The 70769-nt window shown below is 38.7% G+C and overlaps 4 protein-coding genes and 1 long non-coding RNA gene across 7 annotated transcripts in view; 3 read left to right on the top strand and 2 right to left on the bottom strand.

The window, feature by feature from the left end:
• The window catches only part of pde6b (phosphodiesterase 6B, cGMP-specific, rod, beta), a 7671-nt gene extending 818 nt beyond the window's left edge, over window positions 1-6853 (top strand). Inside the window, exons 3-23 of the mRNA XM_026339119.1 lie at window positions 304-456; window positions 975-1064; window positions 1173-1313; window positions 1404-1478; window positions 1564-1628; window positions 1851-1917; window positions 2026-2073; window positions 2169-2318; window positions 2518-2661; window positions 2754-2819; window positions 3016-3165; window positions 3286-3393; window positions 3517-3626; window positions 5007-5094; window positions 5192-5292; window positions 5423-5530; window positions 5606-5669; window positions 5775-5849; window positions 6116-6199; window positions 6437-6590; window positions 6742-6853. Coding sequence (XP_026194904.1) covers window positions 304-456; window positions 975-1064; window positions 1173-1313; window positions 1404-1478; window positions 1564-1628; window positions 1851-1917; window positions 2026-2073; window positions 2169-2318; window positions 2518-2661; window positions 2754-2819; window positions 3016-3165; window positions 3286-3393; window positions 3517-3626; window positions 5007-5094; window positions 5192-5292; window positions 5423-5530; window positions 5606-5669; window positions 5775-5849; window positions 6116-6199; window positions 6437-6590; window positions 6742-6800 — 2100 coding nt within the window. The 3' untranslated portion in view covers window positions 6801-6853. The remainder of the gene's footprint in view (window positions 1-303; window positions 457-974; window positions 1065-1172; window positions 1314-1403; window positions 1479-1563; window positions 1629-1850; window positions 1918-2025; window positions 2074-2168; window positions 2319-2517; window positions 2662-2753; window positions 2820-3015; window positions 3166-3285; window positions 3394-3516; window positions 3627-5006; window positions 5095-5191; window positions 5293-5422; window positions 5531-5605; window positions 5670-5774; window positions 5850-6115; window positions 6200-6436; window positions 6591-6741) is intronic.
• A 3854-nt stretch (window positions 6854-10707) lies between these two features.
• On the top strand, window positions 10708-16056 carry LOC113147854. Its single transcript, XR_003297406.1, has 3 exons — window positions 10708-10741; window positions 10869-10918; window positions 15945-16056. It is a non-coding gene; the product is annotated as an uncharacterized LOC113147854 (long non-coding RNA).
• Window positions 11524-25157, bottom strand: fybb (FYN binding protein b). Of its 2 annotated transcripts, XM_026339117.1 has the most exons (19): window positions 25024-25157; window positions 21565-22546; window positions 18487-18607; window positions 18305-18378; window positions 17864-17886; window positions 17449-17507; window positions 16710-16845; window positions 16063-16222; window positions 15633-15753; window positions 15493-15512; window positions 15317-15386; window positions 15035-15106; window positions 14483-14523; window positions 13727-13808; window positions 13473-13572; window positions 13042-13204; window positions 12470-12503; window positions 12357-12388; window positions 11524-12277 (listed from the first exon to the last, which is right to left on the bottom strand). In XM_026339117.1, the coding sequence occupies exons 1-19, from the start codon at window positions 25024-25026 to the stop codon at window positions 12255-12257; spliced, it is 2316 nt and encodes a 771-aa protein (XP_026194902.1). In that variant the 5' UTR covers window positions 25027-25157; the 3' UTR covers window positions 11524-12254. The 2 variants fall into 2 exon arrangements, with proteins under 2 accessions (XP_026194902.1, XP_026194903.1); XM_026339118.1 differs by lacking the exon at window positions 15035-15106.
• Window positions 25158-25854: 697 nt separating this feature from the next.
• On the bottom strand, window positions 25855-32993 carry ccdc80l2 (coiled-coil domain containing 80 like 2). The gene is made up of 12 exons (XM_026339120.1): window positions 32465-32993; window positions 32306-32394; window positions 31992-32165; window positions 31757-31908; window positions 30961-31269; window positions 30561-30801; window positions 30277-30433; window positions 29165-29301; window positions 28561-28712; window positions 28296-28399; window positions 27833-27913; window positions 25855-27657 (listed from the first exon to the last, which is right to left on the bottom strand). The coding sequence occupies exons 1-12, from the start codon at window positions 32736-32738 to the stop codon at window positions 27323-27325; spliced, it is 2205 nt and encodes a 734-aa protein (XP_026194905.1). The 5' UTR covers window positions 32739-32993; the 3' UTR covers window positions 25855-27322.
• A 4390-nt stretch (window positions 32994-37383) lies between these two features.
• LOC113148108 (NAD(P) transhydrogenase, mitochondrial-like) lies at window positions 37384-64653 on the top strand. Of its 2 annotated transcripts, XM_026339601.1 has the most exons (22): window positions 37384-37450; window positions 38932-39130; window positions 40825-41054; window positions 42056-42273; window positions 42526-42613; window positions 42744-42832; window positions 43127-43314; window positions 43828-43961; window positions 44060-44251; window positions 46106-46259; window positions 47503-47664; window positions 50255-50365; window positions 52031-52176; window positions 52440-52635; window positions 53291-53524; window positions 54016-54176; window positions 55262-55441; window positions 55765-55924; window positions 58784-58865; window positions 60124-60242; window positions 60977-61092; window positions 62122-62271. In XM_026339601.1, the coding sequence occupies exons 2-22, from the start codon at window positions 38977-38979 to the stop codon at window positions 62269-62271; spliced, it is 3264 nt and encodes a 1087-aa protein (XP_026195386.1). In that variant the 5' UTR covers window positions 37384-37450; window positions 38932-38976. The 2 variants fall into 2 exon arrangements, with proteins under 2 accessions (XP_026195386.1, XP_026195387.1); XM_026339602.1 differs by lacking the exon at window positions 37384-37450 and having other exon boundaries at window positions 38977-39130; window positions 62122-64653.
• Window positions 64654-70769: the final 6116 nt, after the last annotated feature.

The following is a 70769-nucleotide window of genomic DNA, read 5'->3' as shown; positions in this document are numbered from 1 at the left end:
TGTTAGACATAATCTATTTATTTCCAGATCCCATCAGCGTATGCTCTAGCTGTGGATTAGACGTGTGTGGCATTTAGTCAGCAGTTAGCAGGAATCTAAATGTAGTCTACAACAGCCACAATCAAGTCAAGTGAGAGTACATAAACTGTGTGTTTTGGTATGAAATTCCTTTTAAAAACAAATATTTCACGTGTAAATTCAGAACATTTTTCCACACAGTATCAGCACTGAATGCATTTGCAATGTCACATTAACACTGAGTGTACTTGTACATGGATTGAAAACACAATTTCTTCACTTTAGAACCAGTACTTCAGCTCGTTCGTCGATGAACTCACAGATTACCAGACTAGGAACATTCTGGCTACGCCCATCCTCAACGGTAAAGACATGGTGGCTGTGGTCATGGCTCTGAATAAGACCACAGGACCACATTTCACAGCTGAAGATGAAGATGTGAGTCTCACCCACACTCAACACGTGAACTAACTGCACACAGCACAGCAATGCAGAGACACCTCAAATAAAATCATATTGTAATTTCTTTTTATTACAACACTAACTTTAACTGTTTGTACTACTTGAAGGGGGAATCCCTTCAAGCCAACCAGATTATTAAGGTCTTTACGTGGTGAAGTATTCGTCAGACCATTAATCCATCACGTATGATGGAGTCATCTCAATTAAGAATAAACTAAGCTTCAAATGGAAATAGGCCTAACGTGAAGACAGGTCAACAGCAGGATAATGATGTAGCTGTATCAGTTTTAGAGGAGGCTCCCTGGCTTTAAAATATCACCTCCCAAAGAGCAACTGTAAATGACGCCATACTTTATTTATTTATTTATTGGAGTCCAAACTGATAAAATCAAAACATCATTATCACCAATTGTCATAATGTATAAAAAGCATTTTCTGTTAAACATTTTGTTTCATATAATGCTTTTATGTTTTTTTTTTATTTGTCCATTTAGCTTTTCTTAAAGTATCTCAAAATTGCCTCTTTGAACTTGAAGATCTTCCACCTGAGTTACCTGCACAGCTGTGAGACGCGTAAAGGACAGGTAAAGGACATGTAGAACACACAACAAAGCTACTGTATTTATTCTGCATGAACTAAATACTCCACATGATGAGACTGTTTCTGTGTGTGTGTGTGTATTGTTTCCCAGCTGCTGCTGTGGTCTGCCAACAAGGTGTTTGAAGAGCTGACAGACATTGAGCGACAGTTTCACAAAGCCTTGTACACTGTTCGAGCCTACCTCAACTGTGACCGCTACTCTGTTGGTTTGCTAGACATGACAAAGGAGAAGGTACTGTGTCCTTCTCTGTCTCTGTCTGTGATGTACCACATTTTGTGCCTTTATTACCATAAAGGTACAGATTTGTTTCTCTTCCTTCAGGAGTTCTTTGACATCTGGCCGGTGCTGATGGGAGAGCAGCCTCCTTATTCTGGACCTGTAACTCCTGATGGCAGGGTATTTAGTCTGAACAGTCTTCTTAGTCAATGACACCTTTAGTTTCTATAATTAAAACAATCTCTTTGCTTCATTGTTCCTTCAGGAAGTAAATTTCTACAAAGTGATTGATTACATATTACATGGAAAAGAAGACATCAAAGTAATACCGTAAGTAAACACTACAGTAACTGTAATATTTTAATACAGTAATAGTTTGTGTCAGTGTGAATATTTATTTAAAGCTTGGTAAAGGATTGATTTGACATCAATATACCAATAGTTCAGCAGTAATTATTAAAACGCAGAATAAATTCATGATAATTTGTGTTTATCTTAAAGTTTTCATCAACAAATATACAGATCAACAACTTGCTAACTTGTCACTTGCAGCAATCCACCAGCAGATCACTGGGCCTTGTTGAGCGGCCTGCCTACTTATGTAGCTGAAAGTGGTTTTGTGAGTTATATTTTATACAACAACAAACAATAAATTAGTATTTGCATAGAGTTACAAGTAAATGCCTTGTACCCCTTGATTGCTCTGTTCTTTCCATGTCCCTTTTAGATTTGTAACATAATGAATGCAGCTGCTGATGAGATGTTCGAGTTTCAGGTAAGAGGCCAAACACAACTGAAAGGAAAAGAGATCACTTTATGTAGAGGTTCACACATCATCATGTGTTTTCTCTTCTTGTTCCTATGTGGCAGACCGAGCCACTTGACGACAGTGGTTGGACCATAAAAAATGTTCTCTCGCTGCCAATTGTCAACAAAAAAGAAGAGATCGTTGGTGTGGCCACTTTCTACAACCGAAAGGATGGGAAGCCTTTTGATGATCAGGATGAACAACTTATGGAGGTTTATAGAGCAGTTTTTTACATCACTGAATAGGTTGTACATCACGTAGGCCTACTACAGTCCATATGATGGACACCATCCTAATGTAACATGAAGAAGACAGAGGGATCATCTGTGTTTGTCTGTGGACCAAATTTTGCTGATATATCTTATACAATATTTCGTGCACTGATGCTGATCTTCTGCTTTTGTCCCCTAGGCTTTGACCCAGTTTCTGGGCTGGTCGGCTTTAAACACAGACACTTATGACAAAATGAACAAGCTTGAGAATCGGAAAGACATCGCTCAGGACATGGTGCTCTACCATGTCAAATGTCGAGATGATGAGATTCAAAATATCCTGGTCAGCACTTTCTACATTAAGTTAGCCTCAGTTACTTGCACGTGCTGGATTATTCCAGTCTGTAAACTCAACTGTTTCCTCATCTCACCCAGAACACGAGAGAGGTCTATGACTGTGAGCCCAGAGAGTGTGAGGAGGACGAACTTCGAGCTATATTGGTAACACAAAACAAATGTCTATAATTCAGTGTCCACACATGTTATATGTCTCCTAAATAGCATTTAATTGTTACAAGAGTTGGCAGGTTTGAGTTTTTCAGTAAAAGGATGTGTAATTTGTTTTTCCTGCCGGTACCGTTTCTGTGCTCTGTACTGTTGTATCTAACTGCATTTGTTCTGTTCATGTTCTTCTTAGAAAAAAGATCTACCTCCACTGGTCAAGAAGTTTGAGATTTACGAGTTCCACTTTTCGGATTTCAACTGCACAGAGATGGAACTGGTGAAGTGTGGGATCCAGATGTACTATGAGGTCGGGGTCGTAAAGAAGTTTCAGATCCCTCAAGAGGTACTGTTAACTAGACACAAAAATAAACACAAACTTACATATCTTCCAATGGTGTGATTTTACAAGCTCTGATGTGTTGGTAGCTTATGACTAATTGTCTTTCTTCATCTCTTCTATTAGGTACTGGTTCGGTTCATGTACTCAGTCAGTAAAGGCTACAGAAAAATCACCTACCACAACTGGCGCCATGGCTTCAACGTGGGACAGACTATGTTTACACTATTAACGGTACAATTTTTATTGTATGCATTACCTAAGCCTCAATTTAAAGTAAAAGCTTTTAATTGTGTCCAAGTACAATCTCTTTTTTTTTTCTTTGTTTGGATCACATGGATGTGCATCTCTGCTCAGACGGGAATGCTGAAGCGATACTACACTGACTTGGAAGTAATGGCCATGATTACTGCAGGCTTCCTCCATGACATTGACCACAGAGGGACAAACAACTTGTACCAAGTCAAGTAAGTACTTGTGTACTTGTGTCTTCAACTTTTAGTAGAAATACAATACTGTGCATAAGTCTTGAATACAACTACTAACATATAGGAAATATGTACAGTATTAAAAACCACAAAGATATTAGAAAAAAGCAGCTTCTGTAGACTAAAGTGACAAATACTAAGTGTGTAGAGTAATATGTAGAGGTCAAGGATAAAAATAGTGAAAGTCTTTTTTAAAGAGTGAAATAGGTCCAGCAAGAACGCGGCTCAGAATCTTACATGTTCATCTGAATGCCAATTTGATCCTTCCATAGTCTGAAGAAGCTTGATAACTGGTCTTTGTGGAAGGATAGCAGCCAAGAAACCACTTTTTGTTTTTCTAATTGCTCTAATGTAAAAACTTAGAAATGAATAGGATTTGTATGGCCATCACAGCATTGCTAAAGAACAAATATAAAGGTGGCCTAAGACTTTTGTACAGTACTGTATATAACAATTACATTGCTGTGCCTGAGTGCTGTTATAATGCAAAAATAATTATGGTATGTTTTTTGCACAAATTTCTACTTCTACCTAAATGTTTAATTTCTGATTGTGAATAATTCTCAAAGCGTGGCTTTCAAACAAAGACACAAAAAGCTTACAAAGTGTACAACATTCTTGCTTTTGGTTTGCATATTATTTTAATGTGGCAATGGTTTTGGACCCACTGTTTCAAAATTGTCCATGAGTGAATTTGTATGCTCATGTAGATTAGAAATACAACCATCTGATATAAATGTTATTTAGACTACTTGTAAAAAAAAATGTGGAAGCTTCTTTTGAACATTTGACTGCATGACAAGCCGCTGAGAATGCACTTTTGGCAGAGATGTTCTGAGCATGGACCACAGAAAGCTAAGGAGAGAGTTGTCTCAGGAGATTAGAAATCTTTTAGAACATGTTAAAAGTGAAGGCTGTAAGACGAGCAGCTTGATGTTCCTGTGACTACAGTTGCACATATTGTTCAGAGGTTTATGGTCCACAGGAGTGTAGCCAACCTCCCTGGATTTGGTTGCAAAAGGAAAATTGAAGAATTGATGACTGAAGATGACCAAGGATGACCTGACAAGCTACAAAGCTTCTGGAAAAATGTCCTTTGGAAATATGAGGCAAAAGTGCAACTTTGTGGAAGTCACATCAGCTCTTTGTTCACAGATGCAAAAATGAAGTATACAAAAACAAACAAACAAACAAACAAACAAAAAAAACACTAGGAGTCTACCTACTGTGAAACATGGAGGAGGCTCAGTTATGTTCTGGGGCTGCTTTGCTGCATTTGAATCTTTGCACGTCTGCAAAAATGTTAACATTTTACCCTCAAACCCAACTGATTCTGAAGACTTCTATTCAAACAAACAGATCCGGTAACCCTCTGGCCAAGCTACATGGCTCCTCCATTTTGGAACGACACCATCTCGAATTTGGAAAGTTCCTCTTGGCTGATGAGGTGAGAAAGAAGAGGTGAACCAACTGCTTCCAGTCTTTCCTCTTTCCTTCCCTAACTACAGCTGATGTCCATCTCTTTCCTCTCATTTCATCTACAGTCACTGAATATCTACCAGAACCTTAACAGGCGACAGGTAGACCATGTCATTCATCTCACGGACATCGCCATTATCGCCACTGACCTGGCTCTTTATTTCAAGTCAGCACATTCTCTCATTTGCTCGCTTTTTGAGCTTGTTCATTTCCTGATGTTGATCCTTTTCTTACGTCTATAGAGAAATAGTGTAGTAATAAAATAGTTGTGTAAACCTCTGTTTACACCTTGCTAGAAAGAGAACCATGTTCCAGAAGATTGTGGACCTTTCACATACATACGAGGATGAAAAGAAGTGGATCGAATTCATGTCTCTAGAAACGACCAGAAAAGAGATCGTCATGTGAGTACAATGAGAAAGTGTGCAATTATTTGTTTACTGGCACTTCTCTGATTCTTTAAATCGTTTGTATTTCAGGGCGATGATGATGACTGCATGTGACTTGTCTGCTATTGCCAAACCCTGGAAGGTACAGAGCAAGGTGAGATGAACAGAGCTTGAATAAATCAGCCATGAGCTGTCCGTGTTTGTGAGCCGCTTCTCTAATTACGACTCTAACGTGTGTTTGCTTGTGTTTGTCCTTCAGGTCGCCTTGTCTGTGGCAGCAGAGTTCTGGGAGCAGGGTGACCTGGAGAGGACAGTGCTGGAACAGCAACCTATTGTGAGTTTAATCATTTGATGAATGATTAGACACATTTCAGTGTCTATTGAGTGACTTCCAGCTCAAACTCTGATTCTAGCTGGCATTTTAGGCATCAAACAATCATGTCAGTGAGAATGTCTCAGCAATCCAGCAGGAGAACGGAGAGCAAACGGAGAGCAAAATGTCTTTCTCGCTTACTATGCTGCTGCTGCTGGCGGAGAGTCATACTGCAACAGTACTGATGCCAAACAAATGCTGTACAAAGTTTTTATCTCTCCCAACAGCCCATGATGGACAGGACCAAGGCAGCTGAACTTCCAAAGCTACAGTGTGGTTTCATTGACTTTGTCTGCATGTTTGTCTACAAGGTAATATTCTACATTGCATTTACATACAACTAAATAGTTATTTTTTTAGTTTGAGGGTGAGAATTTATTTAACATGTTTGTTCTTGTAATGCAGTTTATTTTAACATGCACTGTATTTTGTTGTACTGTTCCCTCGTCGGATCACATGTGAACAACCTCTCTAATCTTAAATGTTGTTTTCTTTGACATTCCTCTGAACACTTTTACATTATTTGCCTCTGACCCTTTTGTGTTCAGGAGTTCTCTCGCTTCCATCCACAAATCCAGCCCATGCTGGATGGCATCACCAATAACAGGAAGGAGTGGAATGCAAAGAAAGAAGAATACGAAGCTAAACTCAAAGCCATAGAGGACGAGAAGGCTGCTAGAGAGGCAGCTGCACCCAAGAAAGGTGCAGTAGGTCATTAAAATAATCAGACAAGCATAAAATGTATCACATCAGCAATAAGTGTGTCTGTGCAGCAAGCAAACAAATAAGGTTGATTCATGAATTTCTGGTTCAAAAACATCACATTAATTGTTTTCTAATATTTGCTCTTCAGCTGGTGCAAACAACCCCAGCAGTGGAGGTTCAGGCTCCAAAACCTGCTCAGTGTGCTAAAAAGTGAAAAAGCTGCGTGCATGATGGGAATATGACTGATGACTGACTACAGAAAAACCTGAGAACCGCTCCAAGTCACTCAGCCTCATCAGCAAATAGACAACACAATAAGGAGAAGAGGATGGACATGATGACTCATTGTATTTCTACAGAAACAACAGATTCCAATCAAGAATGGAAAAACCAAGAGGAAGGACAGAATCCTCACCTAGAAGTTCAATGTTTCATCTTTAAGGAAGTAACCAAGGGAGCCAAAATGTAATTCAGACAAACATCACTGAAGAACAACAGAAACAGGCAAAGAAAAAACTGTCCATCCCATTTTTTAATAACAAGTTCTGACTCATTTTTATATTCCTTATATTCTGAAGGTTAATCTTAGTTCAGTTGGTGCGTGTGTATGTGTGTGTGCATGTTGGTTCCTATCAGTTTCTCAAAAGTAGTTTCAATGCAGGATAACACATGTACATACATGTACGGTATATGTATGAGTCAACGTATACATAAATACAGTGTGACTGTACTTCATAATATTCCACATCACTGTACAGTCTACATAATATTTGGAGCTCTGTTTTGAGACATATCATTTATATAGATCTGCTGTATATAAACCATCATTATTGAACTACTGTACATATTTTCCAAAATGCTAAGTCTGTGTTCACGCCTTCCAGTCACTTACCATTTACGAATGAGAGTTTGTTTACCTAGTTGGCAAGCTCAAAATTGCTAAAGTAATACATTTTTGTGCAGACTATGAAAACTTTATACAAGGCAACAACATAGAAATGGAACATAACTGTCTGCAAGCAAGTCAGTAGTTGGTCATTGATGATGCCTTTCTACTGTACATACATATGAGAGAGTAGTGAAGAGTGTGATTAGATTTTTGAACATACAGTTACAAACTAAATAACACCATGTCACTCTGGTAATTTGTCATCTTCATATAAAATTTTGTTTTATTATAAACACAATAACTGGACCTCAAAGGGAATCCTAGAGTATTTGAAGCATGACACAGTAGCAGGAGCAGCAACCTTCCTCCGACTGCTATCAGGCATTACCGCTTCTTAATGCCTGATGCAAAATGCATCCTCTGCAATGGACCTTTTCTAAATAGGAGCAGGAGTCAGCCAAAGCATATTTTGAAGACCAACTTCAGTTCTGAGACAAGGGTCTTTAACATGTTCATAATACACGGCACCTGTGTGTTTTAATGTTGAGAGGAAATAGAACCCAAACAGATGTATGGAGAACATGCAATCTCACTGTCAGAGACCGAAATCTACAGCTGTGAGAAAACTGCAATAACCACTGAGCTGTTAGAGACAGTGTAGCAACTTGTTAAGACTTGTATATATTAGAGAATATAGTATGTATTCTCTCCCTTCCTGTAAATATAAAAAAAATATTTTTTTAGTTGGGACATACTGTAGTTGATCATTTTTTAATTAACTAGTCAGTTTATGAGATTTGTAGGTACTTGCAAATAAGTCACAAAGCTATTGTCTTTTCCTTTTATTTCTTGATTTACAGTTTAGTCATGCTTGACTCAGTTTACTGATATATGATACCCATATGGAAAGAATGGTGTGTCTTGTATTAGATAATACAAGTCTGTTCATATAATGCAGATAAACCCATACCATTTTTTAATAGACCTAATTTGCACCACGCTCAGTATGTTAAAGCTGGTTTCTTCATGTGTTCCATATGTACAATGATGACCAAATAAAGCAAATGTATTTTTATGAAGTACTGAGTGAATGAACAATATTTTTCATATTTTTTGTTAAGCAGTCGCAACAGTGCATACTATATAATGCAATGGAGAGTTCATAATGGGGTTACACAACACAGACAAGATTATAGAAGGAACGCTTGTGTCCACACTGCACTTTCTATGACTGGTCCATGACCCCAATCCTAGGATTGCTGCTAAACTAGGCTAGGATTACAACTCTGCTCTTTTGCCAGGCTCATCTCCTACTGAAGGAGAGTTATCTGTACACACACACACACACACACACACACACACTCAGAGCTGTGGTAACGGAATGTATGTGTCTGGCATTGATGATATTAACAGGTTCTGATGTCAATTTGTATTTTAGTTTGAAAGTCCCACAAAAAACAAAGCAAATGACAATAATAAAAAAATTAAATTACACAAGAACACTTACATCATTACATTAGAAATACTTTGTGTTTTTATTGGATTTGGAACATAACAACACGGGTCCAGAGATGGTTCATTTGAGGATGGTGTCAGAATCTGCTGAAAACAAAAAAAAAAAGAAAAAGATTTACTTTAACATTTTCTGGATATAATTTGCTAAAATGTGTGATGTCTTGTTATCAGTGAGCAAAATAAGGGCTATCTTTGTGTGACCCAAAGATGGAGAGAGCAATCAAGACTGTCTGTGATTTCGTACCTTCAGACAGTTGTTTGTAGATACGTTCCTGCTCCTCTCTGGCTTTCTTCTCTGCCTCTTCAACCCTCCTCTCCTCTTCGGCGATGGGCTTTAGATACTCTGAATAAGAGCAATACCACAACAATCATTTCAAAACAAAGGACATTTTTACTTAGCTTCATGCAGAGGGCAAAAAATCCTAATGGCAATCATTGGCACATGCCATGGGTAGTTTTAAGTAAATTTACAGTATACTAATAGATAGTATTAAGTATTCAGTCCTCAGTCCAAGTAGCTACACATAAACATCACACAACTGACCATCCTATATCCTATCATCATCATCATAAAATAAGAAACATTATCCAACATTTCAAAATAAGTTTAATAGGTGGGAAGTTATCAGAAATAATATTGTGACCAAATCATGTCCAGTCAAGGTTTTGAAAATGGGCTGACTGGCAGCTTAAAATTATTATCATTATTATTATTAATAATATTAGTACTAACATGTAAATAATATTATTTGTTTCTATCTAATGTTATATGTTAACTATGTCTTGCAGTATGTTATAATAAACCTTGAAATATACACAACAGAGAATTATATTCAGCAAACACTTAAGAAATCTACCCTGAAGGATTGGACAGCAACACTCAGTAGTAGCATGCTCACACAACTTACCAAATCTCTGTTTGCCATAGACGACGCCAAGCAGCAGAGCAGACCACCTGGCCGTCTGGAAATAAAAGGATCCAAACGTGTTAGCCAAAAGTAAATAATTATGACCAGCAACCCTAACTGTCATCACGATGACATGTGAATACTTAAAGTTATCTTTATCTATTAACAATGTTTAAGATTTCCATTGCAAACTTGTGATTATCGTTTTGGACTAATTGAGAGCAAACCAATCTGATTTTCTAAAGTTCTAACTTCAACAATACCGATTGTAGACACCGATTAACAGGCTAAAGTCAGATAACTATGCTCACTTAACATTGACAATGACAAGGGCGAAGTTTTGTTTTCATCTGACCTTTTTGCTGAAGTGGATAACCAACATCTAACCTGACGAATGCTATCCGTTGACTAAAGTCACAAACTAGACTCATAGGGTGAGTAATTACTCCGAAATATCACGAACACCACAATTTTTCATCCCTTTATGAAGAGAAATGTTCACCTAGCAAAGCCTCTCAATGTCAGGACGTTAGCTTGCTAGCAACCACTACAGCTAGCATGCTGCGAGACCTGACATTAGCTACAGATCAATTCGTGCTAATATCCGCACGTATGTCAGTAAGTGTGGTGTTTAAATCAACGTGTACTCTTAACATTTAAAAAGTTCACATGTGTAACAATTACCCGGCAGAATTACCTTGATGAGAGGCGATACCGCAACCGGAGGAACCATTGCGAAGCGAGGATGTGACTTCCGGTCCAAACGGAAGTAGGTTTTATCTTTTCAGAAGAAGACCGTTACCAGGGAAACTAACATGTGGCTTATTGCTAGTTAGGTTAGCCAAACTTTTCCAAAATCTACTATCTAGTAACATCTTTCAATTTCCAGGCTAATACTCATGTAACCAGTATCCACGTTTCTATCTGTTTTTTTTTTAATATATTTATTTTTACTGCAAACAGTGAGCTCAGGCTACAGAAAAAGCACTCAGTGGTCCAACCAGTTTCACAAGGTAAGAAGTTTAATGTTGAGTGTAACGTTAACATTTAACGAAAATCAACATAATTAACAAATGCTAGTAGTTACTCTTTAACAATTTACGACCACATCCGGACCAGAGGATGCGGTAGGTTATGCTCCCACCGCACCTCTGTCATTTTGGTAGAAGTAACATTAGCGTGTAAAGTTAGTATAATACAGTTGGATTGATATACGAACAAAATGTATTGTGTGTAGTCTTTGGTCATATCATATTAATACTGTATACATTACCAAACGTCCTACTGAAATCTAAAACCTAGCTTCTGGTTTGCTATTGTTATAGTTCCTTTGTCTGCCAGTAGATGTCAGTAGATGTGAATCATTTTGGGATTTGGCAACCTGTTGGGCAGCTGTGCAGCTTACAGACTAGGTTTCCGTGTATAGTCCAAGGACACTTCAGCACAAGGCCTGGAGGAGGTGGGGACTGAAAACAGTGAATGCCTGCTTTATCAAATGATCCTAGTAATGCATATTTAACCATGCATGCATCTTATACCTGCACACATCACTCACGTTTCCACCATTATGTCGTATAATTATACGGTGTTGTGCATCGTGTATAGAAAGAGCCACTTATTGAATTTAAAATTGCTTTTTATGGAATAGGATTTTCATACAGGAGTATAAAGATGTCTAAAAAATCTCAAACACACACTTTTTTTGTATGTATGTCATATCTCTTTGTACATTTGTATTAAACACTTTGGCACTAAAACAACTGTCTAGGCAACATATTTAACAGAAAACACAGCATGATATAATGGCCAGCAATTAATGACAGAATAGCAAGTAATCTTTGTAACTTTTAAGAGAACATGCTACTGTTCTTATAATGTTAAAAAAAACATACAGATGCATGCAGAAAAATTGAGTGCAGTGCTGCTTCTAAAGGCAATGGAGAGGAAAACAGATAAAAATGTAATATAAAAACAGAAATATGCAAATACTGTTGTTCCAAAGAATTTTTCCAACTTTACCGAGATGCTGTAAGTAACATAACCACAGTTTAGTTAGCTGCTTCAATTAATAGTTCCCTTTTGTTTTTGTTTTTTAAGGAACAGAATTTTAAAGGATCACATTGTTCAAAGAACTTTAAATCTAGCCTGGTTCCAGATTTCTGAATTGTCGCCTACATGTCCATTTTATTCAGCAATTGAAATACTAATTAATAAATAATAAGGTGAAAATTAAATGACAATTCAGTCTGATTGTCAGGCTAATTTAAATCCAATGTGTTTTATCAATAAACAGAATAAATAACATGAACAATATCAGTTTAAAACAATAACCTCCGGGAAGAATATTTTTCAGTCGTTGTCATAGATGCAATCTGAAAAACAGAATTTCAATATTATTTATCTAAAATCATCATTTTGGTCCATTGTGAGAAAATCCATACATGAACATACCATCTCCAACGTCATCATAGATGTCACCATCACTGTAAACAAAGATAACACAGTCAGTATAGATGGCATGTTATTTAGTTCCTCTTTCTGAATGTGTGAACATGAACACTTACTCCATAGCAACGAAGCTGGTCGAAACATAACCAACTGAAAAATACAGATTTTAGAGTTTAGACTTAGATGGTTCAAGTTTGTGACATAAAGAATTATAAACGCATAAGTACCAAAACACATAAAACATGTTCCTGGTTCATCTGTAACAATCTAATCCGCAGTTAAATTGTAAAGATGACATTTTACAGATCAACTACAATTATCTATTAGTGTTAAACTTGAAAGCTATTTGTTTTTCACTAGAAATTCAAGTGTGGGTGGGCTTAAAATAACCATGCTTTCCCTCACGGGTGATAAAACATCCTAACATTACTCAATGTCCTGTAAACAAGTTGTGTTTACTTGTTGAAGAGTGGGTGATTGTGTGCAAGGCATTCTCAAATATTGGGTACAACTTCATTTTGCAGTAAGACATCGACCCTAAGCATTTGTCCCAGTTGTGTAATAATTAGAAATTAATAAATTGTTAATTTTTTTTCCATGTACAACCATTTGATAGACTTAAGTGTGCAAACTTATTCTTGACATTGTACATGATTATTACCAAGACACACAAGGAGAAGATACTCACACTTTCCCTCCTCGTTTCGACAGATTAGTTTGTTGTCCACAGCTTTGACAATGACGTCAAGTTTTTCCCCTGCTCTGATTGGCAGGTCTTTCCCAGTCCACTTCTTATTAGTAAGTGTTTCGACGATGGTCACCTGGTACAGGACCCGTATCTCACCATCATGCTGAAAGTGATACAACATGGCACTCACAGTTCTCATTCTCAAGTTTTTGACTGCTACAATTTTTTTTCAAAATTGCAATTGACTAAATTTGGTTTTGACCAATATTCTAATGAAATAATTTTCTAAAAATAGTAATATTTTGAGTGTCACAGCCTTATATATAGAGAATATATAATCACGTTATGAAGAATTTCAGCAGGTAGGCTCCTGTCAACAGTTAGATGGCTGGATTGTTAAGTATGCTTAAAAACAGATTAGAGAAACTGACCTTAAACCTTTTTCTGAATTCTTTCTCCTCTTTCTCAAACTTTTTCTGCTTCTTTGGATCCATCTCTTCAGTTTTGCTTTTGCCTTTTAGTGGTGGAAGGCTAGACAATAACAGAACAAGTAAGACAACAATACCAAAATCACACGCAGTATGAATGTGAGAGTCTTTAGCTATGTTGGCATGTATTCTGATAATTATAACAGTTTAAATCATGAATATAAATAAATTAACTCCACCGTAAGAGGAAGACGTACCTGCTGATGGGGGGAGGTGGAGGCAAACTTTGAGAGTCAACATCATCGTATATCTCCTCATCAGTTGGCGCTCCTGGTTTATCTGTGGTAATAAGTGAAAAAAGTCCGTGAAATGAAATCAAAGACTGTTAGACCCTCTATGACAAAGAAATTGATTGTCAGGTCAATATTAAGAGAAGATCAGTGGTAATTCACATTTTGGCTATTAAATATATATTAGTGTAAATTAAAGGAATATGGCCAGAAATCAGTTTAGACAAGTACAACAATTTTATTTTAGAGATAAAATGCACAGAAGTGCCAGAAGACTGTGAGACTGCATGACTTTTACTGAACACCAGCCATTGTGACTAAAAGTTACAGTGACAGTAAAATGACAAAAAAGACAAGCTGAGAAGAGTCAGAAAAGCCAGCAAAGTGGCCCACTAATGCAAAACAATGCAAGTGTTTTGTTTTTGTTCATTTGTATATGAATTTAACTTTTTATTTGTGAGAGGAATAATCACATTCTCTGTTATCTGTCATTTTTTCAAAAGTGACCTAGTCTAATTTTAATGATGCTACTTAAACGAAGAAGGGACAGGAAAATAAATGGCCAAAGCTAAGGCCAGTTGCATTAAGGAATGTGGAACTTGCTTAAATGCAAGTTACATCTTCATCATTCATCATCATCTTCAAACCTTTGTGCATTTCTAATAGAGAAACAATTAGGAAAAACCATAGAAGGACAAATATTAACATGTGAGTGAGTAGTACCTTTATTTCCCTCTGCAGAAAACTGGCTGGGTGGAGGCACTCTGACACAATAGAGGATAAATGATTAATGTGTTACATAGTTTATATCACATCATATCATACAGTGTCATTAAAATCTCCATTTAAAGTAGGTTAATGTGATTCAAAGCAGCCCAAATGAATAATCATGGTCATGAATAATTTAATTAGTATATTTAGTTAAAACGTGCATTGGTTAATAATGCCTTGATTTCCTGATTAAGTCAATAGTTACACATCAGACTGATGAAGATTAGTAAAATCATAGCTATTCTGATTATATTCACAGAACTGTTAGATTTCGTCCTCTAAAGCTTTTCATGCATTAGTCAATTTGCTAATTAAAGTTCATCTGTGTTATTTAGACAGAAGTGAAGTTTGTTGGTCTGGTGCTGATGTGAAGAGACAATCAACATTTAAATGCAGCTTGTTTCACCACATGCAGCTTTCAAAGAAGGGTGACAGCTGAAAGATAGGGATTAACAACAGGGGACAGTAGCTCTGTGATCAGTCTCACTACTTAGTGTATTTTACTCTGTAGAGCGGGTAAGACGTCTGCTCCGCTCAAACATCCGTAGGAAGCCAAGGGGCTTCATAGCAGGAGACCTGGAGTCCAGGGGACCAGAAAGCCAATCAGGGATGAAAAGACCTGCATTTCTTTTTTGGTTTCTTTCTGTTGAAAATATTCCCTTATTTTTAATAGTTACTACTGCTACTTGGTTTAGCATTAGAACTCAGTGTTTATTCAAGTATATTCTTTTATAAAAGTTATTCTCCATGTACTTATTTCTTGTAAATTAATAGATAATTTCCCACCTGATGTCCAAATTTGGATCAACGACATCGTCATATATTTCTCCCCCCTCTGGTAGTGGGGGTAAGACAACTATAGGACACAATCAAATACAGATATAATTGGTGTTTTATCTTAGTGCAGTGAAAAAATAAATACAAATAAAATTGAGGATATTATTGTAAGATTATAAACATACCTCCTGGTCCCTTATTCCCACTGTAGAGGGGGAAAGCAATGCAGACAGCACATTTATAACATAACGCAATATATCATAACGTAATATATCATATCATATCATATCATATGATTGCATATCATATTTTATACTTGCAGTACCTGTTATCAGAGGAGAGCACATCAATGTCATCATAGACCTCAGGTTCATATGCTGGCTGAGCTTGACGATTTTTCAGACTATTAAAGTCAATTTCCACAGAAGTGGTCTTTACATAACCAACTGTTAGAAACGAAGCATGAAATTAAATATTAATTAGATTCATTGTTCTAATAGTAGTTAGGGGTCTTTGTATAATTGATTGCGGGTTTATTAATCTAATATAGATAAAAGTAAGAGGGAATATAGAAACAACAGTGTCGAGAAGCAGGAGATGTACAGTAATTGCCTGCCTTATCCTGATTGTTTTCCAGGTGGGACAGAGGGAATGCCATGGAAAAAACAAGGACTGGTGAAAAATGATAAGCCAAGGGACAAGGCAATGATATTTGAAGAAAATGTGACAAACGAGGGATAAATATGTGAACTTACTGGATCCATCTTGCGTCCGGCCCAACCATTTCCCCTCTGGATTGCCCTGCACACGAATGATGTCCAGGCTGTCGCCTTGCCTCAGAACAAGGTCAGTTTTACTGCCTTTGCAGTCCACACGCGCCTTTCCTTGATGGATGACCTCTAGGGGGCCAACCAACTAACACACACAGGCAGACATAAACATGTCAATGTGCATAGAAATGTATTTACAGTAGCGGGGGCAAACATTTTTGAATTAACACGCAAACTGGTTTAATGCAAACAAAACAGCACATGTATCATTTATTTATTTCAAATAAAAGCAGTCATCTGATGAAAAGTAAATAAGAAAGAAATATCTAAACAAGTAAGGTTGCCAGCCAGGACATAAGCGATGAAACACAGCTGTTACCTGTGTTTCTAGTCTTTATAAGCCAAGCTAATTGTCTCATATTAAGCATGCAGACATGGGAGTTACACTTTGGTTTTAACATGTTTTGTATTGATTGTTTAAGTTGCAGGTTGTTCAGTTTTATTTGCAAAGTTTACAATCTAAGTGCTAAGCTAGGCTAACTTTCCCTCAGCTCCAACCTTATAGTCATCATAGTAAGCAAATTAGCAAATTTCCTAAAATGCTAAACTTTTCCCTGGGTTGCTCCACTCACTTTGAATTTCTTTTTGGCATCTTGTTCCTTCTTCTCGCGTTCTTTCTGCTCCTTCTTCTCTGCCTCCAATCGTTTTTTCTCCTCCTTCTCGTCTTTCTCTTTCTTCTTATCTAGTTTTTGTTCAGCTGCTGCTTCCCTATTGAGAGAGAGAGAGAATGAGAATAAGAGAATTGATAGTTATGAGAGATTAAAGACATTAAAACAATGCACCTACAAGATGCAGCTTTTAAGTAATATAAATTAAATAAATAAGTAATATAACTGATGGGTCAAAGAGTGGCAAAATGTGCATTATAACCTACAGCAAGCTTAAAATTTGAAAATAAGCTTTTAACAACTTCACGCCTGATCTCTCCTCCTGTTTTAACTTGAATGTAAAATGACCCCAGTTATGAACCTTATCTGCTTCTCTATTTCTTAGTCATTGAAAACACATCAGACTTAAAAAATAACTTGTGATGTTTCGAAACAGCCAACAGAAAGTAGTGTCAGGAAAATGTAGACACAGCTGGACTGAAACTGATAAAAAGTTACACATATGTTTATAACAAAATTAAAACTAGTGGAGAGTAAGTTGTAGAGAAAAAGTTTTTGCCAGTATTTGTCAGCCTTGGATCTATAAAGTCTATAGAGTCACAGAAGGTCACTCATCAGACTTAAATAAGGCTCCACTAGACTGTGCCTACACAGAAAATAATACAGGATCTAAACAGGAATTCAGTGAAGTGTGACTTCTCACCATCGTTCATCAAGATCCTCATACATCTCCCCATCATCATCATCATCATCAATTTCCTCCTGGGCATAGAAAATGAAATTGTTTAGTTTGTATCCATCATACAGCAAACAGTACATGAGATTTAGACTTCACACATTCCTATTAATATGTCCTGATTTCAATCTAATACTTCCCCAATGTGCTCTAAATATACACTTTAGTTAATTCTAACATACTTTAAATATCTGTTCTTATTAGGCTATTTATAAATGAGTTTCTGTGCTGCTGCAGTCTCCATATTGCACCGAGTTAATTCATGAGTCACATGTCTATAAGCACACACAGCCTTGTCCCTATCAGTGTATGTGTGTCTGCATCGGTACCTGTACCACCATGCAAATCTTTATGTAAATGAGAACCATTCAGTGGGACTCACCTTTGCCCTCTGACTCGGGTGACCTGCAAAAGAGACATAATGTTACAAAGGAATCTGTAAATATTTACAATCATCATAATAAAATATCTCAATCGTATGTCGCACATATCAATATTTTAATAACTCACAAAGAGCTGCTGAAACATTTTTTTTGGCCAATTTACATTTATCTAAAGCAATATTTATATGTTGAGTGTAACACAAAGAGAGCTAAACTAGATTGTTTAGAACAACTAAATAACCACCCCTAAAAAAGTCAAATGTTGGTAGCACTCAGACAAACTACACACTGGTACAGTAGTATATGCAGACAAAGACACTGTAGTTTCTTTATGTGTGATGTTTGCCACACAGGTATCTTCTGTCTTCCTGTAGGGCTGAAAACATAAACGTAGTAGATGTGTCACAATACATTTGATCAAGTGGTGACAGTTACTGAACCTGCAGATGGTGGCAGAGGTGGGGGAGAGTTTGTCACTTCATCAACATCATCATAGATGTCTTTATCTTCGGGCCTAAAAAATACAGTCAGAATTGACCTGCCATTCACTGAAGTAGCTTAAGTCAGAAACAGAATCAATTTATATCAAGTGTTTTCGTGTATGAAAGAATGTGTAGCTTACATTGATCCAGGATGTCGTGGGGGCAGACTGGGGAGTGCAGGCGGAGGGGGGGTCACATTATGGTTACTGGGGTGAGAGGCCAAAGTAGTTGGTATGTTGGGTTTCTTGAGGGCACCAGGACCTATAACAAACATATAGTGTTAAGCTATTAAAGTTTCTTTGTTGGTGACCTTTAATCCACCAGATCCACCAATTAATGTTGTGAGGCAGACAGCAATCTCGGAATTGTTTAGTTACTTTTATCTTTTATCTTTTTGAGCTTACATTTAGTCATATCTTATGATAAATCTTATCAGCTATCAGTCATGTTCATCCTGGACAGGAAATAAATGAAGATCAGCTACTGTATGTGTCTAAAAACAGAGCCTCTCACTCAAAACTGTCCCTGTTTTCTGGAACTTACTTCCCCATGTGGTGAAACAAACTCAGCTGTTAGAGCAAAGAGCAAGGGCAGGTGAGAAAGGAGAAACTGGATGAGGAACTTGGCCAGAAGAAATAGAGGAACCAGCATTTCTGCCATTTTAGTCTGCTATGTGATGCCTAACCACGTCTCTGTAACCTGAACAAAATTTTTACAGAAAGATTGTACAAAATACAAATTCTCAAATTTTCTAAATATCAATTTATTAATTAGTTATTATTAATATGTTCAACATTGTGATGTACAGACAATGTTTACATTGCTGTATGGTCAGGTAACCTCAACACAAAGTGAACTCAACAACTGCACGCTTTACTCTGCTAATGTCAAAACCACATAGACTTGCGAAGCAAGTCCTTTTTCACACGTCTGAAATGTGCTAAAAAAAAAGTCTGTCCAAAGTTGAGCTGCTAGTGATAGAGAGGAAATGCACTTGAGACATCAAAAAAGAGGAACCCCTTTTTCTTTTATTTTCTTTTGGTCACGATACCTGCAAAAGGTTTACTGCCTATATATATTTATATATATATATATAGAGAGAGAGAGAGAGTGTATTTATGATTTAATAGTTAAAATCAATCTGTTAAATAGAAAGAGAAGATTTATACTAAAAAATCTAAATCAATATGGACACTGCATGTTTAAATGTGTTTAATTCATTATATGATTATATATAAATTTTGTTTGGAATAGCTATTGTGTCAAGATCTCAAGACATGAGAACTCAGTACACAGCCTCATTACAGAGAAACAGTCCGTGACCTGGAGGAAGAAACAGTTTTTAATATATTCATTTAGTGTTCATATATATTTTCTCTATTTTACATAAAAGTCTAAATGCTGTTTATTCACACTGTCAGGAAGGGGCATTGCTAGATATAAAGGTCTATAGGACACAGGTCCCCATTACTTAATATCTGTGAAATATTTCTGTGCATGTTTGTCAGTTTGTTTGTTTGTGTTATTGATGCATCTAAAGCAAATTATTATAACAAATTATTAAATTATTGTACCTAAGAGGGGTCCCTAGATTTTTAGTTAGAATTTTAGCTTTTTGGTATGCACATGTAAAATGGGGAAATTCTGTATCTTATTTTTATGTTAATCTTTTGATTAAAATAGGATGAGTTGTCCGTGCAAGTGAATGGATGTGGTACAGGGTGCATGGTTGGTAATTCTCTTTTAACAACCTGATAGATGTAGATGAATTGGTGATTTTCTGTACGTATAGTGCTGTTCTTCAGCAGTTACTGAGGATTTGTTCACAGTATGTTACAAATATAAGGAAAACAAGATTAATATCTTGAGTGATAGGAATAAAGAAGACAGAAAAGCAGCATTTATAATTTGTACGGTTTTGCGCTTAGGGACTGTAATGAGATTAAATATTTAGGTCACAACATATCAGATATCTGATGAGACAGTAAGAACATCTACAGACCGTATTGAAAGTTCTGGCTCGTAAATTTAGATCATGCTTTGTGTCTGTGTAGACATTGCTATTTAAAGATTTCTGCACAAATTGTGGTGCCACTGTAGTGAAGGCAGCATGCAGAGACTTGCATGCTATGTCGGTATGAGGCTGTTGCTAAAAGTTCCATGATGTTACCTAACACATTAAGCACTTGTTTCTTGTTGTGCTGTAATTTGTTATCTGACACTAGGATGGGTTTCGTTAGATTTTGATCTGCTACTGTATGTGGAACCACTGGCGATCTAGTTTATATGTTAATGTTTGACTATTTTGGAATGCATTGTTTTTAATCTTGAGTGTGTATCTGCTCGCTCATGCTCTATGGACCACTCTTTGTAGCTGTGCCTTTGATAAAGTTGAATTAAATTGTTTGTTTCAGTGATTTGAACAGTGTATGTACCAATGTCATTTTACTGTTGAATCGAGCAATTGGGGTGGGACTGATTAGGAGTAGAGGGACAGTTGGGAGCAAAAGCTTTGAAGATAAATGTAATCTGAAAGTAAAGAAAGTAGTATAAGAATGGGATGTCCAACACCACCTCAAAACTGAGTCAGTTAAACTGTACTGTCTAATGGACAGAGCGGTGGAGGAGGAGAGCTAGCAGAGCTAGTCTGTCAAACTGTTTACCTCACTACCAATTCTTGTTTTGCGTGCCAGCATTGACTGATGTGTGCTCGCTGCAGTATGCTGGCTACAAATGACATGCACTATGCTGTTCATGGTCATACTAAGATGAGACATCAATAAATGTGTTATTATTTTTTAAACCATATTTATTTTAAAAACTTACCAATTCAAGACACAATTGTTTTGAACTGTATATTTTAGAACTGTTCAGAATCCATCCAGAAATGAAGGAATTTTTAAAGACCTTAAAATTAGGCAGGCAAAAAAAACACTTTAATACTGCAGAAGTAAAAGGAAGAACTTTCTGCTATCAAAATGCAGAATTCATGCTTAAATTTAACTGGGGTGCTGTAAGTGAGATCACAATTATTAAGTTGTACCTATTTTGGTAGTGGCTGTGCCTAAACTTTAACATACATTTGCATTTAATTTGTATTTTTACATAATTTATTTAAATATATTTATTAAAAAAAAAAAAAGACTACTTCTCCCACTTTCAGTTTTCAGTGGTGTCACTGTTAAACGAACAAAGCTGTTAATCCAAGTCAAACTTACCATCATCACATGGCTCAGCACCTCTTTTGCACTTCTCCAGGTCGACCTTGGGAGGGCGATTAGGTTTAGCAGGAGGAGGGCCTAAAGCAAGACTGTTGGGTAAAGGGTTACGCTTGGGCCCCGAAGGGGCATCACCGTTAACATTGCTGTCTTGAACAGGGGATTTAACTGGCTTCTTCAAGCTAGGCTTTTTGGTAATTGGAGGTTTGGGAGGAGGAATGGAACTAGTGGGACCAAGGGGCTGTTTAGTAGCTCCACCACTGTCTGGCTGCTCATTCTTGTCCTCCTTGTTGAACATATTTTGAGCCGTCCTAAAGTTGGAGACTGGCTTAAGGTTGGCGTTTGCCACAGGTGAAGGCTTGCTCACAGTGTTCACATTAGCTCCTACCAGTTCTTCATTTTGCTGCATTAACTTTAATATGCTGCTGCTTGGTTTCTGTTGTAAATTAGGCACTTTAGGTGGTGTGGCGCTTGTAGTGGATGGTACACCCCCACTGCTGTCTTCTTTCACCCAACTGGGCTTGGAGCTTGCTGCTAGGGATGGTTTAGGAATGACAGGTTTGGAATCAGATAGGCTATTACTGAGGGTGCTCTTGTTGAGAGGAGACTTCTGTACAGGACCTTTGGTTTCATGTGCCTGTGACAGAGGTGACTTAGAGGGAATCTGTTTATTAACAGTGAAAGGCTTGCTGTTTGTGTCATCCTGGTTGTTAGCAAACCTGCTAGCCAGGGCTTTAGTTTTGTTTGGCTCATGTGCTTCTGTTATTTCCTTTTTCAAAAAAGGTGGTTTAGGACCAGCATTTATTGCACCGCCCGAGAGGCTCTCTAAAACAGGTTTTTTTGGTTGTATGGTTGGGCCAGAGGAGAGGGTGGGGTGCACGGGTTGTTTTGTTCGTCCAGCCGGTGTAGAGGAAGTCTCTTCAATGCTTGACCCACTCGCTTGGAAGCGAGCCATGATGGCCTTTACATCAGCCTTGTTATCCTGCAATGAATGGAATGGAGTACCAGAAGGAGAAATAGTGATACTGTGAAACGTCAAACAGGATACCATTTAAGCATACTTCAGAAGTAAAGAAATAAAATAAATGCAAATTGCAAAAAAATGTGAAATAACAGAATATAACACAAACAGAAACAACAGTTGCTATATTGTTAATATTAAAGTATTTCAGCAGGATTCAGCATGGACAAAATTACTGCTGCAGAAGAAAGAAGGCACGGATCATTAGCTTGCTGCTTATCAGGCTGTGTAGCCGCAGACCTGTCAGAGTGCTTATGCGATCCCCTGTCCACCACAGCATTAAAACCATCAGGTACTGTTCATGTTGTGACCACAGACTGTATATATAGTCTATGTTTGTAGCTGATTGGTGTATAACAACTTCTCATATAAATGTGACTCAGAAAGTGCAGGTCAGATGTTAACCACAGGGGTTACCTTTGTTTGGGGAACAAATGCTACAACAATAAAAAGTAGGAGTTACCTTTGTGGTTTAGGTCTCCTACAGTATTATATTTGTATAAAAGAAAAAGCAGTATTAACAAAGAAAACACTTTCTGCTGAGAAATTATTGACCATGGTACTTGTTCTTTCTTCTTGTACTTTAACAGATGTGTATTATTACTTGTCAGACCACAGTTTGTATAGACTTCCTGTCAAATTTTGGTCAGTTGAACCAGCATAGGTAAATAAAAAAGAGGGATTGGATATTTACAATATGCTTGTTTTGAGGTTAACTATATCTAAATGTCTCTAAAGTATTAGCTGCTAATATGCAGCAGTTTTACAAAGTGAAAAAGTAGAATGACTAAGTAGCTGCCACTCCTATTTTAATCAGGCTGGTTTCCCTGGAGTCAGAAACTATACCAGGAAATGGAGATAAGAGCATGAGGATGCATAGTTACTGCAATTCCTACAGTTGAACAGTTAAAGTGAGGGTTAAAGTGTACCACGGAAAGTACAGAAATGCTTTGCGAAGCAACAGTAAATGGGTGGTTCAGCCGCATTAAACACTGACTCTAGTACATGTTAAATGCAGTAATATCTAGTTAGAAACTTATAAATGCAGTATCTTCTGCAATATATCATGCAAATGCCAGTAAAAGGAAACTAGAGTATGTAATATTGGAATTAGGATGATTTCTGTGTGCTATGTGTAAGTGAAAAATTGACTCAACCACACTGGTATATCCTGATATTATGTGTGCACTCTGAGGGAGCTTTCTCCTAATAAATATGTCATAGACTAAAATAAGAGAAGAACTTAGAAAGAGAAATTCCAGAATGTTTACTTTAACTTTTAACCACTACCTTTTAAAATACTGCGATTGTGTATGTGATGATTAAAAGATACCAGAAGTATCTGTCAGGCATAAAATAAGAAAATTCATCAATGTTAAGCCTAATGTGTTTCTGAATGTAAAACCAGAGGAATAGTAATACAGAAAGGTTCCCCTTTGAAATGCTTCTGTTTTTTAAGAGGCAGTTTACTAAAAATTACCCAACAGCTTTCAAACCAGACAGTTGCAGTTACTGCTTCTCTAAATATTTATGCAGTTGCAATTCTGCAAACCCTGCAAACTATATAAAACCCTGGAAACCCCATTTTAAATAATATAGTTCAACATCACCACAAACTACAGTGTCCAAATGCCAATATTAGAACTGTCATATGGGCCTTTTTAAATGTAGGGCTAGTTTTTGCTAGGTGTGCCTATTAAACTGGTAACAGAATGAGAGTATTTTTGATGTAGGAATGAATGGTGCAAGCTATAAATAACTCAGTGTTCAAGTCGACAGAGTAACTTGTATCATGCATGTATTTCGAAATTCACAGGGTAAAATGAGAACCATACCCTTGCTTACCACAGCACAGCAGCTGAATAGTTTAGTTAGTTCCCCTGTTAGTGCAAATATAAAAATCTATGTATTGTATTAAGTATAGTTTAAGACCTGCTAAACAATGACATAGCAGTTAAGGTCAAAGCAAAGAGGAACAATGAGTTCTGTTTCCATTGTGATGAAAAGTGATGGAAAAGAAAGCATATTGTGGCAGTTTATATGTTTTCTGGTTTGTCATAATATGCATAAGGAAGTATATATCAATAACGTCGTAACTATTAAATATAATTTCATGATTCTTGAAAACTAAATTACATTAGGACACTGAAGTACAGGTTGAATGCAAAGGTCTATTTAAAAGTAGATGGCATTTCCTCTCTAATCGTGTTACATGCAGTAGTTTCCCCAAGCAAATAGCAATGTCAGAATCAAATGGCCGAGAATGAACTGGGAGTTAAAATCATTCATAATATGCATTCATGACAACAAACAGGTCCTTAAAATGTGGCACCTTCTATCACTGTATCTCACCAAGACACCCAGTAATGACACAGTAATTTTAATGTTTAGGAAGTAACGATTTTAAATACTCTTAGTTGATTATTAAGTGTACTCACCATGTTAAGAATAACAATCCCAGGGGACTCTGCTAAGTCCAAAAAGTTAGTGGATGAGTGGTGGAGAGTGTTTGTTCAGTCCGAGTTTCTATTGCTGTCGAAGAGACGATGCATAGAGATGGCAAGTGACAAAGTGTGTGACAAAGCGCTGAGCGTGTGAGTCAGTATATTTGTATGGGGGGGGGGGGGGGTTGTATACTCCAGTTCTGTCAGTGACATAAGCATCTGTCTACAACTGACTACTTCCTCTCTTAGTAGTGTGTGTTTTGTGTGAGTCTCACAGCCTGTGTTATCTCAGTGTTTTGATCTAATGGATTTGCCTATCCCTGGCAAATTCCCTGCACTTTCCCCCTGTGCTCAACAATTGGTCTGCACTCACTCAGTAGCAGGTTGACTAAAAAATCACAAGAATTGTTCCTCAGCAACTGTGTAAAACAAAAACAAAACTAAAAGCTATAGAAATAGCATGCTAACTTTTGTTAGTTAGCATTGAACACAAAGTTGGCTGTTAGCTGTGTTCTGTTAAGGTAACACAGTGAACTAGCTGTTGTATGTGCTGTATCTAGATGCCATACTTGACTAGGTTTTGGACTGTCTGATCTGACATTACACGTGTGATCACAAGCAAGCTTAAGACCAATGTCAGAGTCCAGAATGAACTTGAGTACTTGGACCATTCAAGCGTTTAGTCTGATTTGATAAATATCAGTTGGCAGCAATTAGCAAAAAACACATGAACACTACTATACATAAACAGTATTTTGATCACATATAGCACAACAGTTGTCAACAGATGCTGCGGGTTGACTCACTCTATTTATTGCTTGTCATTCGACTTAGACAGAGCTGAGCAGTCCCCTCTAGTGGATGGACATGGGTCTCCTAACTTTGCATGATAAAGAAATATGCAACATTGTACAATGAAAACATTACATAATGAAAAGTGAAAGAGTAGGACATATACTGGCAAATCAGAAAAAGATGTCAGGGATCAGTAAAACAATACTTCTCAATACTAAAGTGACCACATGTATTTTTACTGTACTTTTAGTACAGTTCCTCAAATAGTGTAGTAATGTAAAGTTTAGTTGTTGTTGGGGTTTTTTTTCTGAAAGAAATCTGTTAAATTTGAGAGTCATATGAGCGCATGTATCCCTTATTATTCTACACTTAGATGAAAGATTAAACAGTGAGTATATAAATTTACAAAATTGAATCCTTATTGACCAGACTGATGAACTGTACTGCTGTTATGTAAGGATACTTGCATAACTTTATCCTTATAAGTAAAATGAACAAGTGTGTCGCTTATGGAGGCTTTTTAGCCATGCTACCAAATTCTCCAAGACTACAACTCTGAAATTGCATTTTTGTTGACAATTTAAACCTGAATATTTTTTTATATTTTGGCTGGTCTCAGTTTTGAATGATATTAGCTTAAGTACAATTGGCCATGTTCTTTTTATATCTGATAGACAGACACTTGTTCATTTACAGGAAAATGTAAACAACATTTACCCACATAAAGGTCATGCAGACTGTGGGGTGGAGACTCCCCCACACATGTTAACACAGTCTGAATTCTACCATCTGCCTGGCAGTCATTTTTAGCCTGTGGGAGGTGCATCATGCAAATATGCAAATTTACACAGACAGGCTGGGCCAGCTTTTATATTTCAGCTCAACTGCCCACTTTTTTTTATTTATTTATTTTTAGCCAACTTTTTTTGCTACTTTTTCTATACATAGCTAGATTAAAGATAAAACTGTGGTTGTATTTACTGTACAGTAGAGCCACTTATGCTGAGGCAGTAAATTAGATATATATTCTTATTCCTGCATTTGATGTTTTGTTTCAGGTGGCCATATTTCATCTTACAATCCTGTTCCTTCCTTAATAAATTTCATTTAACATTCAACAACATCTTTACAGGACCTTTAACTGCTCTAGACTGCTTCCATTTATGATGTTTTTTACAGTCACTGTAGAGCACAAAGCACATTTTCTAAAGAACTGTTGAACATACTTTGAAACCATTTCACTGTATTCTCCTACACTTTTCAGATTTATTAGTTGCAAACAAAAGATATCCAGCTTATTGTTGTGCTATCATCATCATCTACTAAGCTCTGTACAATTTTTGACTTGAATCTTGTAAGTCCTGATAAGTTTTTGAGGGCTTGTTTTTAGTTTGTTTGTTTATGTTAAAGTCCATGTGTTTATGTATATGCTGTGTCATATCAAGTATGTAGCTAGCTTATTTTTATTCCACTGCCTCTTGTTTATCCTATTTCTTCATCATTCCTGTGACTGGTGATACAAGTACGTGTCCTGAGCTGTTTCATCATCATAACCATCATAGTGTCCTGTCTCACTGCCTCCTCTTCCTCTGTCTTCAGGGCAGTGGATTCCCAGTCTCTTCTGCAACTTCTCCTCTTGGAGGCGGAGCTCCATTGAGTCCACTAAGTCATAGATGTTATCCAAGGACCACATGGGTGATGGGAACCATGTCTTGACTTCACCATCCTTCCCCACAATCAGCATGCTGAAATAGTCCTTATTGATCTTCAGCTCTTCTCTCAGATTGTTGACTGTGTCACGGGATAATGGCTCAATTTCACTCTGACTGTGACCTGGAAGATGATTACAGAACAAAAACTACAAGATACAGTAGAAAGGGCGGAAGTAAAAAGACAGCTATGAATTCTGAACACTTCTTTACTTTAATATACTCTAGGCTATGAATAACAATGAATAACTTTCTTTTTGTCCCCTCTATCCAGAATGCCTCACATGACCATGACTCACCATTTAGGGGAAAGAGCTCAACAGTTCCTGATGCTTTGGCTCCTGTCCCAGTCAGCTTTAACAGGGCGAAGTGGCGAATACCTACCAAAATATCCAGAAAGGCACATTTTAGCAGCAAGAGTAAATAACAACCCAAACAAAAACATTAATACAAAAAATAGCATACATTTTTTTTCTATACTTTAAAGATTTTAAACACTAAAAATTTTTTAAATATTTAGTGACAAGTCTCTCCAGCTAAGTTTATTTGTAACTGTGGTTGAGTATTTACATGTAATTATTCAATTAACTACTTTACATCTATGCAATTGTGCAAAGCACAACAAGGTAAAAGACAAAGCTGGCTTTGTTTGCCTTTCCCAAGCCTGTGTCAGATTTTATTTAAGGTTTTGCACTTTTACAAAAAGCAACAGAGTAAACAGACAACATACATATTGTTCAGTACTTGTGGCTTATTACTTACCCAGGTGACACTCCTGTCCACTGAGAGCAGAGAGTTGCTGTTGGAAAGAGTAGTCATCGTCAGAGGGAGCAGAGATGAGCAGCAGTCTTCTGTTAGACATGAACCTAAAAGTCCATACAAAGTTTGCTTAAAGTTTAAATGTTGACATATTTATCTTTTTGCAAAATGTCTTGTATTATTTGTACTGTAACATCATGACATCTTATAGTTGTCTAAAGAGTCTCCAGACTTGAGTGTGTAGTGTAGTACTGGTGCATTATTCCACCTGAGTAGTGAATTCTCAGCTCTGGGCTGTTGGTTGTCTTTGGAGCAGTCAGGAGGACTTCTCCTTTCTTTTTCTTTTTCTGAGCGCCTTGTTGGAAAGTTGTCAATGTACTCAAACAGAGCTGGAGTTGATGGTGGTGCCTCAAAGACTCTCTAGGGGAAAATTAAGCTAATTAAACTGAGAAACAATAATGTGTATGTTTGTATTTGTGTGCTACACTGAATTACATCTCAGCAGTCTTTAGAAATGTACATCAGAAGCAGTTCTCAAGATCTAAACAAGATCAAAACAAGCTGGGTTGTTTAAAAAATAAATCAATTAATGATTCTTGTTTGTTAAGGAGCAAAATACTTCATTTGTATATCTGTTACTAAATCATGCAATATTCTTTAGATTTCCATAAAGAAATGTAAGGACAAGACTGAGTCGAGATACTGATTCCTGCATAGTCTTGAAAAGTCTTGGCACATAAGGAGTACATTGTTCTCATCACTCTGAGCAGCTGTAAGACTGTTTCCATATGTGAACACGAGTAAGAACTGTGCTGGAGAGAAGTTTGCATGCGTGTCAAGCCCAAATAGAAGCTCAGGAAAGACTCTCTTACATTTGGTTTGATGTCATAGTCTGTGATGGTCATAGAAAAGAGATCAGAGGACGACAGGCCGAGTTCTGTTCTCAACAGGGAGATCAGGCCTGGCTTTGAGATCTGCTCTGTTAGTTCAGTGAGTGGAGGCTCTGACTCTGGAACACACACACACACACACACACGGGACAGTGACAAGACAAAAGGTGGAGGACTTAACTTGTAAACAAGAGATGGTGTAAGTTACTGGAGAGGATATGTTGTCAGAACATTGAACTTTTGGCAGGTGGTCTCAGACCGTATTATGTTATATGTGATTATATTAATTCATTCATATCATTACAATACTTGTTTACATTTAACCAAGAGAAACAGACAATCTTGCATGTAAAGTAATCCATTAGGATGCCTGTCCTACCAGAGATGGTGAAACTCTGGATCTACTATATGAAAGTGTCAAGGAGGCTTATACCTGCCTTACCACCACTTGGCAGGTCAGACCTGAAATATCTAGGTGTGCACCTCGACAATAAGTTGGACTGGGTATTTTACACAGATGTGCAGTATATAAAAGAGCACCATGTATTTTCCTCTCAAGGCAGCTTAGGTCATTAGACATCTGCAGGAAAATGCCACAAATGTTTTATCAAACTACAGTAGAAAGTGTGCTGTTTTATGTTGCAGTTTGCTGGGAAGGAAGCATAAAGCAGAGGAATGCAAGGTGGCTGGTGCAAAAAGTCTGCACAGTGATGGCATGACATGTTAAAAGCTAACTTCTCTGATAGTAAAGTGTTGTTGGATGAGGGATAATCATACAAAATATTTACCAACAAAATGCCACTGCAGTTAGAAAATGACAGCAATCAACAAAATCAGCAAAAATATTTTCTTCTAGTCTGAATTTGATTCCCATTAAAGCAGCTGCTAACTTTCATGTTGTGAAAGTCAGGATTATAAACACAGTGCAGCACAACAAAGAATGTTGACAACAGAGCAATGTGCAGCAGATGTTTGTTGTTGTTTTTTTTTTTCAAATAAACTAAGTTAAAGAGGATGAAAACCATCAAAAAACAAATATTTCATGCAAGTAAATCTTACACCCACACACACAGCAATGTGTAAATGCTTCCTACCGAGCTGGTGGTGATGCACAGTGAGTGTGGCATCACTGTCTTCACCCACAATGGTTGCTACAGTGATTTTCCTGATAGCAAGATCACAGTGATGTTTCTCTTCCTCCTCTTTCTGCTGGGTGTAGAGTGTGGCGTCTTTGCTGGGTGTTGCGATCAGCTAATACCAGGACAGCACATAAAATGGGTTAAATACTCAAACTGGGTGATGGTGGAGGAAGGTGTTGTAAATATAGGTCCAATGCACTTATAATGTGGATCCTATTGTACAACAAGAAAGTTCTCACCATTAGCCTTCGTGTCCCCCTTAAAGTGTCCAAAAACTCCTTCAAGGCTGTTATATCTGTCTCACTGGCCTCTCTGTTGGACTTTTTCCCTCTTCCTTTCCCTTTCTTTCCTTTCTTCCCTTTTCCCTTTTTCTTCGAGCTTTGTTTTTCCTGCGTGATTTCCTTTGTGTTATGCTCTTTTTTATCTTCACTGTTTTTCCCTCCGTGTATTTTCTTTCTTTCTTCCGCAGTAGAGTCAGGCCTGCAATACAACACGAAACATGTTTTGATGTTCGTCCAGCACTGAAAACAGCATGTATGTCTGGTTTAAGTGCTGGATGAGGAGGTGTAGAATACCAGATGGAAACACAGATCAAAACAAGACATTTGAACATTTCACAAAATTATCAAAAGCCAGCACCTGTCTGTCTTCACTTCTTCATTGCTCCTTGACACAGATGGAGGACTGTCCACCTTCTCTTTTTGCTGTCCATCCGAGGTGGACTGACCACCACTGCTCAAGTCCCGTCCCCCTGTCGACCCTACAGCAGGCACCTTACGGATAACAAACCTTGACCGTCCATTCAGTATATCTTGGATCTTAGTCTTCAGGGCAGCTTTTTTTCTTTGGAATGCTCCAACAGAGGTCACATTTCCTCGACTTTGAGGGATCAGCACTTTCTTTTTAATTTTTTTTCTCTTCACAACCTTTTTCTTAGTGCCTTTACATCTGTAATAACAACAAATAGCATTTTGTCATAGAGGATGACATCTAACTCCAGAACATCAGTCAAAATGACAACAAATTCAACGGCTGCATCAACAGCAGCTGAGAATTAGTTTGTCCAAAGATTGCATTTTCTAAAACTTGGACAAAAGAAAACCAATGGAAGACTCCAGAGGAAAAATGTAAATGAAAAAACTACTGTACTGTTGTTATTGTATGTTATTGTATGTTATTGTTTTGAAATGTCACTCACCATGTAAATATAGGAGACATCTTGTAAAGTTCACTTTCTTTGTCCCTGTTTTTGCACATCTTATGCCAGCTATTATAACAACTATTATAATAAAAATATTGGAAATTGGTGGCAGGAGCATTGGTCATTTCTTTTACACATGCCCCCAGTTTAAATTTAAATAGGACTGAATTGCCTCATAAAACTACTCCTTAGTTCTCTGTTAGTAAAGTGCAAACCACAGTGATAAAATTAAACCTCAAGTTGGATCCTTTTCTGGTCATCTTCTCCAGCTTTCTCATGGGGAACTGGTCTATGAGCTCAAATATCGCCTCAACACGCGTTGGATAGGGAAACCGCTCACTGACCCGAAGGTTCTTCTTCAGAACCAGCATGGTAAACCCTTGCTCCTGAAATCATTGGTGATGAATGAAAAGTTAAAACTCATGTAGCTAGTACCTTATTTATGTCTTGACAATACTAAAATGGTTACCGGGCTGGTAATCTCCAGATAGTGCAGCAGTTTGGTTACTGTGTCAGGGTCCAGGTTTTCTACAGTTGCTCCTCCTTGGAAAGTTGTTTTCTGGATCCGACCTTCCATCATGGCGTTCTGGATGATGGTGATGATGAATGTGTCTCTTTCTGCTAGACGACAGTTTAGAGCTTTCTAAGAAACACAGCGAGAGTGACAACAATTATCATGAGATAAGATGTAAAAAAAGGTCTGTTTGTAATGAAATTTAATTGAAACATTTTTTAAAAAATGAAACAAAACTGAATGATGTATGTTACTAAAGAGTCAGTGACCTGCTCCATGTCTTCCAGTTGTTTTTCCATCATACGAAGGTAGTGGTTATTGTGTGATGGGGCTGTAATCACCCAAAGCCGCTTTTTACCTGTAATGATAATATGGGCTGTAAGTAGATAAGTGACAGACAAATAGATACATTAGTGAATTTTTCTCACCTGCAAAGTCAGTCAAGAAATCCAATTCAGGAGCCAAACTGGACAGTGACTCCCCAACTCCCCTGTTGTCCCCATGTTTGCTGTCTTCATCTAATCCCAGTCCCTGCTCAAGTCCTGGAGGGATGTCTGAGTAGTCTCCCCAGTCCCTTACATTAGGATCCAACTCATCCTTGAGCTTGCTTTGACTGATGCCTGGCCAGCTGAGGCTCCACAGAACAGCAAACAACAACACATACAAGCGTGCCGTATAGAAATAAAACATCTTCACAGACATTTGTCGATCAGCTGGAAGTACGTCTCCGGAAACATTTGTGTAGGGCTGTTCAGAACAGTTCTAAGCAGCAGTGTTGCATCTGTAACATGCCTTTTTAAAAGCTCACAAAACTCCCATCTGAGAAATGTCGATAGCTTGAATCCAAAATTAAAATCCCACAGATCAATGAAGTATAATGTATCTTTCAAAATAAAGGTGGGCAAAATCTAGAATGAATCTCAAATCAAAAAGGACGGCAAGGACTGCAGTGGTGTAAACCCCTCTCTCCAGTACAGACTGACTTGGGAGGCTTTTCATTCCTTGCACACAGACACAGTCCTGGTTCACATTATACCCCAGGCTGGTTAACAGGAAACTCCTTGAATTGTCTGACTTCAAAGCATTTTTTTCACTTTCTCTCTTTCTGCCCCACCTCTTCGACAACTGACTGATTTTAACATCTGTGTTATTAATCACAAACTACTGACAACTGTCACACATATGGAGAATAAAAAAAACAAAGGAAATAAATAGTTAATAAAAAAAGATTAAATAAATATTGAGAGAATGAGAGAAAGTAGAGGACCTTTGAGGAAAAGCACTTTCAGCTGAAAGCCATTTGTTGAGCAAGGGTTAAATCCTTTAAATGGGAATGACAGGAACCATAAATAAAGCTGACAGGCTAGTAGACGCTGCTGTGAACAAAAGTTCACACTAGTTTAAAGTTGAGGCATATGTGCCCACAGGCAAGTTAGATTGAGCAAGGTCTACCGAGGCCCATAACTACTATACAAATAGCCCCAGTTAGCCCAATACCACACATTTGCCATAAACCTGGCCAAATTAAAAATGACAGAAATCCTTTCAGTGTCTAATGAGATAAATTTCACTTGCTTCTCTTGCTACAAAACTTCATGCACTGCTTTACTAGAAGTTTACAATCACTGACTTTATAGCTACATGATATTTTCTTTCAGAATCTTTTGGAAGAACATGAAACAAAGCACAAGGCATATGAGTATGAGAACAGCCTTTATTGAAAATCAGATCACCAAACAAGGTCTAAGAACACACATATGGGATTGGGGATTGGCCCTATGATCCTATTGTTTACTCTTATTTGATGTGAGCCCAGGATCAGTTACCATAAAATCCATCTTTCGATCGTCTTTGATGTAAAGAACTACTTTCCCTTTTCAGCCATAAAATCTTAGAGTGAGGTTTTTGTGTGTGATATAAAAGTTACAGGTTTATGAAGTGAAAACTATAAACCTTATTTCAATAAAAGCTGGCACTGTCTTTGGTGGATGCTCATTTTATATCTGATCATGAGGCTCTCACTGTTTACCAATTAACCTTCCAGGTTTGGAATAACCCAGAAGTGTTATTTGAATGTGCTGCAGGCATCAAACATCTTTCTGACTCCTGACATCAAAATTACATGTGTGTTGGTTAAATTCGCTGCCGTCAAAGAAGAAGAATGGAAAGAGCAATCAATGTCTGTGAAACAAAGCTGTTTTTAGAATGAAATGCTAAAATAAGAAGCAGGCGTAGCAACAGACTTTCTGTTCTCTGAGCTTGTTAAAAAGAACCAGATGATCACTGTGTGTGAAAGGCACACACACACACACACACACACACACACACACACACCCACACCCACACCCACACACACACACATTGTATTAAATGCATATACTCTCCAGCGGTGGGTGAGTGGACAAGCTGAAGAAAGTGTGAATAGATGTACTGTAAGCTGAAGATAAGATAAACAGACAAAGCAGTTATTGTTGCTGTGTCCTTGTCCTTGCTGTGTCAGCACAGGTTGTGTTTTTCATTAACAGGATTTTAGAGTTTTTCACAAAGACGCAGGTTATATGTGTCCTTCACAAGCACTAAATTAGGTATATGTGGACAGGAAAGAAGAGAAAACACTTAAAAATTAACCTCTCATAATAGTTCACTGTTTATTTTACTTTGCCTTTGAAAGGTTGTGTAGCATCCAGATACTTTCCCCATGACAATAATTTGATTTGTCAGATCAGATGATCAGTTTAGGGGCAAAAAGAAAATAACAACAAAAAATTAACTGAAATGAAAATCAAATTAGTGAAGACATATGAGTCTTGCACCGCATGTTTTAGGATCATGAGTTAACAAGTTAACTCAACTATTGGTTAAAGACTGCAGACAGTTTAATGACAATGATGGTTTAAGACCTTATTGTTTTACCTTACCATTCAAATATTAAACATCTCAAAGAACAATAATAAATAATACATTTATTTATAGAGCACTTTTCTAAACATGTGTTACAAAGTGCTTCACATAAGAAACAAAAAGCACAGGTAGCCCAACAAATCCAGTATAACACTACAGTTGTAAAATATCTCATCATAGTCTCAGGTCAATGTTAATAACACGTTGCAACACTTGCAACAACAAGATCTTGAGCATATTAAAACTAACACATTGCAGGAAATAACACCAATTCTATTATTAGAACAGTTATCACAAAGAATAGTAATGAAACAATAAAAGATGCACTTTCACCAGGGTAAAGTGATTTCGGACGTCTATGTGCTGTATCTCAACTTCCAGATAACTTCACCTGGGTGACTGAGAATCTACACCGACATATTTTTATGTCAATGTATGTTAATTCACTACCTGCATGAGGTCTTGACTTCATGCAGGTAAGTGCAAGTTCACAGTTATAGGTGTCAATGAAGTGACAGACTAGTGATCTGATACAAATTCGTATGAACAGCTATAGGCCCCAGTTCTAGGTAATGCTGCGAAGGTTGACGTGGGGCAGATAATGCTGTTGAAACTGCTGAATGATGACAAAGTCAACTTTATTGTTAAAATTGTGGTATCTCCATACTCCAATGTGAAATGTAAACAGTGGTAACGTTGAAGTGCACACAGAATGACATGTAGAGACAAAGTGAAAATTGCACAACAGATAAGTATACAACATATTATGCATATAGTGGATCAAGAATAAATGCACATAACACTTAGGAAATAGAAAATTTGAAATTATTGGAGAATTGCAGATATTGCATTGGATAGTAGTGAATAGTATTGCACTAATTGAAGATAATATAAATACTGGCAGTGCAGGTGATGACATGAATATTTGACATGCATGACATGCATATTTACATGAATAACAACATAAATGCATGAATAGCAGCACAACAAAAGTTACTAAAGCATTCAAGATGAACTGTAAGTATAATGTTTAGGCCTTGGCATGAGTAGCAGAAGAGGGTCCACAGTTTAGACAGTCTATGTGTATGTGTGGTAGCTATGAGATGGATCAGATAGAAGTGTGATTATGTGATTTGCTTGAGTGAGTTGAGTAGTCTGATAGCTTGTGATAAAAAGCTGTTGCAGAGCCTGGCAGTTGTGCACAGCATGCTGCGGTAGTGCTTGCTGGATGGAACGAGGGTAACCGGTAATAGTCCGTGTGTTGGGTGGGTGGGATCTTTAGTTATTGTGGAGGCTCTGTTGCTGCAGCAGGACAAGTACAGGTCATGGTTTTCTAATCAGAAACAGTCCACACAGTCCACTAACTGATTTTTGCTCCAGGCCCTCACAGCATTTATTTACCCACACCTTTAGGATTTGAAGGTTTCTTTCCTTACGTTTGGATTGGTGTAGAGGAATCTATTAGCACAAATGGATAATTGTATTCATAGTTATGTTTTCATTAATGAGTAATCACCTAAAATCCCCCCATATGTAGTCTATAGATCTGTCCAAAAAACGTGGAGTCACGTTTCATGTACACACCACAAATCCTGCTGACCTGTTCAATAGTATATTGTTTTAATTTTTTTTTTAAAATTCATTAAAAGAATCATAATGTAATAAATAATTTCTTCACTTCAATGTTACCACTGTTTACATTTCACATTGGAGTATGGAGATACCACAATTTTAACAATAACGTTGACTTTGTCATCATTCAGCAGCTTCAACGGCATCATCTGCCCCACGTCAACCTTCGCAGCATTACCTAGAACTGGGGCCTATAGCTGTTCATACTGATTTGTATCAGATCACTAGTCTGTCACTTCATTGACACCTATAACTGTGAACTTGCACTTACCTGCATGAAGTCAAGACCTCATGCAGGTAGTGGATTAACATACATTGACATAAAAATATGTCGGTGTAGATTCTCAGTCGTCGCTTATAACGCTTACAATATAAATGCTATAAATTAAAAATGGAAACAATCTTCATGGCACTTAAGCACAGTAAATATCTATTTTCATCTCACAATGCAGTGGTGGATATAAAATAATGAAAGGGCACCGTTCGGTGGCTGTTTACAGAACTACCACCTCAGTATAATTCAGTTTTGTGACACTAATTCCGAAATAACCCAATATGTATGTTTATGTATAATTATCCATTTCATTATTAGACTTTATGTATGTGGCTATCGCCTTTCTATGTAAAATACTGCATATGCTAAGAATGTATAACAGATTAATTTACCTTAACATAAAACCTCGATTGCACCATAACATTTAAATGATTGTGTATTAACTTTAACTAATATTGCTAGATATCATTTTCACTCATATATACATATATGTCTGTTTACATAGTGTTTGTCCGCTCTCATGTTTTTCATGTGGACCAATGACTTTCCTCTTCCGGGTCGACACAAAGTTCACCTGTGCCGCACAGAGCCAGGACTGTCTGCAAAGGTCAGTCATCTTATCTGCCGCTAACCTTTCCCCTCTCCTGTTTTCTCGTGCACTTGAATTGGGTTTGCGTGTCTGTGCCTGTGTGAGGATGCTTTTGACTCATAACGTCCCGTTCCCAGTCAGAACAGAAGTGAGCTAGCTGCCGGCTAGCGTGCTAGCATGTAGCTCCCGTTAGCTTCCATCGCCCGCTATGGTCTGCAGCGAGAGAGGAGACAATAAAGATAAAGAAACAAACAAACACCACATCTGCTCCAACACTGTTCGTGCTTCAGTTTCTGCTAATGACACAGCTGAGGGAAGATGTTTTCGTATGGAAACGACTCATTTAAAAGATGACGATTAATGTGTTATTTATGACTTAAATGAGATTTACGAGTTAACCTAAACGTCACGTTAAACTCCTTACTCAGGTTTATTTTTTATAATTATAGAAGTAATAATAATGATCTAAAATCAGAGACAGTTCAACAGGATGTGAGCCGATGTTTTTGGACCGTGTTTTGCTGACGTGGTAGTTTTTTTTTTTTTAATAACAGTGTATAGTGATTTGTCCTCAATCTGAGGCTCTGTCCTCTCTTTATGTTATTTGATCCACTCATAAATGTCCTCTCCTGTTTAACCGTGAGTCTGTAAGCTGCATTCCTGCTGTCCAACTCATTGTCTTTTGTGAAATGGCTACTGCAACACTGGAACTTCCCTTTGGGATTAATAAAGTACTATGTAGGCTTATCCATCTCTCTTTGTTAATCCTGTTTGCTCTATAAACACAATTATTGTGCAATGTAAAGATGTCAGCTTGGACTTTTTGATGGACATTTTATTTATACATTTACATTTTTAATAGATTAATAGATCAACCAATTGAGCTGAACTGTGTCCATATATTTTGTCATTTGAAGGTATTGATATTACAGTTGCAACAAATGCTTCTTTCCTTTATTATTTTAATTCGCACAGAACCTTTTGGATTAATCTTTTAGTCTTTCAGTTATTCAATACAGTCTCACAGAGCTAAAACTTAACTTTTCAGATGTCTTGCTTTGTTAGACCAAAATAAAATACCAAAAACAGGACCTTTCTGACCTTTGAACTTTCAACATAATTTCTGCAGATGTGCCTGTATACTGTGCCTGCCACTCGTTCCATGTACAGTGTACATGCTTGCATCTTACACTTGGCTGTTATGTGCTGGATTATCTTGGGGCCATATTTGCACAGCCTGCACCTGGAGCTCTGCATGATGTGGTAGACCCCAGTCTACTGTTCTTGTACTTAGATCCTGTTGCTGTGCTGCCGTAGTGCCTCTGTGCTGTCAATTTGGTACATACTCTACAGAAGTTTGACCTTGACATGATTAAGTCATAATGGCTCTCCAGGGCCAGAATATGTGTTGCCTAATTTGACCTGCTGCACAAATTATGAAAAAGTATCTAACCTCCCCTCTGTCTCTGTGCTCCTCATTTGTCTCGCATGTTCTCCAGGAGGGGTGCTGTCTATCCTGTTGAGCTCCTCCTGGTGTGTGCACCATGGCGAGCCTTCTACGCATTGTCGCGGCCAGCTGCTCAGCCCCTGTGTTCAGCGGGGTTTCCAGTGTGAAGTTGCAGAGTGGCCGAGGTATCAGATCCTCGTGTTTACGCTTTTTCAGGACCCATCAAGCTCTTGGAAGATGTGCTAGTCCAGGTAAGAGGCTCTAAATGCCTTGTTTATTACTGTAATTCTCCATGGCGATTATAATTAAAAGCTGACAGCTATAATTACAGTGTGTATATTTACATTTGATGCAAAAGGATTAGATACAAACTTGATCTCAGCACGTACATAATCACATTTCCCATGACACAGCTCCTATTTTTTAGATGAATGTCACACAAGCAACAGCTAGCAGATTTACTGCTTCTTTAGAGCATGATGGCCTTGTAAAATACGACGTAGGCAGGATGAACCAAGTTTTATGTCAGCAAATGTAGTATGTAGTCTCTAACCTGGGTGTGTTCTTTATAGACCTAGTGCGATGTGCATAAATATGTGATACACTACAGTCTGCATGAATGTAGAAGTCAGTACTTACTCAGTCAGAACATTCATTCATCAGTCATCTGTAGATTCTGTGTACTTTCTCATGTACTTGTGTATCTGGTTCATGGCAGGTCCTAACTACTCATTACATAAACACAGAGGTGATGTTTTTACAAAAATAGTAGTACTCAGCATCAAAAGGGATGGACAGGTTTGCCCTTTGTTCTTTGTTTCCCTTGGCAACTAGCGAAACAAACCACTCTCACTGCAATATAATTATATTATACAGCAGTGCTCATTCATTCATTTTATTTTTCCTTAGCCTCTTTTCTTTTTAAGGAATAATTGTGACAAATAAGTTAATCCACTATTCAGACACAATCAAGATATAGTAAGTCAAATTGAAAAGTGGATGTCCTTTAACCGTATACAACAGCTTCTCTTATAACCTTTTTCTTTCTCTACATTTCAGTGTTGCTACTTTCATTTGCCCTCACCTGGCCCTGAGCCCTCAGTCTAGACCTAGTAGTACAGTAGTTGACACGTATTTAGTTCTCCTGATTCCAGCTTGGCAGCATTTATTATGGAGACACAAATGTCAGATTATAGGTCCACAGACAAACAGCAGAGATGGACACACATTCATATACTGAAGATGTACTTATGTTTAGGCCTCTAGGAAGCCTACAGACACACGGTGTAGGCTGAGGCAGAGTGTTAGTGTGAGACTGGATATGTGAACTACTGAGTGACACTGCTACGTGAACATACTGTGGTTAGAGCTCCCTTACACAACATACATTACTATATGTTCTGGAGATGTCTGAATATAGGCTTAGCAGATGCTTTCCAACTTAGGAAAGTCAAACTTCTAATGGAATTCTGGAATAATATCACCTGAGTACTTAAAAATCTAAAACTCCTGTTATTTTCAGACTGTTTTTTTTTTGTCATAGTCTTACTTATTCAGTCTTTGACACTCATTAGTCTCCCGTCTTTCTTGTTATCTTTACTAGTGTAATTTTAACTTTAGTCTCTGCTCTTGTGTTGTCACACACATGCTGTAACAGTACAGCTTTCTGAATTTAAATTGAGAACTACATCAGCCTGTATCTTACTTTCTCTTTTTTTAATATAAATGGTATTGATCTGCATATAATATGTCTTCTACTTCTTATCTAGAACTCTAACTTGTGAGAGAAAAAAATATTAATTCATAAAATAGTTGCTGTAATCTATTCAATAGAAAAACCTCTGTAGTATCTTGTGTCTTGTTTGTGTCATGTACCACGGCAAGATCCATTTTTCTTCCGTCCTGATACCTTGTCTTTGTCTTTGTCTCTGCCTCTCCTGTTCAGGTATTCCATACAAACAACTCACAGTCGGTGTTCCCAAAGAAATTTTCCAGAACGAACGTCGTGTGGCACTGTCTCCTGCTGGTGTCCAAGCACTTATCAAGCAGGGCTTTAATGTCATTGTGGAGTCTGGAGCTGGAGAGCCTTCAAAGTTCCCCGATGAGCAGTACGCCCAGGCTGGAGCAACAATCAAAGAAGTTAAAGATGTTTTGGCATCTGATGTGGTGGTTAAGGTATGATTTAAGTGAGAAGAGGGACGAGCTAGACATTATTAGCTATTATTTAATATATGACCAAAGCTATTTAAGGGGAGGATAGGATTAGGATGCAAAACAAGCAGAAGAGGTGACTGGACAAAGTTAAAAAACACTGCATGCAGTTAAAACTGTCAGAAACCATCCCGTCTTAACTGAGGTAATGAGCTATAATGGAAGGAAGAGGGGAAAAAGAAGAGACAGATTGGGCCAGTCAGTGCTTTGAAGACGGTCGGAGCGTCTGGTGTCTGGTGCTCATTTTGCCGTGCCGGGAAGAGCGAAAATGACTGAGCATGGGAATATGAGGAAGAAATCAGAGTTCCTAGGCCAAAACAACAATTAACTGTTAAGTTTGCTTTCACCATAGCCATAGTGGACGAGGTAGAAAAAGGGGGAGGGAAGAGAAGCAAAGAACGTGAAAAGCAGCTTAATGTTTCTGGAGGTTTTTCTTTTACCAAACTTGTCCTTCTGTAAATGAATAAAAGACAAAGTCTTAAGCCAAGGCTAAAGATTCATGTACTTGATAAGCCCTAGGTGGAGAAAATAAGAAAAGACTTGTTTTTCGATAGTTGAATTTGTTTTCACAAGTGCTAGTTAACTATGTAGATTTACTTGAGTACTGTGCTCCAGTAAAAGTTTGAGGTACTTCTCTTGAGTTTTTCCATTTTGTTACAGCTCAGAGGGAAATATAATACATTATATATAATATTTTATTTATATATATATATATTTATATTTATATTTATATTTATGTATTCCAAATTAGACATCACTATAAATGTTCTTCGCTGTTTTCACCTTCAGCATTTTTAGAACAAATCTAGATTAGACCTTACACTTATACTTATACTGTACACTTTTATTTGTTTACACACAATTCCAGACTAAACATATATTGTCTTTTTTTTTTTTGTTTGTTTGTTTGTTTATTTATTACCCCTTTTATCGGATCTTTCCTAACTGAATTTTTCTGCTTCTAGGTACGGGCTCCCACTTTCAACCCAGCCCTGGGTGTCCATGAGGTGGAGATGATGAAGGAGGCAGCCACTTTAATCAGCTTCATCTACCCAGCTCAGTACCCTGAGCTGATGGATATGTTATCCCAGAAGAAAGCCACCGTCCTGGCTATGGACCAGGTTCCCCGAGTCACCATCGCCCAGGGTTTTGATGCACTGAGCTCCATGGCAAACATTGCAGGGTGGGTACTGGATGTCTTTAAGAGAGACCTTTTTTTGCAAGTTTACAGATTGTGACAATTGACCTTTTTAAAGAGCTTTAGTTGTTTACTAGTCACAACATGAACCAGTAAACCATTTTATGACAGTTGAAAACATAAAACACATACTGCACATGCTCTTTGTAGATGTTTTTTGCTAATTCACAGCAGGCACAGATGATCAAACCTTTATTTAGAAATCTCTAAAATAATTGATTTCCTCTGTCATTTCAGGTACAAAGCAGTTGTGCTGGCAGCTAACAGCTTTGGTCGCTTTTTCACCGGTCAAATCACAGCAGCTGGAAAAGTCCCACCTGCAAAGGTGTGTAGTTTTTCTGTTTTTCTGCATTTGTTTTAACTTAAGTTTTACTCTGAATGTTTCTATGCCAGTTTTGACTTTTACCAGGCTGTTAGGGAATCACATGAACACATCGTGTGTGGTCTTTGAACAGGTTCTGATCATTGGAGGTGGTGTAGCTGGCTTGGCAGCAGCTGGTTCTGCCAGGGCCATGGGAGCCATTGTCAGAGGATTTGATACCAGGTTTGAGTCTGATATGTCTAAATTGCAAAATTACAATTGCATGTTTTGTTCTTGTTTTAGACTTCTAATCATCTAATACGGGCAGTTTTGTTAACTTAGAAAGGATTGACAACTGTAGTGGCAGCCTCTGATGTACTTTCCAGCTCTAAAACTACTGCTGCTATCCGACCAGAAGGGGGCACTGCAATACACAAAACTCTATGCATATAACAATTTAAAGTTTATGGCAGTTGTGAATGCACTCAAACAGAGGGCAGAACACTGACTAAGAAATCATTATTCCCTGTCTTTCAGAGCTGCAGCTTTGGAGCAGTTCAAATCTCTGGGTGCAGAGCCGCTAGAGGTGAACATTAAGGAGTCAGGAGAGGGTCAGGGAGGCTACGCCAAGGAAATGTCTAAGGAGTTCTTAGAGGCAGAGATGAAGCTGTTTGCCAAACAGTGTCAGGATGTGGATATTGTCATCAGCACTGCTCTTATCCCTGGTATGCACAGAAGCAAAGATTTGCATGCATCATAAACACACACCATAAATGAAAAAGGTGAAAGGTGCATTTCCAAAGCAGTCCTCTAAATCAAGGCTTTGTAAACATAGCTCTGTTTGCTCTGGTCCTGGAATATCTGGTATATAAGAGACATGTGAGACATACAGCCTGGCCAGGTGGACAGAGAACTTCGAAATAAAAAAGGATTAGTCACATAATGTTGAACATTAAAAATAACTTTACTGGAATGTACCAGACATGTTTTACAGCTTCACATTTCTTCCATTGCTCTATGGGTCTGAACTGTTTTTGTACATAGTCTAGCCACACAGTAAGCTCAGCTGTGATGTCAGTGTGAGTCACTTGGGTGACTCATTCTCAACATAGAATTTAGTCTATTTAAAAAAAAAGACTTAACATTTCTATTTTCTACCTTAATTTAAATGTGTCAAGATCTAACAGATTGAAACATGGTTTTCAGTTTACCATTGAGTCTTTGATGTAACATTCCAGGTAAGCGAGCACCCATCTTGATCACCAAACCAATGGTAGAGAGCATGAAAGATGGGTCTGTGGTGGTGGACTTAGCGGCTGAGGCTGGAGGAAACATTGAGACCACAGTACCTGGAGAGCTGTCAGTACACAAGGTCAGTGCTCATGTTTACATATGTCCAAAGCCATCTTCCATCTTCCATTACAATCTTTTTTACTTTGTTGTTTTTTTGTTTTTTTTGTTTTTTTTAAGGGAGTAACCCATATCGGCTACACAGACCTGCCCAGCCGTTTGCCAACGCAGTCCAGCACTCTGTACTCCAACAACATCACTAAACTGTTGCGAGCAATCAGCCCTGACAAAGACAACTTCTATTTCGATGTCAAGGACACGTTTGACTACGGAACCATGGATCACGTTGTCAGAGGAAGTATTGTCATGCAGGTATGAGGTCGTTCTAGTACTGTTTCTAGCAGCAGAATGAACATGTGTACAGTATGTTGAGACACAGATGATAAGCTGATAAACATGTTGCAGAACATAAGGAAACAGCGAATTGACCTTGTAGGTGCTTGCCATCGTCACTAGATGTCAGCCTAACAGCACATTGTTCTTGTCTTACTGTCTTTACGACATCTGTACATCCTTCTGTACATCATTTTCCTCAAATGATATTGTAATAACAACCAGTCGAAAAGGTCACTGGCAACAGACACAGTGTTTAGACCTCTTCACTTTGCACAATTTAGTGTGTTATATATTTAATCTCAAAATGGATAAAATTGACATTTTTGCACATCAGTGTACAGTAAGTGGGACATAGTGATAAAGTGGAAACATGTCTCTAGAAAGGTTTTCATATGAGCTGCATGTTCTCCCCCTCTTTAAGGCGCCTTTGTCTATTTACACGGCACTTCAAAACGCTGCCATAAAGGCGTTCCAGTGTGCGTTTTACACAATTAACTGGCACCCTGGCTTTAGCGGTGTAATGTGACGTATAACACACAAGTCTGATATATGGCGGTTTTAAAACAATGCTGGTGAATGAACCGTCATGTGCTTTTTCTAGTTTTGGGCATTTTAGAAATGATTTGCTCTCAAAACACGTTTAATGCACGTCAGGTACAACGTGATCATAAACTGCTATGGTCACAGATTCAGTTTACTGCTGCACTGTGTGGCCCAGTGACAGCTGGGACAGGCTCCAGCACTCTCCTTAAGAAAACAAGCTTTTAGGTGTGCCCATCACCCCCTCAGCGGCAGAGATAGAGATCGAGATACTGGTCAGAGTTAAGAGACTGAAGATTGAGACAATGCTTGTGGAGAGACCTGTAGATGGCTGTGCTATTTTGTATCGTTACATCATATATATCATCATTATTCCTCTCCATGATCAAACATTTGTCCTGAATGAAGAACGAAGATATACTAGTGTGGTGACATGTTTGCATGTGAGCCACCTACTAACAGAACAAACATGTTGTAAAAGTCTGAGGAAACATAAGCTTGTTCTATCATTTGGAAATGGTTTATAACAAATAAGCTTTTCTTTCTATGCATTTTTGTTGGTGTTTACGTAACTGTGAAGATTTAACTTTCACTTTTTCATTATGGGTTATTGAGTTTAGATTGTTGGGCAAAAATGGCAATTTTATGAATTTAGAGATCAAATCACACTTAATAAATAAGTATGACAAATAAGAGTTTGAACCTGAATCTTACAGATGATCTAAAAGTACAATACTATCTACTGGATAAAATACTAGATACTGAAAAAGATAAATATTGGTTTCAGATTTTTTTTTTAAAAGATATTTTCAAACTTTGCTGAGTTTTTAAAGTAAACAAACAGATTGTAGTAGTGTGTTGTAGTAATTTGATCCATATCTAATCACAATAATGGTGACATATCTTATAAATGATGCTGAAATGCAGATCTCACTTTACTCTACCTACAGATCATTAGTTTGCTTGCTTTGATCTTGACAGCAGAGTCTAATATTTCACAGGTTTCTATGTGCAACTGATGTCATTGTAGACAATCAGGTAATCAGATCAGGGAATATAAGCAAAGTTCAAATCAGCTCTTAATAAATATAATGTTATATTGTTGGGATAACCAACAGTGACTCTCGTGCAAAACGTTTGTGACCTCTTCTTTCTTCTTTGTAGATTACTGCGATCCGAGCCATTAATATGACAGTTAGGGAAAATTGATTGAATTTTCTGTTCTGCTCTTTTTCCGCCTTTCTACTTTTCCCATTATAACAGTCTCTGTCTATTTATTGTAATTTGTAGAATGGAAAGAACCTGTTCCCCGCTCCTCAGCCTAACAATTTGCCAACAGCAGCACCTCCCAAGTCCAAGACTGTCCAGGAACTGGAGGCACAGAAGGCTTCACAGATTTCCCCCTTCAAGGCCACACTCACCACTGCCAGCATGTACACTGGAGGTTAGTTGTACTGGGTGACTGTGCCAACACGTTTTAGATTTTCTGGTCAATTAGAGAAAGTCATGTCCAAATCTATGATAAGTGTTCATTTCAAGTTCGTTCTCTTAAATGACCTAATTGAGGGAGGTTGAGGGCTGCCATAAGGTGAAGGACAGGTTAATAATCAGCTTTTCAGATCACTGCAGGAATGTGCACAGGAGGCAAGAAGTGACAGAAGCAGATTACAAGCACACACACACACACACAGACACCCTGTTAGTGTCAGGAAGTGTGCATTGTAAAAACAGTGTCACACTGAGTGTTTGTTTGAAGTAGTGCTGGAGTGAGTGGTTCCCATGGTGCCACATAGCTCTGTGTGTAAGCGCACCACATGCAGTTAATGTGGTTCACACATTGTTTAGGTTCTGGCGTTTCCTACTTAACACCATCACACAGCTACTGATGGGAGCTGCACTTTTTTAAAGGGTGAGAACTTAGTGCTTAGTTAGTGGTGGTCACAGGTTTATTACCCTGCTTTGCATTCATGTTAATCATTTTTGATTGATTGTCCTAAACATAAACAATTTATAGCTATGAGAGTTTGTCGGGTAAACATTATATGTTAAATGGGAACAGTCTCATATATGCAACCAGACATAATTCACTGATATCTACACATATCAGGGTAAATAATACTACATTTACAAAGTGTATATTTACTATAGTATACTATATCAGCATATATTTACACTAAGGGGATGAAAGATGGATGGAAAAGTGAAAACAACATGATTTTGCTTCTTAGTGTTCAGTTACTTTTATTCAGTCTTTCCTTTTTTGTAAAATATCACAGTTTCAGGCCTCACTGAATATACTCACCTTATAGACATATCTGTATTACAAAAGGTTGCACTACACAAAAGGTTTCTATGCCCAAATGTCGAAAAAATCTAAAAAGCCTCAGTAAATGGCAAAGTAAAGCTGATCTGTGGAATTGAAAATTAGCATTTAACTTGTGTTACATATACATTTTATTCTAGTTAATTTTTATTTTCATGTGTTTTTTTTGGTGTTGTAGTTGTTGTTATGATGATTCAATATGATAATTAATCCCCCGAGGAGGAACCGGGAATAGAACCACTGACTTTACAGTTTAAGGTCATTGTGGTTAACCAGCTGGGCCACTTGATTAAACCTAACCTGTCTTTAAATGTCACTGTACAGTAACATCACATTTCTTTAACTTGGTGTCTCTCTGTGACAGGCTTAGCCACCTTGTTGGGTCTGGGTTTGTCAGCTCCTAACGCTGCCTTCACTCAGATGGTCACCACCTTTGGTCTGGCTGGCATCGTTGGATACCACACAGTGTGGGGGGTTACTCCTGCTCTACATTCTCCACTCATGTCGGTCACCAACGCCATCTCAGGTTAGATGTGTTGAGTGTGTCTTTCTCTGACTGCATATTGGCTTTATTTGAAAAGTAAAGTCATTTTCCAACCTTTAGTGTAACGGACGAGCTACAGGTTTAAGGTAGACCTGAACCTGTGATTTGAAATCTATGTAGCAGAAAATTGTCACATCAACTATGTTTTAGAAGAAAGCATAAAAAATTAATACATATTATAAACAAACCTAGTTTAAAAGTCAAACCATGTCACGTGTCAGTCCAGCAGGTCTTTGGAACCACGCTGCTGTTCTTCCTTTCAGGCCACATGAAAACTTTAAAGATTGTGTCCTTTTTGTCAGCTACAGCTTAACACAGAGGGGTTAAGAGGTTAGAGAAGTAACTGCCTGTGTGTGTTCTGATTGCTTTGATCACTCCTAAGACCCACAGTGGTGTAGGAAGTAACACACCATCTGGGATTTTGGAGGGTCAGGGAAGTCTTCTGCTTGTTTACCCGTGCACACAGCCGAACATCAGGCCTCAGTTGCAGAGCTCAGCAGTTAAAAACTATTAGACAGTTTTTCTTTTAAAACTTTATTAGTAAAACTGGGTTTGTCTAAGAAGCTCGCAGACATCGCAGCTGAATATCACAAATTTGAGTTCACTTGGAGTTTACACCTCTCTCGTCTTCATAACATCTGCCCTCTGTCTGTCCTCTTCTCCTTTTTTCTCCCTTTCCTCCCTGTCCAGGTATTTTTCACATACTTGGCGTGGCCTTCTTACCTTTTTTTATTATTTCTGTCACTGACTGCGGTTATGGAAACAGTGAGACCAGCAGAATTCTGTTGTTGGCAGGAATTAAAAAGACACACACAGACACACACACACACACACACACACACAGACATTAGGGAATCATATTGGAATTTATAGTTTGAATGAGATACAATTATATTCTTCACTGGGAGATTATAGTGTTACAACCAGTGGTGACTGTGACTGGTGGGTCATCTTAAATTCTTCAGACGCTGGTTTCAGACCAACTGGCTCATTGAGGAACGTCTCTATATCTGGTGTCTGTTAGAAAAGCTTTAATCTACTTGAGAGCCCTGATTCACTGTTACACTGTCTGTACCCTGGTACCTACTGTTTGTCACAGAGACATCCCTACAGCACACTGGCCCACCCAATGACCCGTACATACTGGATTGTGTGTGTGTATGTATGTGTGTGTGTCTGCCCAGTGATGCCTACTGACTGTCTGGCTAATCTGTTGTGGTGGCAGCTTCACTTTTGATCTCCACTCTAACTGTGTAACGGTATCTTTTCTTTTTTTCTTTTTACTAAAAATGATTTGATACTGACTTGACTTTTACATGTCCCCTTGTCAATTGTAAATGATGAGATTCAGCTTGTTGAGTAAGATTGAGTAAGGTGACGGATGGGAACATATAACACAGCATGTTGGCTGTTTCAGTCATTTTATAATGATCTTTGCTTGTAGCTAATTTTCCTAACTAATGGTCAGTTTATTTTGAATTTGTGCTATTTGTGCAACAGTTTCAACATGTTTCTTCCGGTACGGCTTGAACAAAAGATTTTCCATAAACAACAAATCTGCAACTTCCTTATTTGTGACTCGCCGACACAGACTGGTGACAGCAGGTGTATGCACAGACGTCAGCAGTTGCATTTGCAGACATCAGATGTAGGAACACATATTAAACTGGACCAGATCTGATTGGGGAAAAAAAATCCAATTTGGTTTGTTCACACTTGCTTAAGAACATGAGATTTTACTAGGAAAACATGGTTCATTAACAAACTGTAAGGGTTATTGGTGGAATCCTGACACTGACACAAGTCTGTTTTGTGCTAGAAAGCAAAGTACACATGTTTAGAAACCTTGCTTCTTCTTCTTCAAGTCCCTCCTTTATTTGCTGTATGAAAGCTCATCACAATGCCTGTTCCCTGTTGTAGTCGTCTCTCTTGTAACAGTGGAAATTTCAAATTATCTTGTTTACATAGTAGTAGTTGTGAAATAATGTTTGGCACTGGCATCTGTTTAGGAAGTTATTTTGAATTAAAAAAAAAAAAAAATGGAGACTAGCGAGAAAAGGTGGGTCACTACGATGGCCTCATTTGACCACACAAGTCAATCAAACTAGTTACTTTGAACCCAGACACACATGCACACACAAACCTCTTGCTATTGAGCTATTATAAATTGCACACAAACAAGTGCGTGTGAATGCAAGCTGGAAGGGTGTGTGGGTCCTATTGCATCGTAAGTCAATGTGCCTGTAAGTCATTACAGGACTGATGTTATCAAGCTTTCCTGAGCTTGTTTTCGTAAACACACACACACTCTCTTTTTCCTTCTCCTTTTTTAAATCTTTCAATCTTTTTCCAATCTAAGAAGTAAACACATTTTCTGAGCTCGAGAAGACACCTATAAGTTGTCTATAGGAGTAATAGTTGAACAGACAATCATTGTTAAGATATGCTCCTTTAAATCTTTAAATTCATGTTCTGGTGACATCCTTGTGTTTGCAGCATCTTCACCAAAGTTTTTAGTGGCCGGTTTTTCTATGTAGACGTTGGTGAATACCAAAATGTCTGTGTTCTGCAGGTCTGACAGCTGTGGGTGGTCTGTCCCTGATGGGAGGCAGCTACATCCCAACATCTACTGCTGAGACACTGGCTGTGCTTGCTGCGTTCATCTCCTCGGTCAACATTGCTGGTAAGTCACCCGTACATAGATCTTACAGGGATCCCGGCCAGTTACAGTAACCTTTGCCCATTAAAATATCAACTTTGGTTGAAGATTGACGTGTTTTATATTGATTGTACAATAACATGCCCTCGACCAAGTTTCGCAGCTGCCTTCTTTAACCACCTGCTCATAGTTGGTGGCTCTGGCTCAGACCACACACATTCATTCCTGCCATTACCCTAATAATTGCCCTTATAATGACAAAGTGTTCCTGGCGTCATTATAATACTCATCACTCTCTAATAGTCCTGGGAAACACAGTGTGCCTCCAGGGCTGAACCATGAATTAGTTTTTATTTCTCCTATTAGCTCAAAGCTAGACACCTGGGGAGTCTTTGGTACAAACAAATCAATAGTTAATTGGCATAATAGATTGGTTCAGCTCTGTGTCTGTGTATTTGTTAAGGCAACACCAAAAGATATTATTATTATGTATGTTTTGTGTGTGAGAGATGCAGGACAGCACAAGTTCAAATGCAAAACTATGAATCCTGTCAGATAGCATGAGCCCTTTAGGTTTTGTGTCATTACTAAATCCCTTTGATTTACCCTACCCACCTGTTTGACTGTAGCCTGTTTTCCCCTCTTTGTCTTTATAGTCAAAAGATATGAGAATAAATTGGGAAACATCTGCATCTGTTAAATATGTTGAGCTAAACATATTCTGTCTGCTAATCTGCAAGATGTACATGCTCTCCTTTGAGAGACCACAGATGTTTAAAAAAATAATAGCATATTTATGTCCATTTATCTTTTGTCTTCCTTCATTCATACAGTACACATTGCATCATACATTAGTATAATCCACACATTTGTGTGGATTGAGAATTTTTTAGACTAGTGTCAGTAAAGGTAATAATAAATTAAAAACCTTTGTTTACATTCATTTCAACTACAAATATGAATAGCTAGTTGTGATTTCATATGGACTCATGACTTGGACAATGTTGCTGATTTTCTTCAGTTTTACATTTTCTGCCAGCAGACCTGTTCTGGGAAAAATAACCAAAAGAAATGAAGGATACTGGCCTTGCCTTGTTTAAATATATGGAAATTCCTGCATATTAATAAATTGACTCAGCTTGGTGTGCAATAATAGTAGTCTGATTATTACGTGCTTTAACTAGGACAGTCTAAGACTTAAAAAAACGCCTAAAATTACCTGAGCTGGAAAGAAACAGGTGCTAGCCTCCGATTCACCCCTGTATATGTGGGTGCATGTGGGTGCACGTTGCTAGGATCATACCAAAGGGAAAAAGGGAGACTTAGACATGGTAATGTGATCTCTGCCTGTAAAGCAGTGAGACACTGTCTGGTCCCGGTTTGACACTTTTGAGGTTTTCTACTTGAAATATTTACACCGACATAAAGTAGACTCATTAAATTCCTAACATTGGTTATTGGGCTTGGCAGCAGTTTTTAGCAACTGTTGTCTTAAAATAGATTTTATTTTCCATGTACTTCAGGTGCCTGGACTCCCTTTCTTAACAACTTACGTTTGTTACCATCTTGCTACTTTTCATTAAGGCTTTTTGCTCACTATTGATCTTTTGATTCTGCATAGTAGTCTTTAACTCTGATCACGTGTCACTGTATGAACAGGTGTATTCACTCTTTCTGTCTCTCACCCAGGTGGTTTCCTGGTGACTAAGAAGATGTTGGACATGTTCAAGCGTCCCACTGATCCACCCGAGTACAGCTACCTCTATCTGCTCCCTAGTGGTGTCTTCGTTGGAGGCTATGCCGCTGCTCTGCATGCTGGATACAACATTGAACAGGTCTGAGAGGATGTTTATGCCACATCCAGGTGTTTAGCTTGGGTTGGATGTCTACCCTCCTACAGAAACCTTTTTCTTTGTCCTTCAGAATTGGTGTAAAACAGCCCCTGACTATTTAAAAGTCAGCTAGTCATCTTGCAGATGGATTCTTTGTTTGCCCAGATGTTGTGCAGGAACTTCCAAGTAAATTATTTGGCCTTTTTTCCTATCCTGTGGTCCCTCAATCAATAACCCCTTTTTTCCCCTTCTCTCTTCCTGACCAGATGATGTACTTGGGCTCAGGACTGTGTTGTGTCGGTGCCCTGGCTGGCCTTTCCAACCAGACCACAGCTCGTGTGGGTAATGCTTTGGGTATGATGGGAGTCGCAGGTGGGCTCGCTGCCACTCTGGGCATCCTTAAACCGAGTCCTGAGCTCCTAGCACAGATGAGTGCAGCGATGGCTGTAGGTGGCACTGCTGGTGAGTCTGTGTGTTTTTACATCAAAAGAATGAGCAGACAAGCTCTAATATTTGAAGAGGTGTGTTGCAGCAGATGGAAAGTCTCTTGAGTCTATAAATTAGTGTACATGGATTTTGCTCTGCGTGCGTTTATGTGTGCATGTATTCCAAGCTTGGCCAGATTAAGCAGCAGGTGTGCTGAGTCCAGAGACTCCCTGTGATGTTTACATCAAACATAATATGACTAACTCGCCGCCAGACCGAGGAGGTCTGTCAAAATGGTCGGCATCGTGTATTACTCACTTTCTCGCTCTCTTTCTGAACAGTTTAATCATTTAAATGCTAACTGTTCCAGTAACAAAGCTGAAGCATAGACTAAACTATCCACACAGACAATAACGCTCTTTTCCAGATACAGCTATGTTGTGAGGCTTCCTGCACAACACACACACATGCAATACACACATACAATTGACCTACTCACAAACATGGAATTTTCCCCTCACAGGCTTCATCAGCAGCACCTGGCTCCTCAGATGAACCCACTTCCAAGTACTCATCAGAATGTGTGCCTGCACATGCTTATGTTTTGCATGTTAATTGTGTGTGTGTCAGGATCACTGCACTGTATTTATATGTAATTCCTCCCTCTGTCTTGTTTTCTGTCTATCTCTAGGTCTGGCCATTGCTAAGAAGATCCAGATTACTGACTTGCCGCAGCTGGTGGCTGCCTTCCACAGCTTGGTGGGGCTGGCTGCCGTGCTCACCTGTGTGGCTGAATACATGATCGAGTACCCTCACTTTGCCACAGATCCTGCAGCCAACCTCACTAAGATAATTGCATATCTCGGCACCTACATCGGTGGCATCACTTTCAGCGGCTCTTTGGTGGCGTACGGAAAGCTGCAAGGTGAGCGAAGCATATATAGTGTATATAGTTAAATATTCTTCGGAAAGCAAACATTTACACTTCCCTGATGCGGATGCTGTGTCAGCCTGACTGCACTGTAGTTATCAAATCAAGATCAGATCTAACACTTGGGGCCCGCTGCTGCCTACTGTGAAGGGAAAAGAAAAATAAGAGTTGATCAGGTTCATGTGCTGGCACCAGTCCTGGAAGCCACACTGTAATTTGGTTGCACGTGTTTCATAATAGCAAATTATGCATGAACATGACGCTCCGCTAATAACAAGTCTCAAGTGGTGGCAGCTGAAGGAGAAATTCAAGTGATAATCGCTATGTGAAATCCACCCTTTTGATTATTCCTGTCTATGAGAAGTTCACAGCTCAATGACAATTACGTGGGTTTGTTTGCAGTTATTAGTGGTGTTTTTTTATTCCTAACTTAGAACATTTTCTCTTTTATCACTTCATTCTACTCCCTCTATCCATACACATAGGTCTGCTGAACAGTGCTCCTCTCATGCTCCCTGCTCGTCATGCCCTGAACGCCAGTCTTATGGCTGCTAGTGTCGGTGGGATAATTCCCTACATGCTGGATCCCAGCTACACCACAGGCCTCACCTGTCTTGGATCTGTCTCTGCTCTCTCCGCTGTCATGGTACGCCCTGTGTGTGTCTGTGGTTTGGTTGACTGAGCATGTGATAATGTTGTCAAAAGAAAAGGCATAATAAACTGAAAAAAGGCCGGATAGATAGCAGTCATTGTGACAAATTTTTAAAAACGACCTGGTTCCTTCTCGTGTTTTAATCATATTATTGGGCCCATAAGTCACTCCTGACATATGGGCCTTGAAGCTGTAGATATTTTCTCCTTTCTAGCAGTAAATAGTAAATTTGTTGCAATTCGATCTCTTACAAGTAGTTACGCCAGCAACTCAATGAGAATTTATGTTAGATGCTTAGTTAAGGAACTTTGGATGTAAACCATTATTTATTTGTAATTTTATATATTGTCCTCAAAAATAATCTAATATTATGGCCATATGTGATGGTAATCTACAATTCCGATTGTGCATAATGTAAATCTACTATGATCTGTTTGGTGCACACACCAATAATGAAAGAAAGAAAAATATATATACACAGTGACATAGAAGCTCTGCATTTTGCTTGCTTTGCATATTTATATGACATTATTAAGAAAATCAGCAACTGGAGTCAATCCCAGGAAAAATATTGTAGTGCATCCCTGGAGAAGTTAGGTGGATATCTTCTCAGTGTAAAATAGCAGCATTTGACTTCTAATCTTCTTTTAAAGTAATGTATTGTCTACTGTGTGTGTGCATGCGTGTTCGTGTGTTTGTTAGTTCACTTGCTCCTAAAAAATAAATCCATGATGTGCACCTGTGGAAAGGAAAAATCAGGACTCACTCCTGGATGGATCTTGTTGATGCTTTGTTAACTACAGTTGGCCCTTGTTAAACAAAAACTGCACACATGATAGGGGCAGAGGAAAAGGTTGATCTGATTGTGAAAAATGTATCTCAAACTGCAAAATCGTTTGCTGAGAAATGGTGGGGTGTCTCTTAAAGAGACGGTAGAGGGAGAATTTGTTGAAGTCTTGTTCTATTTCCTCTCCTTCATGTATCACTTCTCTTCTTTATAGCTCGTACCCACATTTGGTGTGGCTTTAATCAGTTTACTGCCGTCAATACAATTTCTGTTTTCGTCTGGTCTACTTCAGGGCGTAACCTTGACAGCAGCTATTGGAGGCGCTGACATGCCAGTGGTAATCACCGTACTGAACAGTTACTCCGGCTGGGCCCTGTGTGCTGAGGGTTTTCTGCTCAATAACAATCTGCTGACCATTGTCGGAGCTCTTATCGGGTCGTCTGGAGCCATTCTCTCGTATATTATGTGTGTGGTGAGTAGAGCAGATTGAGACTTCAAAGAAAACATTCACTGAAATCATGCTGGCTTGAATTGTTCAAATCCTGTAGTGTTTGAAGAATCTGCACACATTGTTTCATGTGAGCGTTCCACTCCTGTCCACTAGGGGGGTCTCAAACTTTACCATTATAGCAAGATAGCAGAGCCCTTGTTGTGCATAAAATCATGAAAGTGTGTTGTGTTTTTTTTAGAAAGTTTGCCTTTCAAATTTCTTCTGTTGCCACAGTTATCTGTAAACAATCAGTGATGTGGTAATCATAAAAAAATGAAAAGATAAATATCTCTCCCCTCTCTCAGGCTATGAACCGTTCACTTGCTAATGTGATCTTGGGAGGTTACGGCACATCTTCCACTGGTACAGGAAAGCCTATGGAAATCACAGGGACACACACAGAGGTTAATATAGATCAGACTGTTGACATGATTAAAGAGGCCCAGAACATAATCATCACTCCAGGTAAGATACACACACACACACACACACCTAGAAACACTTGTGCATGAGTGGAAAAAAAACATGGTGCTTTTTGACTTTACCAGCCGCCTTTTTTTTTTTTTTTTTTTTTTTTTTTTTTTTTTTTTTTTCAGCATTAGAAAAGTGTGTGTTCTGTTTATTTAACCTTTTTTCACCCATGTTACGTCACCATTTGGCTAGGCTAATTGACAAGTCATGGTAGAATGGCCGCACACACACACACACACACACACGCAGGTTTCTGTGTGGTCGTCAGTCCACGGTAAATAGACATTCTACAGTGCAGCGTATACATGCAAGGTCAAGGGAAAATTAGATGGAATGAGGGTATGTTGAGTTTTTGTTGACAATTCAAATACTACGTTCAAAATTGGCTTCTAGTTCCTTTTGTAAGCTTAGAGTGTGGATTCCTATCTTTGTTCCAGCTACATAGAATTTCTTCATTTCAATAAGTGTTCAATATTTAACTGCACATCCGAAACCTCCCTGTTACAATTCTGTCTTAAAGTCATTGTGTGTCCCAATGATATTTCAGGCCTCTTGCCAGATTGTTGTGAACCAGTCACTGTTCCAAAGAGTTATTTTACTCACGTGGGTACATGTAAACACAGACTAAAGGCATCCAGCCTGTAAATTGGTGATTCCAGGCACAGCGCTGAGTGCCTATATACAAAAACTAACTCTTCAGAGGAAACCACTGCAATTTACAAGAATTGCTAAATTAAAATGGTCACATGGTTGAGAAGTGAATACAAGTGAAAAAGAAGTGCTAAAAGCAGCTGAAACCAAAAACAGGCTGAAGACATGTCGAGTTAGGACTGTGAGAAACAAAAGAAATAAAATAAAAAATATCTTTAAAATAGTTTGCGAGCAACACAAAATGAAACAAATAATAAAGTGACAGATGTTTCTTTGAAAGCCAGTGCAGATATGAGGAGAAAAAACGTTTAATCAAATCATAATGGAAACCGGTTTAGGGATTTCACAAAGAATTTATATCTGAACATAAAAATCCAAATCATATTTGTTCTTGCTGCAGTTTTGAACTTTTTCACAGATGTTTGTTTCTGCAGTTGCAAAGCATTTAGAAAAGTTGTTGCGGTTGTACAGACTTAACATATACATAAAAAACACCTAAAAATTATATGTATATGATCAGAATTTCACATTATTTTCTCCGTCAGTAGTCAGGCTAGCTTTATTACTCAGCACCAACATTCACTCAGTCCCCTTGTTTCCATTTTGACCATTCTCCTTAATTGAAGCCGTCACAGTCACTTTGCCTGATTGACATCTGTAGAAACAGTTAAGACTTGGCCTGATAAACATAAGTGTTTTTCTGGCTTCGTCTGGCCCATCTCTACATGGTCTGGGTTCACTTGTTTTTCTTACGGGAGCAACTCCTGAGGGAATATTAGAGGCACTAGGAACGAATGAATTGTGATGGATTGGAAAAAGTCAAAAACCATTTAAAGGTTGTTTCTTGTTTTGACAAGGGTAGTAAACACTACCGGACCGTTTGACGTGTGCTTGTTTGTGTGATGGTGTGATTTAAAATCAAGTGCCACACATTAGCATTATTGAACATGAAAGAAGTCGCAGGCCCAGTGCAGCCTATCAAAATTTAAAAGCAGGTAACTTTTAGAACCAGTTGAGAAACCTCTCTAGGATTGCTCAGTGTTACAGTTACAGTGCTTAAACACTCTTAACACAGACCTCAGCACGGAGCCAGCATCAAGAAAACACACAATTCTTTGGTTATTTCCCAACCTTAAATCACTTCTAATGGAATCCTTTTGAAGCTTGTTCATGTGTTTAGTAATAAGGTGCTTAACCTGCTCAGACAGGACACATGTTGTATGTTGTTCCATTCTCACAGTAGCAAAAACTTAATCATTAAACATATTAAAGTTACAGTCGTGGGGTTCTGGGGGGTAACCGAGGGGTGGGGGGGGGTCTCTGTGCAGGGTCAGCTGCAGGATAAAGTTTTCCTCGGGGCCAACTCAGGAGCAGAGAAGGGCCAGAGGGGGCCAGGGAGACCTTCCACGAAAAATCTGATTGGCTTCACCTGGTGCCCCACTAATGGGTCAGAAGGAATTAGGTCCCGGGCTTATGATTATGATTATGATTATGATTATATAGAAGCCTTTTAGCAAATTGAACTGATGCTAATTAGGTAAATAACAATAAATAAGACCTAAATATTATTAAGGTTTTTTAGAAATTCTTAGTTGTAGCATTATTTTTTGTCACACTGCAATTTACTGGGGTTTACTTGCCGTTTGCAACTGCACATACATAATTGTGTCTGGGGCGGGGGTCATGTCCTTATTTCCTGAGAACATGGCTTTAGATTTTAGTGTAATACTTTTTTAACAGGTTTGTGTTTTGTAAATAGGCTTCTGACTGTGGCTGCCCGAGCCGAAAATGAGTCAGTCATTGCTAAAACAACAGTTTGAAACTCTGTCATCCAGTTTAACGCTGATTTCTTCTGACACCACCACAACACTGTCGATCAAACTGCTTCCCCCTAGGTTCTTATTGCACTCTCATTAAATAAGCATATCTCTTCTCAGACTCGTCTGCGTGGTGATGGAACTGCAAACACATCTTGTTTTTGGATACAGTAAAGTCAAACATTGTTTGAACATTGTAGTGATTGGGACAGTTCACAATGAGGTCAAGATGTGTCCCAGAACCACTTGCACAAGACCTCGTGTTGTGACGTTTGTACCAGCACAGGGGTCTTTGTTTCAAACTCCTTGGACAGGAAGGTCATGACAAACATTGTGTTTTCTCCTCTTGGATGTAATATCTCTTATCTGTTGCTTTGTCTTTCAGGTTATGGGCTGTGTGCTGCAAAGGCCCAGTACCCCATTGCTGAACTGGTGAAGATCCTAGGAGATGCTGGGAAGAAAGTCAGGTAAAGGAGTCATAAAATCTACCTAAATGTAAATTAATAATGTATTTCAATCAGATTGTTTAATTAAAAGAAACTCCAGTAACTTGTGTCTTCATTATGAAAAAGGCGCTATAAGGCATGTCTATAAATTTATATATATACATATATGGATACTGCAGATGGATACAGTGTGTAGAGATGTACATAGATATTTAGACAGTGTAATTTAAGGAGGAAATTAAATTATGTTTTATTGAATACAATATGTAAAGTGTACCCTTTACGGAAGAGAGAGACCTGTGTGCGAAGAAAGAATGAGAAAAAGGAAATACAAAAGAGAGGAAGGACAAGGTACAGCGGAAGCTTGTGTAATTGTCCTGCCTCAGTCGTTTGATCCTGGCTGTTGCAGCTGCTGCTACTTAGAGCATTTGTACTTGATTAGAGGAAAGTGGGTGGTCAGAGAAAAGGAGAAAAAACCTCCTTCACCCCGATCTCTTGCTGTTTCTTTTCTGTTTTCTCTGTTTTGTATCCCGACACTTGTTTTCTTACTCTTATATCAGCCTTTATAATCCCTCTACAACTCTGCCTCAGTTTTAACAAATTAAAAACAGTTTTCCGCTCTTTGGACACTACAATATTAACATCATGAAGTTCAGAACACAGTCAACAAGACCAAAAGACTCTGTCTTCCCAATGTCCCAATGACTGTATGGGATACACAGAGTGCAGACATTGACTTTTTCAGTCAGCAGCCACAGTCACTAATGGATCCCAGAACCGACAGGCCATCTGCACTCTAAATCTGCCTAAACTCACTGAACAAATAGGAAATAAATCTCCAAATGATAGTCGTTCACATGGCAGAGCTGCTGTGTGAGTACAGAGAGCCAGCCACCAGAATTCAGTGGCTGGTGTTAATTTCCTACCCTGATTACATGACATGGCTAATTGAGCTTGAGAGCTATGCACTGTATACCCAGTCTCTTTCTCTCTAACTCACTCAGACTCACACACTCACACACACTCAACAAATAATACATGATGGAGAACTGAAAGCTGACTACAATCACATGTCTCAGCTCCGCTTGTCCAAGATATCCATCTTATTGTCTCTTCCTTTTCTGAACCCCATTTATTTTGGTCCCTCACTAACCACCTCTGACATCTCACTCCTTTTTTTACGTACTTCACTCAGACTCAAAAAAAGAGATTGTCTTAATCAAAGAGGAGGGACTGTGTTAAAATATATTTATTAAAAGTCTGTGTTTTGTTCCCATAGGTTTGGTATTCACCCAGTGGCTGGTCGTATGCCTGGTCAGCTCAACGTGCTGTTGGCTGAAGCTGGTGTGCCATATGATATTGTACTGGAAATGGAGGAGATTAACGAGGATTTCCCTGGTAAGATCAATCTCTTTTCACCTGCCTACATAGCTGACAATAAGAAGTTAACTTGCCAATGAAGAATCACGTTTAACCTTTTACAGTTGGCATTGCAAAATGTGGAGTTAATGAAATCGTTATTGATTACTTTCTTTGCCTGCTGCCAGTTTTCTTATCAAATTGTTGGCAGCTAATAAGTGTTTTTCCCAAAATGTCAAACTGCTGCGTTAAATAGTTTTTGGTTCAAGGATGAAGGATAATGTAACTCACATTCTGACAAACCTCAATAGAATACTAGCAACCAAATCTAAATGAAATCTCACCAACTATTCCGCTGATAAAAAACATTGAAATTGACATTTTTTCGGTTTGACAGTAACATGAAAACCACTTGTTGCAGAGTACTTGCAACACTCAGCAATTAATTTTTCCAGCGTTTTTACTAAAAGTTAAATTTGTTGCACATGGTCACATTAATTTCCATCATGCCAGAGTTTCTACCATTCACAATTTTCTCCTAAAAACCTTCTGGGAATATTGATCCCATCATGTCCAGATGTGTCATGCCTCATCTCTGAGTAAATGAGCTGTGTATGAAGTCATATCTTCAATCGTCAAAAACAGGATTCACATTTTTGTGCTAAAAATAATCAGTGATTGTTGGCATTGATATTTTAGGACATGACACACGTTTGACAAAATCAAACTGCGACAAAACCCAAATGTAAAATGTTTTGTTCTGTTCCTTCCAGAGACTGACCTGGTCCTGGTGATCGGTGCTAATGACACAGTGAACTCTGCTTCCCAGGAAGACCCTAACTCTATCATTGCTGGTATGCCTGTTCTGGAGGTCTGGAAGTCTAAGCAGGTGAGACATCTGGTACATGAATGTGTGCTGTTGAAGTTGTCAGGCTGTCCTGAACCCCAACTAGACAAAGATGAACGGAAGATTTCACAGCTTTTTAACGCCACAACTAAATGTTGGAATCCACTCTTGCAGAGGGGCCTCCATTTGAAGATGCCTCAAACTTAAAGAAAAGCATACCCGCACTCGCACAAGGAAATGCACACTCAGACTCACACACACAGACACAGATTGTTACAGTTCCAGGTGCAGTCCCATCCTGGACCCATTAGTGGTGACTGTGTCCCTGTGGGATGACGACATTCAGAGTATTGTGCTGGCACCACTCCGAGATCTGGGATTTATACAGTGCTCCCGCTAGTTTCCACACACTTTCCCCTAGAGAAATCAAAGGACATTGTATTTAACCACACACATGCACACAGAGACACAGGTGCACAGTTAAAAAACAAAGAACGAAACATTCGCATTAACAGTTAAATGTTGACAAAATTGGGTGAGAATTGCCGTGGAAGCTTAGTATTTAATGTTAAACAATACTTTGACTTATTGTTGACTTGTGCTCAAGTCAAACAAAGAAAGCTTTATTCAATACGCTGTCGAAACCCAACAGTGAAGGTTTTCAGGATTTAAATTAACGAGGTTTATACTAGCATTAAATTGATTGACACACAGTAGTGAAATGAAATGAAATCAGGTTTGTTAAATATGTTAATACGCCGGCTGTTTGTAACATTTAAGCCCAGATGGAATTCAGGCCCACTGACAAGTCACTATTAGATCCCAGCTGTAGGGGAAAAGAAATCAATCAATTGACTTTATTTCTAGTTCCAAGGTCAGGCAGAGGTTGGTTGCTGAGAAGAAGAAAATGTCAGGCTGATGGAAATGTTCTGGTTTTACTTTAGAAAAGTTTGGGTCGTTTGCACGGATTTTGCATCAGCCTGAAATTAGTTTGAAAAACCTCTTTTTCGGTATCAGTCGCCTCTAATCACGGGGGCTAATGAGTGTGTAACTATATCTCATCCCATCCAGGTGATTGTGATGAAACGTTCCCTGGGCGTGGGATACGCAGCTGTTGACAACCCCATCTTCTACAAACCCAACACCGCAATGTTGCTAGGAGACGCCAAGAAGACTTGTGATGCTCTGCAAGCCAAGGTCCGCGAGTCCCTGAACCAGTAAAGGATCCAGGCTCTGCTGCAAATAGGAAACTCCACTCAAAGCACACATGGGCAAGGAAAGTAACAGACAACGAAGCAAGGTTTTTCACATGCAAATAGAAAAGTATTTTAGCACTCAGATCATTTTTATGTGCTGTGAGTGAAACAATTGACAGAGATGATCATTAAGGTTTGCCCAACCCTTCCTATGATCTATAAATAAAAGAAGGATTGTAGTAAAAAAAACTGCTCCCACTGTGGTGAAGTACTTAAACACACTGTATGTCTTCCTACTTAATACTTCTTTTATTTATAGATACGTTAGGAAGCCAGCTTCAATATGTGTGTGTGCTCCGTAACCCTAGGAACTGGGTGTTTTCCAACACCTATAAAATATTAAAATAAAACAATCAAAAGCGTAGAGGCAGTGAAAATATTAGCTATGTTAAATTGGACTGTTAGGTTGCTGTTTTAGGACGTAGTCGATAGATAAAGATGATTTTAAATGAGTTGGAATGAACAAAAGTAGAGAAGAAAAAAGTGAAAGACGTGTGACTAACATTTTCCACACTATGAAGAGTTGCTCACCTCTTTAGGGAGATAATGTGATGTTCCCTTTGATAGCTTTCTTTGCTCGGAGACTTGCGTTACACCCAGTGTTTTCTCCTCTCACTCTTTTGAAACTTTCTTTTTGTGCAGAAGTGAAAAGGGAAAAAAAAAAAGCAGAATAGTGCAACATTTTTGTAGTTTGTTCAGTTGAACTTTTTTACTATATTGAGAGGTTTTTGTATTCAGTCAAAAAATTTACATGAACCCAGAAACGCAATATGTCACAATATCTGCTTCTTTTTTTTTTTTTTTTCTTTTAATTTTTTTTGCCCTTGTGTCTTCACACATGCACTCACACATGGATCAAAAACAATTACAAATCCATTCAAACTTTGTCTGCTGAGCATTTGTTTGCACTAAACCAAAAGGATGTGACCTTTAATTGGGACCACTGCTGCTCCGTAATGCTGCTATTACAGGACAGCAAATAAACACTCCTCCAAACAAACTCTCTCGTAGCTCTGGTGGCTGAATGGATTTGATGTTTTTGAAAAAGGCCCTGTCCCATCATCCTAAGTGGTTCAGTTATTACAGTACATGTGATGTTTTAGCCTTTGGCCTTTCGAGGTATAGTTTTCATTTCAGTGAATGTGGCTCATCTACTGTAATGTGTCCACATTATTGCTCTAGAGGGAAATGAAGTACCACTGCTTGTAAAGTAGGGCCAGATGTTAACCTGACTGTTGTGTAGTGTGTCTAAAACAACAATGCACTTATTGAATTTATCGCCACATTTCAGAAGACATGAATGGTTTATAATTGAGTATTTCTAAATTGACATGGCTCCTTTTTCCATTCGTTATGTTCAACATGAGACACAAACACAAACTTGTGCCAAGCTGCCCCCTTTTACGCCTGATCTAGAAAGAGTCTGTGCCACAAATTCAGATGATTTGCCTTGTGTATAACCACGAGAAATTCACCAAAGTGACACACAACACGACAAAATAAAATAACTGTAGCTCCCACTCTACACCTGAACTAAGAATCAGTCTATATTCATTAATTTATTACTTCCTTTTTTAAGGTGAGGGTATGATTTTATTTTGGTAAATGGTTTGAGGTAATAGCTAATGAGGTGACTGGTCCCCAGTGTTTGACTTGAAAAAGTACTGTATTTAGTTATTATAATTTCATCCTGGGACCTGATACATTTACCACGACAACTCTCCTACCTCTCCTTAAAATGACCAACAGATCTTCGTGGGACCTTCATTGGACCAATCACCTTTGATTTAATCCTCCACCGGATGTGTAAGGGACCAGTCATTTTCCATCCACACTCCAGTGACCTCTCACACATCCTAAACCTCACCAATGACATTCTGTGTTGTGTTCATGTTGATCTCTAACCACCAGACCTCAGTTTGCTGGCAAGTTTACTGTATTTTGTGCAAGTGTAGATCTGCAGATGTCGTATGTGCTCATGACGGATTATTGATATGTCAGTTTACACAAGCGAGTGCAGTCTTTAGGAACTATTAGACTGATTTGTCTGCTTAATATTTGTAGACTGGTGCCATTTGTGAAGTATTAATCAAATTAAAGTAGATGGAAAATTTGGATAATTTTACAGACAATGCCCTGAATTCCCTTCTTCTTTCTCATTCTTCTTAAGGAGAGTATTTTTGTAAAGAGACATCATATTTGTGCAGAGCAACAATGTGGTTTTGAAGTTGTACAAACATTTCAGTGGACCATGATAGGGAGATGAAATGTACTGTGAATGTGTTTTTCCCATCTTTTGTTTATCATGGCACATTTTCACTCCTAATAAACCTGTATTTACACTAGATGTTGGCTGAAGGTGTAATTTTTTTCCTTGACACACTCTTAAAGCTGCAACTGAATTCCTTAATGGGAAACAAGTTGATCTGCAAGGTTTTCCCTGAGGTCTACCGCAGCTTTGATAGTAATGCGACCTGCCCAGTTTTCTGTGACGGAGTTGAAAACTCAAATATTTGCTGCAATTACCTGGATGAAGGATCATGAGGAGATGGAGTTGTATTCACACTCGTACTTCATGTGCACAGAGCTAACTTCATACGTTGTGCCAAAGTCAAAACCAGCTCCTTGATGGCTGAATTTCCAAAGAGGAGTCAACGGACAGGACCTGAAATATGCCATTTTTTGCAAAGAAAAAAACATTTAGAAACCTTAAAACAAAATATAAAAAATGTTTAAGACAAAAATTGCTGTAGATTATAAAGTGGCTGTTTCCAAATCATCACAGTGAAATAAAAATTAAATGCAGCTAGATGGTTTCTTCTTTTTGGCATCTGGAAGCATGTTCTACCTTGATGGCGGACCGTAGTGGGGGAAAAAGCCCTCTCAGTAACCTAAAAATGTCCTTGTGCAACAGAATCACATTGCATGAGTCCGTCATGAGGGCTGGGATAATGGGTGAAATGTAAATATAGGTTTGTGTGACATTTTCACCTACAAGCAGCACTTGATTGCTATTTATCAGCTCGGAGTGCACTGCATGGGAGCGGTGCCTACAGACAGAGAGAGAGAGAGAGAGGGTAGATGAGCAGATAGATTTATGGAGATGAGGATTGCATGTGTGCGCGATGAGGGTGGCTTCACCCTGCAACAAGTAGCACTCAGACAGGCTGTAATCTGCTCTTAGGCTGGAGGAGATCTAAAGAGAACTGTCACTCCCTCAACAGAGATAACAGCAAGGGTTGAGAAATGACTCTCAGTGATTTTGTGTGTTAAAGTAACTTATTTTGTACGCGTCGTTAAACTCCCTGAATGTGAGTACAAGGTATTTCCAGTTGAGCTCTTGCACATTTTTTGATTATTATATTCCAAAAGTCTCAGGTCCTGATGATGTTTTTCTGTTGGGTGTATGTGCGAGAGACACAGAGAGGGGGCATGAAGATGCAAGACATGATAAGCGCTGAGGTGACAGCCTCCTCAGCTCAAGCTGGTCTACACTCACTCTGCCACTATTTATCCAGCACTGAAGGACAGCCAGCATGTTCCAACAACAATACGCCTCCATCCTTTCTCCCCACATAGATAGTGGAGAGGGAAAAAGTTTGTTTTCCCTGGCCTTGCATGCAATTTCACGAAGAGGGGCTTTTAATTATTTATGGCGGGATGATGTTTTGGTGAGCGAACGCTTTGGAGTGTGTTTGATGATGAGATGATGCATGTGGATGTCATGTTTGATAACGCCAGTGAGCGTGCATGTACATGTATGAGAAGAAAGCATGCAGTCGATGTAGTAGCAGCAGTATACCAATGTAAAGGCCATGCTGCATTCAAGATTTGAATACAAAGAAATTAAGTAAAATTTTGCTATAAATATGATCTACAGCTCATTTTAATGTGGAGAGGAGCATTTTAGTGTTGTAGGTAACATATATTTCCAACTATTTTAAAGTAAAACTATCACAACAGACTTTTGGACAGCTACCCACTGTCTGTGCTGTGTTATTCACAAGGCGTGTTGCTCTTTATTAATATAGAACAACACGTTGCAGCTTGACTGACCTGTGTGTGTCTTTCAGTTGCCATAAACATGTGATGTTAAATCGTCATTTTAAACATTAAATGCTCTGCAGCAGCATTTTACCGAGCAGCTAGTCCAGGAGTTTGCAGCTGATCAGCTCGGACTTCATCGCTGCACCAGGTTTTGTGGAGGATCCACGTGTTTGTGAGAGTTCATCAACTGGTCTGGGCCTCACAGGGACTTCACTGACCCGCTTTGATCCATCCTGGAAGATTTCTTTAGCGTGTGATGCTACTGAGTCCGCTCCACTTGACCAGGCTACAGTGAGTAACTACTATATATTTAATGAAGCAGCTGCTGCACCAAACTTTTAGTTTCACACTGTTTCGGTCTCTTTTCACTCCGAGGTTTAATCCCTGCAAGGGCAATGTTGGAGGAAATGTAGTACATGCAGTCATACATGTGCTGTGTTGACAGAAAAAGTTTGTTCTCTTTATTTGACTTTATTTATAAGCAGCTTCTCTCCTGTTGTTGTAGTTTGTCAGCTTGGAGCAGAAGGCTCTTTTAATACAGGCCAGTCAAATATCAGTCATGTGAATTTACTAATCAAAGCACCAAACTAGAAGTAAACTCACTGGAAAGATGAAACCACTGGCAAATAATGTTTTAACACTAAGGATGAACACTTTATCTTTCCTTATGTTTAATTCCAGTTTTTCCAGCACTCGAAACTAGTTATTCATCAAACCCATGTGTGTGTGTGTGTGTGTGAGATAGAGATAGAGAGAGAGCAGGGGGTACATAGTTTTGTGTACATGAAGTAATCCTTGTTGAAAGGCACAGAGATGAAACCATGTGTGACTGGAAAGATTTGTTGATGGCTTCCCCACCACAGATGAAGTAGATGTGTGCTGTATGTGTTTCTGTGTATACATGGGGTGGTGGGGGGGGAAGGGATGTTACCGTCTTCTTCTCCGGCAATCATTTATACCATGTTTAACATAAGTGTGTCTCTCAACCAGTCGTCAGGTTAAACATGAGCTGCGTAATCTACTGACACGAACATATACAGCCTGAGCTCACTACAGGATTTATTATTGAAAATCGTATAACTCGGATCTCACATTACAGTGGACAAATGTAATCTATAAATCCTCAACGGAGGCTCATGAAACCATATTGATTCTTCTTTGACACCATGCGTTTTGACTATATTCTAAAACAGACCCGTCGTTCTCATCAGTTGCTGAAGCACTTGTTGAGCAGTGTCTTAAAAGCCCCCAGACCCAGGCCTCATGGATTCACCATCCCATGGACATACACAAACATTCCCAGTGTCTAGCCCCTGAGTGTCCTGAGGTCGTCCTGACTGTGACAGCCGGAGATAAATGTCCACACACTAACCTGGTCAGCTCGCAACACGACCGGCCTCTTTGCTGTTCATTTTCATTGCTGCTCGGGACCGGCTAACGTAAACACTGTGGGAGTGTGTCCTTTTAAGCCGCTTTTATTGTCAAGCCGCTTCTCAACCTCGGGATGTAAATTGTTGAGAGGTTGGGATGAAAGAATGAGAGCAAATGGGAATAAGACGGGGGTGAAGAGAGGCGGAGGGGGGTGCTTAATGCAGTGGTAAGAAGTGAGGGGAAGGGGTTTTCTCTGAAGTACGGCAGGGAGTCATTTATAATGGTTTCTGTGTGTGTGTGTGTGTTTATCTGCATCTGTATGTTTGTACATATGTGCCATTAAAAGCAGAAGCATCACGTAGTTCAGAGGAACACAATGTTTATTGAAACATCTTCCCAGACCACTTAGCATCAGTTTGTTATTGACTTGTGGCCAGGCGAGAGTTGTAGGGGCAAAGGAAGATATGCAGGAAGAAACAATTGTATTTACACTGAACTGGTGGAGAAACCCAGCCTATGCAAATGAAGGAGGGAACACACAGTGTGGATTCACTGTGGCGGTCGGACGCAACCACTGGGAAGGGAATCCTTCAAAATATGTCTGCTATGCAACTGTGGTGCCGTATGACTTTTAAATGCACCGTCATATTTGTTTTACTCATCGCTACAAAGGAGAGTTTTGTGAAAAAAATAAATCTCCTATAATTCTGAGTCGACATGTCTCTACGTGGTATCGAGTCTTCACGGCTTCTCCTACACTTACAGATACAGTAGTACGTGTTTAAACTGGTGTGTGCAGTGTCTTCAGTTGGTTCTGCCCATTAAAGTTGAACACTCTTATGAAACCCAAACTGCTCGTTTGTCGAGCAGTATTTCATGCTTAAAGTTACCCACAATGCAACACATCCAGCAAACGCCTGCGGCTGAGGTCGAGGTTGGGGGGTCGATCCTTCACTAACTTTGCCAAGTCCCCACTGTTTAATGCTTGGACAGTGTGGCTGTAAAATGGATCACCTACAGTTTAAACAACCTGTCTTGTTGCTCTGTTTGAATGTTTATTGATTCTGGGTGATGTGACGCCATGTTGTACAGGATACCTGTTTGTATGTATATACAGTATGTGCTGAGCGCTGTTCCACAGCTCAGACGTGGGTGTCTTACAGACTAGACAGTTTGAGAAGCTTCACTTAATGTTTACCTTCAACCCTTTTATGGCCTTTTTTGCTGAGTGTGGATTAAGTCTGATCCATCAGATTCAGTAGAGGAGCTTACAGCAACACAGTCCAGGACAGGACACCCTAGACATCAAAATGTGCCTAAACGAACTTATTAAAGTTTTAAAAACCCTTTCAAAAACAAAGGAGAAGATAGATTGTTAGGAGAAACCTTAATCGCTGTCTTGTTTCACTCCTCCCCAGTTTCTAATTTGTGCAAAATATTGAACCTGATCTGAAATGGGCCTGTAGAAGAAACTCACCTGAGGGGGGGGGGTCTAAGCACAGCCAGACCCAATCAGTGTAGACCTGATTCAAAATGCAGTCGACCCATTCTCACAATAACTCTTCACAATAAGAAATCACTCTTCAGTTTTGTTTTCACTAAGGCATATCTTCACATTATCATCATCATCATTATTGCAAATTTCCTTGAAACAGTGGGATATCGTTTTGAGACTATACCCCCCCACCCCAGGACCAGCTGTTTAACGTTTCCAGAGCTGTCATCAGGCTTTATTCAAACCGACACATACACAAATTGCAGACACACCCAGCCTTATCTAGTGACATTCTGACTTTGGTCTGTCATCAGAGGTGTCTTTTATCTCTGGGGGAACTTGAGAGCTGTCGACGAGAGTTGCCAAAGAAAATCACCAAAACTAAGGTCTAGAGTGGAGCTTGAATCCCTTAGGATCTGACCTAATGTGGTGTCCTGTATCTGCTTTGTGGGGGTTTGGAGAGTCTACTTCTCTCTATAAGGTGGTGAAACGTGTTTGTTGTTCACAGAAAGGTGGTCTAGAAAACTGAGAAGAAGGGAGACATTTCTTTCTGTATCATTTGAGGGTGAAGGAAAGAAATGATGAAAAGACTTACAGGACAGTTTGTAGCAGATGGGAGAGCAGAACTGATTTCACTCCCTCCTCCTTCCTCCACTGATGCTATGGTGTCTTTTTGTGGTGTGATGTGTGTGTCTGTGTTAGGGTGGCAAAGACGTCACTAAGAATGGTAACAAAGGAGAAAGGAAGAGATCGAGAGAAAGAGACTTGTGCGTAAGAAAATTAGCAGCGCATGGTGAATGGATGCAAGAGGGTTGAAGAGAAAAATGCGTTAGTCAACGAGAGTCGGGTATCAACTGTGCGACCTCTTCAGTGTCAATGGGGCCTCATCAGAAACGTGCACAAAAGAGCGGCCGACACAATGAAAGGGGGATGAGGTTTCACAGCTGAGGTAGAAAGAGGAAAAAATATCTTTCCCCTGCCTTTCTCTTTCTGACTCACTCACTTTTTGCCTCTTTCTTAGTTTTTGCAGAACTCCAAAGACAAAAAACACCCGAGCCTCTTATTTGAGCAGCACATAGGAGGAATGTGTCACTTCTGTGTGTGTGTGTATGTGTGTGTGTGTGTTTGGATGAGATGGACACAGCAGCAGCCAGCATAGCGCACTTGCCCACCTATCTGAGAGTCTTTGAACGCTCCCCAGCTGTATGCTGGCCCATTCAGTGATCAGTGTTTGATCACAGACTTGAATGGGTATCTGATGAAACCTGTATGTGAGCCAGTCAAAGACTCACTGCTGGTGTTTTACTTAAAATTAGATCCAAGGCAGTCACTGGCATGCAACAACAGCCTCTCAAATGGCAAATATTTTCTGGATAACATAATAATAATTTGACCACACACCACTGTCATGTGTAGCTATATGTGTGTCACTGTCGTTTTTGAAGCCTTTTGAAATCTCGTGTTAGAATTTTCTGGCTAACACATTTAGATCAAAGCAGTATAACAAAGTACAGTATCACACACTGCCCGTCCAAAGAAAAAGTCACACA

Source organism: Anabas testudineus, chromosome 22, assembly GCF_900324465.2.
Source record: "Anabas testudineus chromosome 22, fAnaTes1.2, whole genome shotgun sequence".
Lineage (NCBI taxonomy): Eukaryota > Metazoa > Chordata > Actinopteri > Anabantiformes > Anabantidae > Anabas > Anabas testudineus.
The sequence above is the reverse complement of the archived record's forward strand: the minus strand, read 5'-3'. Positions and strand labels throughout refer to the sequence as shown.

What these genes read in the sequence shown, in the direction of transcription:
- fybb (XM_026339117.1), bottom strand. An exon ending in GTGCTCTCCTCTGATAACAG is followed by an intron (nt 15,513 to 15,632) that starts GTACTGCAAGTA and finishes CCCCCTCTACAG; the next exon opens with TGGGAATAAGGGACCAGGAG. An exon ending in TGGGAATAAGGGACCAGGAG is followed by an intron (nt 15,387 to 15,492) that starts GTATGTTTATAA and finishes TGTGTCCTATAG; the next exon opens with TTGTCTTACCCCCACTACCA.
- ccdc80l2 (XM_026339120.1), bottom strand. Translation starts at nt 32,738, where the DNA reads ATGTCTGTGAAGATGTTTTATTTCTATACGGCACGCTTGTATGTGTTG. An exon ending in AACTGGAAGACATGGAGCAG is followed by an intron (nt 32,166 to 32,305) that starts GTCACTGACTCT and finishes TGTGTTTCTTAG; the next exon opens with AAAGCTCTAAACTGTCGTCT. An exon ending in GCTGAGAATTCACTACTCAG is followed by an intron (nt 28,400 to 28,560) that starts GTGGAATAATGC and finishes ATGGACTTTTAG; the next exon opens with GTTCATGTCTAACAGAAGAC.
- LOC113148108 (XM_026339602.1), top strand. Translation starts at nt 38,977, where the DNA reads ATGGCGAGCCTTCTACGCATTGTCGCGGCCAGCTGCTCAGCCCCTGTG. An exon ending in GGTCACCAACGCCATCTCAG is followed by an intron (nt 47,665 to 50,254) that starts GTTAGATGTGTT and finishes TGTGTTCTGCAG; the next exon opens with GTCTGACAGCTGTGGGTGGT. An exon ending in GGCGTACGGAAAGCTGCAAG is followed by an intron (nt 53,525 to 54,015) that starts GTGAGCGAAGCA and finishes CCATACACATAG; the next exon opens with GTCTGCTGAACAGTGCTCCT.